This window comes from Myxine glutinosa, chromosome 2, assembly GCF_964187855.1.
Source record: "Myxine glutinosa chromosome 2, kmMyxGlut1.1, whole genome shotgun sequence".
Classification (NCBI taxonomy): Eukaryota; Metazoa; Chordata; class Myxini; order Myxiniformes; family Myxinidae; genus Myxine; species Myxine glutinosa.
This window is the reverse complement of record NC_136262.1, coordinates 34,980,028-35,052,116: the sequence shown is the minus strand read 5'-3', so window position 1 is coordinate 35,052,116 and position 72,089 is coordinate 34,980,028. Positions and strand designations below refer to the sequence as shown.

The following is a 72,089-nucleotide window of genomic DNA, read 5'->3' as shown; positions in this document are numbered from 1 at the left end:
TGTGCACATTCTTTGTGCGTGTGAACTGTATTGTGAACTTTGAACCTAATTATGTCCATTGTTTAAATGAAAATATAATTGTTATTAAAATACCATAACTTCGTTAATTTTCATCCAATTAACATAATATACAGTCACGTGAAAAAGTAAGTACACTGCATGTAAAGTTTAGACTTTTTCAACATATTTCAACATACAGCTATTTGATCTTCATTTCAACAATATTGATAGATAAAGGTGATATAATATAACAAATATCATGAAACATTTACATTTTGTAGTCCATTGCATAATTTAAATAAACATAAATGCAAATTTCGCATGTGGAAAAAGTAAGTACACCCCTACATTTATCACTACTTCAAATACCTAAAATTAGAATCAGGTGCACCAGCTCAGGTCCTAATGATTAGAACATCGTTAGAGAGGATCTTGGAGGAACCTGTCTTATTTAAACCTCAGACATTTCGTTTGGTTTGCCCTTTGTTGTTGAAGTGTGCAGCGTCACCATGCCTAGATCAAAAGAGCTCTCTGAGGCCTTCAGAAAGAAGGTTATCGATGCCTACGAGTCTGGGAAGGGATTTAAAAAGAGCTCCAAACAATTTGAAATCAATCATTCGACTGTCCAGAAGATCATCTACAAGTGGAGAAGATTCCAAACAACTGCCAACTTGTTCAGGCCAGGCCGCCCCAGCAAATTCAGCCCGAGAGCAGACCGCAAGATGCTGAAAGAAATCTCTAAGAACCCCAGAATGTCATCACGGGACCTACAGGTAGTTCTTGCCACTGTTGATGTCAAAGTGCACGAGTCTACCATTAGAAAGAGGCTGCACCAATTTGATCTACATGGGAGGTGTGCCAGGAGGAAACCTTTGCTGTCCAGAAAGAACATCAGGGCAAGACTAAAGTTTGCCAAGGAACACCTTGGCAAAGACAAGCACTTCTGGAACAATGTGCTCTGGACAGATGAGTCAAAGGTAGAGCTATTTGGCCACAGTACCAGAAGACATGTTTGGTGAAAACCAAAGACAGCATTTGACCACAAGAACCTGATACCAACTGTAAAGCATGGTGGTGGAAATATTATGGTTTGGGGCAGCTTTTCTGCATCAGGGCCTGGGCAGCTCACCATCATAGAAGCCACTATGAATTCTTCATTGTACCAGAGGTTGCTTGAGGATAATGTGAGGCCATCTGTCGGAAAGTTGAAGCTCAACCGAAGGTGGACCTTGCAACATGACAATGGCCCTAAACATCTATCTATAATTCCAGTAATCTCTGTTTGTACGTTTGTACGTTTGTACGTTTGTTTGTCTGTGACCGCTGTTTCTCGACAACCACGGGTCCGATATACTTTTAACTTGCCAGGTATATTGCTGGGGACCCGAGGATGTGCCTTTTCAAGGTTTCATATTAATCGGACAATTACTTACCGAGCTATGTCCAAAAAACGATTCAACCAATCAGAGAGCAGCGAACTATCGCGTGTGCCGAACGTGGCGGACACACTCTGCCTCGGATGGCACATTTGAGAGCGTATTCATTTATTTCACGTTTGCAAACTATGTTGGCGTTAAACTATGTTTTAAAACTAATAAAAACGAATTTGCGATTCATTCGCTTTCCTGCGCGTTTGTGCACGCGATGGCGATTTCTTTACCAAACTCCGGAAGCCGTTCGCTTTGGACCAAACCATTTCATGTAAATAGAGGGGGGGGATATAATTTTAGATATAGATATAGTACGGGCAATGCCCTAGTACCAGCAAATCCACCAAGGAATGGCTGAAAAGAAAGAAATGGAGGGTTCTGGAATGGCCAAGTCAAAGCTCGGATCTAAATTCCATCGAGATGTTGTGGGGGGATTTGAAACGAGCTGTGCATGCAAGAAACCCCTCAAACATCACACAGCTGAAAGAATTCTGCATGGAGGAGTGGGCAAAAATTTCTCCCAGTCGATGTCAGAGACTGGTAGACAGTTATAAGAAACACCAACTTGAGGTTGTTTCTGCCAATGCGGGCAATACCACCTATTAGAGCCAAGGGTGTACTTACTTTTTCCACATGCGAAATTTGCATTTATGTTTATTTAAATTATACAATGGACTACAAAATGTAAATATTTCATGATATTTGTTGTATTATATCACCTTAATCTTTCAATATTGTTGAAATGAAGATCAAATAGCTGTATGTTGAAATATGTTGAAAAAGTCAAAACTTTACATGGGGTGTACTTACTTTTTCACGTGACTGTATATTTGTTCCTTATCAATTAGTCCTGATCGTGATGAAGGCCTGTACTCTTGACATCACATCAGCATGCTCGTGAGAAATTGTGAATGTTCCTGTAGCCTGAGAACTGATCCTCGACAGATCGCTATTCCATTTCACCTATGCGGAAATTTTCACCCGAGACAGCCACAGGAATCAAACCCACACCAGCCATGGCATTCAACAAGGCTAACTGTGATGATCCCAGATTAATATTCAACTCGATTATTTCAATTATTTGCCACCAATTACGACATCAGCCAGAAATGCAACCTTTGAAGAGCCATTTCTCACCAGAACTTTTTACTTTCCGATTTACACCAGATAACCTTTGAACTTTTTACAAGGGTTGTTGTTCTTGTGTCATGGTATTTGGAATGTCAAATTCTTCCCAGGTGTATCATGTCAAATCCTTCAGTTCAGATGTTGTTCTGTTTTGATTTCGGCTCCTAATAGCACACAAAAAGCTACATATAGTTGAGGTTGACCTTTCGTTTACCAGGAGGAGGCAGATAATGACGATTGCATTTGCTCGAGCACGCACGCATTCATCCCAAGAGTCCTGCAAGCCAATGGAAGTTTATTGTCGAGGGTGAGACGTTTGAAGTTTGCAGCGCAGGCCGACACGCTGGCACTGCTTCGAGGAGCCTCTGGCATAAGATCCAGTCCGACTGGTGGGTCTGTCAAAGAGCTGCAAACAAAACGTTTCTGCTGAAACCTCGGCGTGTCTGGGCATGCCGGGAATAGTTGATGAACTTGTAATTGGTGAGTGTAGTTATATACTATACCTGCACCCTCCCGATACTGGTCTTCCAATCCAAGTAGTGGATCATGCAGCTGGTGCCTGTGGCTTGATCTCTGCATATTCTTTCTGACTGTGATGGGCCATTTGGAAGCAAGCTATTGGTTCACGAGTTATCAAACAGAGTGACCACTATATTCGTCATGGGTGTGTGTGTGGCTGTGTGTCTGTCTGTCTGCAGCATAACTACCCGATGATATCATCCGATCTTGATAAAACTTGGGTGGGAGGTTGATATTGTTACGCTTCTCCGCCGCCCTTCTTACCCTTATTAAGGGGGGATTAAGCCCCTTGTTCTTTCTGGGCTTGGCGGAACCGAGAGACTTGAAACGCCTCTTCCGGGCAAACGCAAGGTAGGGTTTCGGGACCAAGTCTCGCTCGTACCTAACTCCCTGCGCCGCCACAGAAGCGGGGAAGCAAGCCTCGCACGAGCCACGTGTAATTTGGGGTACACCAAGCGGATTGAGTACCACATGGTAATTAAAGTTATGTTATTAAATTAAATTAAATTAAATTAAAGTAAATGCAGTTACCGTTAAATATTGGACCCCGATTAGAGCGGTTTGATTCGTACCACGCTTAGTCAATGAGGAAATCACAGGAACGATCGAAAGGAAAAGGAAGAACACAGGTTTAATTATTATTCCCACACGTATGTACAATGATTGGTAGGCAGAGACACAGAGCAGCACTTAACCAGTCTTATTCTTAACTCCCAGACTCGGGCCCGTCACACTCACACAGGGAATTGCAGGCAGGTTGATGTTCAAGCCAAACGCATCGACGTGGTCGTCCAGGAATGGCCCCGTCCGGCTCTCCACGTTCCCAGCACATCCCGCGAAGATGGCAAGCAGGCGGTGGAAGGATCCTCGTAGCGCGTCTCCCGAACAAAAGGCAGCCGATGAGGTAGAAAGGAAAATGTGCGTCTCTCAGCACGGCTGGCGGTTACACAGTGCGTAACTCGATGCACTTTACGCGGTTCGGCTTCAAGCTCAAACTGAGCATTGCTTTATATTAGCGCGTATCCTGGTTCATGCGCGTTTTCCGCCGATCGCGTATCTCTCAAAGTCCTCTTCGGCTCACCGCGCTCCTTCAACTCTCGAGTCCTTTGACGCTTTCCACTCGCAAGTCCTTTGACGCTCAGTCCTCTGCGCACGAGTCCTCACTCATCAGTCCTCCTGGGAGCTTTGCGCAACTGCTTATATTGGTACGCCCCGAACCTTCTCGAACCTTCCAACCACGCCCTGTGACGCAGTGCTGCCGCCACACCCTCTGAGCCCCGATTGGCGGCTCGCGCTTACAGTCAGCTCCTCTGCCGCGCTCATTTGGCCCCGCCCCGCCCCTCCTAGGCCTGCCTCGTGTTAATTCGCCCAAAATGAACCAAAGTCAGTGCAAAGGGGCATGAGGCTAGGGAGGCGGGATAGTCAGTAGAAGTAGGACCTATTCTCCTTACTCTACTCAACGCAGAACTAACATAGGAAAAGTACTAAGCTCACAAATACTAAGAGATAACTACACTATCGTGAGGCGACATGTTGCTTGTGTGACTAACTATGAGGGGGAAATTTAACCTTTATTATACTGACTGTACAAAACTCAAAACCGCAACAATATCATGATCTAGTTGTGTCCTACCTAGAGTGAGCGTATTGCGCACATTGTGGGCGGAGCCACGCCCAAAAAATATGTCTTTTTAGGGGGTAATCAATTTCATTCATTCATTCATTCATCTTCTCCGAGGGGTTTGGTGGAATCTGACAGGGGTTTCGATATTTGGTTAGGCCAATGTCATGTGTCTAGCCCCACGGAGCTCGATATTTCATTTTCGCCCCATGCTCAAGGTCACAAGGTCACGAAAGCCCGTTTATCCATTTAGAAAAGTCGATTTTTGATGGTTTTATTACATTGTTCGCTTCCTGATAGGGTGAAATGTCGTACATGATCTTATATTATCACATACATCATGAAATACAAGTTTTCCAACAAATTTCAGAATCTTTGACTGGGCATGCCGGGAATAGTTGACGAACTTGTAATTGGTGAGTATAGTTATATACTATACCTGATAGTATAGTTATATACTATAGTATAGTTATATAGTAGGTGAGTATAGTATAGTTATATACTATACCTTAGTCCCTGGTCTTGGGCTAGCGGCTGGGGTGCCAGCTTAGGATAAACCAAGGATCCTGGGTTCGAATCCCGGTCGATCGCTGAATTAACGCCAGGGGGGTTGACTCATGACTCAGCCTGTCATCCTTCCGAGGTCGGCTAATTGAGTACCAGTTCACTGGTAATTCCCTGTTTGTCGTAAAAGGCGACAAACAGGGTTGGCGGCAGGAAGGGCATCCGGCCGTAAAACATTGCTTCAAAAAGGGGACCAAAAAAACAACAACAACCACGGTCCCCAAAAAGGCCAACCCCCGCTTTGCGGGGAAAAATGGCCTCTAAATGGTGGTTTTTTTAGTTATATACTATACCTGCACCCTCCCGAAATCGTTTACCCCTTTGAAGGTCACAAAGGGCAAAGTTGTCGGAATCTAACCGAATTTTCAGTATTGTGTTGCTAACTAACCTCATAACTGATTATACATTATTTTCTATCTTATTTCAAGGTCAGTAACCTTCGTTTTGACATTTCCGGGCCTGGCCTGTCCAGGCCTGTTTCGGTTATAGTCCGTCCTTTGTCATTGAATACCGCTCGCTCGTGAACCGTCGTCGTCTCCTGACTTGTTAGTATTACAGCTTATATTATTATATAAGCTATAATAATTATAAATATATAATTCTATTTTTATTATATATATATAATTAATAATATATATATAATTTTCTGGAATTATAAGTGGATATATACTGTATATATATACAGTAGATATATATATATACAGTAGATATATATATATATATATATATATATATATATATATATATATATATATATATATATATATATATATATATATATATATATATACATATATATGTGTGCAGCGGCTACCGCTGGGTTTACACAATCGTCTTGCACCTACCAAGGACGCGGAGCAATCACCATGCCGGGCTCGTCCAGGACGCCCGGGCAGGCCCGCGCTCAACTTGCCAGGCCTCGGCCGGGACGCCCGGGCGCGCCCGGCCACGCCCGCTCTCGACTTGCCAGGCGACGCCCGGGCATGCCCGGGCATGCCCGCCCTCGACTTGCCAGGCCACGGCCAGGACGCGCGGCCACGCCCCCTCTTGCCTTTCCCGGGCAAACGCTCCGGGATAATGTGTGTATATATATTGCTGCCCGATAAACGGGCTTTTCAGAGTACCTGAGTTGTTTTGTGACAATAAAGAAACTCGGACGAATTCCAGCTTTTTGTCGGGTCCATTCTACCGACTACGTGGGAGCACAGCTCCTTCATTGGTGACCTACCGACATGGACACGGCAGTTGCCCTTAAACTGCCTACCTTCTGGGAGGCTCACGAGGCAGTTTGGTTCGCCCAGGCGGACTCCCTGTTCGCCCTGCGAGGCATCACGGCCGACGACACCTGCTTCCACCATGTGGTAGCAGCGCTCGGTTCAGCCACCGCGGCCCGCGCCCTGAGCCTCCTCAAGAGCCCGCCAGACGCTGACAAATACGGCACGATTAAAAAGCTCCTCCTCGACGCTTTCGCCCTCCCATCGGCGGAACGCGCACGGCGCCTGCTCGACCTGCCCGAGCTCGGCGACACGCGCCCGTCTGAGCGAATGGACTACATGCTTTCGCTGCTCGGCGAGCACTCTCCGGCAATCCTGTTCCGGGAGCTGTTCCTCCGTCAGCTGCCTAGCCCGGTACGCCTCGCCCTGGCAAGCACGACGATCACGGATCCCCGCGCCCTCGCCAGGGAAGCCGACAAGATCTCCGCGGCAGGCCAACGCATTGCAGCAGCGACCTGGGGCCCACCGCCGTCCGACGCAACGCCCATGGCGCCCGAGCACCCGGCACGGTCGACGACCGAACGGCCGACGCAATTGGCGGCCGCAACGCCGAGCCGACCACCTCCAGCACGACGACCGGGGCCTCCACCTGACCAAGCATGGTGTTACTATCATGCCAGGTTCGGACAGAAGGCCCGGACATGCCAACCCCCAAGCACCTTCGGCAGGCCGGGAAACGGCCGGGCCAGCGTTCATTACCAGCCATGAGCGCCGGCCACACGGCAACTTACTTTTCATCACGGACAAAGCGTCCGGACGGCGCTTCCTGTGCGACACCGGCACCCAACTGAGCATCATACCCGCCTCCGATCAGGACAGGCAGTCCGTGGTTTGCGGCCCCTCCTTGGTTGTGGCCAACGGATCGGCCATCCGCACCTTCGGCCTGCGCAACGTCACCCTCTGCTTCGGTGGCCAACGCTTTACTTGGACGTTTGTAACCGCAAACGTGCCCATGGCTCTGCTAGGCGCCGACTTCCTCTGCGCACACGGACTGCTAGTGGACGTCCAACGGCGTCGCCTCATCAACGCCGAGACCTTCAGCTCCCTGGTATGCACATTGAGCAGCTCCGCTCCGACCGAGCTGGCATGCGCCCTCCCGGCGGCGAACGAGTTTGCTCGCCTGCTCACGGAGTTCCCGGCCCTCACGCTGCCGACATTTTCGGCCGTCGCAGTACGACATGGGATCGAGCACCACATACCAACCACGGGCCCGCCGGTCTACGCCAGAGCCCGCCGCCTCGACCCAGCCAAGCTCGCCGTGGCCAGAGCCGAGTTCGATGCTTTGGAACACCTCGGCATCGTGCGGCGCTCCGATAGCGCGTGGGCTTCGCCACTACACATCGTCCCAAAACCAGGGGGCGGCTGGCGCCCATGTGGCGACTACCGCCGCTTTAACGACGCTACCACCCCTGACAGGTATCCGATCCCACACATCCAAGACTTCTCCGCCCATCTGGCAGGACGGGTCATTTTTTCAAAAATCGATCTCATACGGGGATATCACCAGGTACCTGTCAGGGCGGCCGACGTCCCTAAAACGGCCGTCATCACGCCGTTCGGCTTATTCGAATTCCTACGGATGCCGTTTGGCCTCAAGAACGCGGCTCAGGCATTCCAGCGCTTGATGGACGGCGTGCTGCGTGATCTGCCGTTCCTCTTCGTTTACCTGGACGACATCCTCGTCGCCAGCACGTCCCGGGCCGAGCACCTCCTCCACCTCCGAACACTGTTCGGGCGCCTCAGCGAGCACGGCCTCATCGTCAACCCGGCCAAATGCCACTTCGGCACGACGGCCGTTGATTTTTTTGGGCCACCACATCACCAAGAACGGGGCGGTGCCGCTGCCAACCAAGGTCGAGGCCATCACCACGTTTCCGCGTCCCCGCTCCATAAAGGCCCTGCAGGAATTCCTGGGAATGGTGAATTTATATCACCGCTTCGTGCCCCGCGCTGCTCAACTCATGCGGCCCCTCTACGAAGCCCTCCGGGACAAGCCGGCCAAGCACAACATCGTCTGGTCCGCAGCAATGGACGCGGCCTTCCAAAGCTCAAAGCGGGCCCTCGCCGACGCAACACTGCTCACTCACCCGGTGCTCAACGCTCCCATCGCCCTCACAACGGATGCCTCCGACTACGCGGTGGGCGCCGTACATGAGCAATGGGTGAACGGGGTTTGGCAGCCACTTGCTTTTTCAGCCGGCAGCTCCGGCCGAACGAGCTCAAATATAGCATGTTTGACCGTGAGCTCCTCGGTCTACACCTGGCCGTTCGCCATTTCCGCCACCTCCTGGAGGGCCGACCCTTCACGGCGTTCGTCGACCACAAGCCGTTGGTTTACACAATGGCCAAGGTCACGGAGCCGTGGTTGGCCCGCCAACAGCGACAACTCTCCGCCGTGTCGGAGTTTACCACGGACATCCGGCACGTCGCCGGCAAAAACAACGCCGTGGCCGACTGTCTTTCTCGGGCCAGCGCGAATGCGGTCCACCTCGGCGTGGACTTCGCGCCTATGGCGGCGGACCAAACCACCGACACCACGGTGCAAGCCCTCCGGGCGGCGGACACAGGCCTCCGCCTGGCCGACATCCCCTTCGCGGACACTGTCCTGCTCTGCGACGTCTCCCAAGGCCAGCCTCGCCCCATCGTGTCCGTTACCTGGCAACGCCGCATCTTCGCCTCCCTCCACGGCCTTTCCCACCCGGGCCGGAAAGCTTCCCAGAAGCTGGTGTCGGCGCGATTCATCTGGCACGGCCTTCGACGGGACGTCCGCGATTGGACCAGCACCTGCACAGCCTGCCAACAGGCCAAGGTCCACCGACACACCCAGGCCCCGCTGGCACCTTTCACCGTGCCCGAACGACGTTTCGACCACGTCAACGTGGATCTGGTGGGCCCCCTCCCCCCATCACGGGGGTTCACACACCTGCTCACCATGGTGGACAGGACCACCAGGTGGCCTGAGGCCATTCCCCTCGTCTCCACCACCACCGCCGACGTGGCGCAGGCTTTCATCGCCACCTGGGTTGCCCGCTTCGGCGCACCGGCGGACATCTCGTCGGACTGCGGACCGCAGTTCACCTCCGAGCTGTGGGGCACGGTCGCCCGCAACCTGGGGGTCAAGCTCCACCATACTACGGCCTACCACCCCCAAGCCAACGGGTTGTGCGAGCGATTCCACCGCTCCATGAAGGCCGCGCTCATGGCTGACCTTCAAGACGGCGGTTGGGCCGACCGGCTGCCGTGGGTCCTTTTGGGCCTCCGCACGGCCCCCAAGGAGGACCTCCGGGCATCCACCGCCGAGCTTGTCTACGGTCAGGCGCTACGCGTCCCGGCGAATTCGTGCCCGACGCTACCAGTCCCTGGTCCGCAGCTCACCAGCGCTCGGACCTCCAGGAGGCCGCCCGACGGTTTGCCCCCATGCCAACATCCCACCACGGTGACCCCCAGTCCTACGTCCCCCCAGCGCTTCGCACAGCGGAGTACGTTTTTGTGCGTCATGACGCACATCGGGGGCCACTGCGGCCGCCGTACGACGGGCCCTTCCGGGTCCTGCGACGGGACGACAAGTCGTTCGTCATCGACATCGGCGGCAGGTCGGACCGGATTGCGGTGGACCGCCTCAAGCCGGCGCACGTGGACATCGACCAACCGCCACGGTTGGCCCTTCCGCCGCGGCGAGGCTGCCCCCCGTCCACGGTGCCCCCCACTCGACCGCCCACCACCACACCGGACCCCCCCCCCCCCCCACAACCCACCAGGGGTCGCTTCGGCCGGGTCATCAGGACCATCCTCAAATTGACCCTGCCGGTGCAAGTCGATTCTGGGGGGACGTGTGTAGCGGCTACCGCTGGGTTTACACAATCGCCTTGCACCTACCAAGGACGCGGAGCAATCACCATGCCGGGCTCGTCCAGGACGCCCGGGCAGGCCCGCGCTCAACTTGCCAGGCCTCGGCCGGGACGCCCGGGCGCGCCCGGCCACGCCCGCTCTCGACTTGCCAGGCGACGCCCGGGCATGCCCGGGCATGCCCGCCCTCGACTTGCCAGGCCACGGCCAGGACGCGCGGCCACGCCCCCTCTTGCCTTTCCCGGGCAAACGCTCCGGGATAATGTGTGTATATATATTGCTGCCCGATAAACGGGCTTTTCAGAGTACCTGAGTTGTTTTGTGACAATAAAGAAACTCGGACGAATTCCAGCTTTTTGTCGGGTCCATTCTACCGACTACGTGGGAGCACAGCTCCTTCATTGGTGACCTACCGACATGGACACGGCAGTTGCCCTTAAACTGCCTACCTTCTGGGAGGCTCACGAGGCAGTTTGGTTCGCCCAGGCGGACTCCCTGTTCGCCCTGCGAGGCATCACGGCCGACGACACCTGCTTCCACCATGTGGTAGCAGCGCTCGGTTCAGCCACCGCGGCCCGCGCCCTGAGCCTCCTCAAGAGCCCGCCAGACGCTGACAAATACGGCACGATTAAAAAGCTCCTCCTCGACGCTTTCGCCCTCCCATCGGCGGAACGCGCACGGCGCCTGCTCGACCTGCCCGAGCTCGGCGACACGCGCCCGTCTGAGCGAATGGACTACATGCTTTCGCTGCTCGGCGAGCACTCTCCGGCAATCCTGTTCCGGGAGCTGTTCCTCCGTCAGCTGCCTAGCCCGGTACGCCTCGCCCTGGCAAGCACGACGATCACGGATCCCCGCGCCCTCGCCAGGGAAGCCGACAAGATCTCCGCGGCAGGCCAACGCATTGCAGCAGCGACCTGGGGCCCACCGCCGTCCGACGCAACGCCCATGGCGCCCGAGCACCCGGCACGGTCGACGACCGAACGGCCGACGCAATTGGCGGCCGCAACGCCGAGCCGACCACCTCCAGCACGACGACCGGGGCCTCCACCTGACCAAGCATGGTGTTACTATCATGCCAGGTTCGGACAGAAGGCCCGGACATGCCAACCCCCAAGCACCTTCGGCAGGCCGGGAAACGGCCGGGCCAGCGTTCATTACCAGCCATGAGCGCCGGCCACACGGCAACTTACTTTTCATCACGGACAAAGCGTCCGGACGGCGCTTCCTGTGCGACACCGGCACCCAACTGAGCATCATACCCGCCTCCGATCAGGACAGGCAGTCCGTGGTTTGCGGCCCCTCCTTGGTTGTGGCCAACGGATCGGCCATCCGCACCTTCGGCCTGCGCAACGTCACCCTCTGCTTCGGTGGCCAACGCTTTACTTGGACGTTTGTAACCGCAAACGTGCCCATGGCTCTGCTAGGCGCCGACTTCCTCTGCGCACACGGACTGCTAGTGGACGTCCAACGGCGTCGCCTCATCAACGCCAAGACCTTCAGCTCCCTGGTATGCACATTGAGCAGCTCCGCTCCGACCGAGCTGGCATGCGCCCTCCCGGCGGCGAACGAGTTTGCTCGCCTGCTCACGGAGTTCCCGGCCCTCACGCTGCCGACATTTTCGGCCGTCGCAGTACGACATGGGATCGAGCACCACATACCAACCACGGGCCCGCCGGTCTACGCCAGAGCCCGCCGCCTCGACCCAGCCAAGCTCGCCGTGGCCAGAGCCGAGTTCGATGCTTTGGAACACCTCGGCATCGTGCGGCGCTCCGATAGCGCGTGGGCTTCGCCACTACACATCGTCCCAAAACCAGGGGGCGGCTGGCGCCCATGTGGCGACTACCGCCGCTTTAACGACGCTACCACCCCTGACAGGTATCCGATCCCACACATCCAAGACTTCTCCGCCCATCTGGCAGGACGGGTCATTTTTTCAAAAATCGATCTCATACGGGGATATCACCAGGTACCTGTCAGGGCGGCCGACGTCCCTAAAACGGCCGTCATCACGCCATTCGGCTTATTCGAATTCCTACGGATGCCGTTTGGCCTCAAGAACGCGGCTCAGGCATTCCAGCGCTTGATGGACGGCGTGCTGCGTGATCTGCCGTTCCTCTTCGTTTACCTGGACGACATCCTCGTCGCCAGCACGTCCCGGGCCGAGCACCTCCTCCACCTCCGAACACTGTTCGGGCGCCTCAGCGAGCACGGCCTCATCGTCAACCCGGCCAAATGCCACTTCGGCACGACGGCCGTTGATTTTTTTGGGCCACCACATCACCAAGAACGGGGCGGTGCCGCTGCCAACCAAGGTCGAGGCCATCACCACGTTTCCGCGTCCCCGCTCCATAAAGGCCCTGCAGGAATTCCTGGGAATGGTGAATTTATATCACCGCTTCGTGCCCCGCGCTGCTCAACTCATGCGGCCCCTCTACGAAGCCCTCCGGGACAAGCCGGCCAAGCACAACATCGTCTGGTCCGCAGCAATGGACGCGGCCTTCCAAAGCTCAAAGCGGGCCCTCGCCGACGCAACACTGCTCACTCACCCGGTGCTCAACGCTCCCATCGCCCTCACAACGGATGCCTCCGACTACGCGGTGGGCGCCGTACATGAGCAATGGGTGAACGGGGTTTGGCAGCCACTTGCTTTTTCAGCCGGCAGCTCCGGCCGAACGAGCTCAAATATAGCATGTTTGACCGTGAGCTCCTCGGTCTACACCTGGCCGTTCGCCATTTCCGCCACCTCCTGGAGGGCCGACCCTTCACGGCGTTCGTCGACCACAAGCCGTTGGTTTACACAATGGCCAAGGTCACGGAGCCGTGGTTGGCCCGCCAACAGCGACAACTCTCCGCCGTGTCGGAGTTTACCACGGACATCCGGCACGTCGCCGGCAAAAACAACGCCGTGGCCGACTGTCTTTCTCGGGCCAGCGCGAATGCGGTCCACCTCGGCGTGGACTTCGCGCCTATGGCGGCGGACCAAACCACCGACACCACGGTGCAAGCCCTCCGGGCGGCGGACACGGGCCTCCGCCTGGCCGACATCCCCTTCGCGGACACTGTCCTGCTCTGCGACGTCTCCCAAGGCCAGCCTCGCCCCATCGTGTCCGTTACCTGGCAACGCCGCATCTTCGCCTCCCTCCACAGCCTTTCCCACCCGGGCCGGAAAGCTTCCCAGAAGCTGGTGTCGGCGCGATTCATCTGGCACGGCCTTCGACGGGACGTCCGCGATTGGACCAGCACCTGCACTGCCTGCCAACAGGCCAAGGTCCACCGACACACCCAGGCCCCGCTGGCACCTTTCACCGTGCCCGAACGACGTTTCGACCACGTCAACGTGGATCTGGTGGGCCCCCTCCCCCCATCACGGGGGTTCACACACCTGCTCACCATGGTGGACAGGACCACCAGGTGGCCTGAGGCCATTCCCCTCGTCTCCACCACCACCGCCGACGTGGCGCAGGCTTTCATCGCCACCTGGGTTGCCCGCTTCGGCGCACCGGCGGACATCTCGTCGGACTGCGGACCGCAGTTCACCTCCGAGCTGTGGGGCACGGTCGCCCGCAACCTGGGGGTCAAGCTCCACCATACTACGGCCTACCACCCCCAAGCCAACGGGTTGTGCGAGCGATTCCACCGCTCCATGAAGGCCGCGCTCATGGCTGACCTTCAAGACGGCGGTTGGGCCGACCGGCTGCCGTGGGTCCTTTTGGGCCTCCGCACGGCCCCCAAGGAGGACCTCCGGGCATCCACCGCCGAGCTTGTCTACGGTCAGGCGCTACGCGTCCCGGCGAATTCGTGCCCGACGCTACCAGTCCCTGGTCCGCAGCTCACCAGCGCTCGGACCTCCAGGAGGCCGCCCGACGGTTTGCCCCCATGCCAACATCCCACCACGGTGACCCCCAGTCCTACGTCCCCCCAGCGCTTCGCACAGCGGAGTACGTTTTTGTGCGTCATGACGCACATCGGGGGCCACTGCGGCCGCCGTACGACGGGCCCTTCCGGGTCCTGCGACGGGACGACAAGTCGTTCGTCATCGACATCGGCGGCAGGTCGGACCGGATTGCGGTGGACCGCCTCAAGCCGGCGCACGTGGACATCGACCAACCGCCACGGTTGGCCCTTCCGCCGCGGCGAGGCTGCCCCCCGTCCACGGTGCCCCCCACTCGACCGCCCACCACCACACCGGACCCCCCCCCCCCCCACAACCCACCAGGGGTCGCTTCGGCCGGGTCATCAGGACCATCCTCAAATTGACCCTGCCGGTGCAAGTCGATTCTGGGGGGACGTGTGTAGCGGCTACCGCTGGGTTTACACAATCGCCTTGCACCTACCAAGGACGCGGAGCAATCACCATGCCGGGCTCGTCCAGGACGCCCGGGCAGGCCCGCGCTCAACTTGCCAGGCCTCGGCCGGGACGCCCGGGCGCGCCCGGCCACGCCCGCTCTCGACTTGCCAGGCGACGCCCGGGCATGCCCGGGCATGCCCGCCCTCGACTTGCCAGGCCACGGCCAGGACGCGCGGCCACGCCCCCTCTTGCCTTTCCCGGGCAAACGCTCCGGGATAATGTGTGTATATATATTGCTGCCCGATAAACGGGCTTTTCAGAGTACCTGAGTTGTTTTGTGACAATAAAGAAACTCGGACGAATTCCAGCTTTTTGTCGGGTCCATTCTACCGACTACGTGGGAGCACAGCTCCTTCATTGGTGACCTACCGACATGGACACGGCAGTTGCCCTTAAACTGCCTACCTTCTGGGAGGCTCACGAGGCAGTTTGGTTCGCCCAGGCGGACTCCCTGTTCGCCCTGCGAGGCATCACGGCCGACGACACCTGCTTCCACCATGTGGTAGCAGCGCTCGGTTCAGCCACCGCGGCCCGCGCCCTGAGCCTCCTCAAGAGCCCGCCAGACGCTGACAAATACGGCACGATTAAAAAGCTCCTCCTCGACGCTTTCGCCCTCCCATCGGCGGAACGCGCACGGCGCCTGCTCGACCTGCCCGAGCTCGGCGACACGCGCCCGTCTGAGCGAATGGACTACATGCTTTCGCTGCTCGGCGAGCACTCTCCGGCAATCCTGTTCCGGGAGCTGTTCCTCCGTCAGCTGCCTAGCCCGGTACGCCTCGCCCTGGCAAGCACGACGATCACGGATCCCCGCGCCCTCGCCAGGGAAGCCGACAAGATCTCCGCGGCAGGCCAACGCATTGCAGCAGCGACCTGGGGCCCACCGCCGTCCGACGCAACGCCCATGGCGCCCGAGCACCCGGCACGGTCGACGACCGAACGGCCGACGCAATTGGCGGCCGCAACGCCGAGCCGACCACCTCCAGCACGACGACCGGGGCCTCCACCTGACCAAGCATGGTGTTACTATCATGCCAGGTTCGGACAGAAGGCCCTGACATGCCAACCCCCAAGCACCTTCGGCAGGCCGGAAACGGCCGGGCCAGCGTTCATTACCAGCCATGAGCGCCGGCCACACGGCAACTTACTTTTCATCACGGACAAAGCGTCCGGACGGCGCTTCCTGTGCGACACCGGCACCCAACTGAGCATCATACCCGCCTCCGATCAGGACAGGCAGTCCGTGGTTTGCGGCCCCCTCCTTGGTTGTGGCCAACGGATCGGCCATCCGCACCTTCGGCCTGCGCAACGTCACCCTCTGCTTCGGTGGCCAACGCTTTACTTGGACGTTTGTAACCGCAAACGTGCCCATGGCTCTGCTAGGCGCCGACTTCCTCTGCGCACACGGACTGCTAGTGACGTCCAACGGCGTCGCCTCATCAACGCCGAGACCTTCAGCTCCCTGGTATGCACATTGAGCAGCTCCGCTCCGACCGAGCTGGCATGCGCCCTCCCGGCGGCGAACGAGTTTGCTCGCCTGCTCACGGAGTTCCCGGCCCTCACGCTGCCGACATTTTCGGCCGTCGCAGTACGACATGGGATCGAGCACCACATACCAACCACGGGCCCGCCGGTCTACGCCAGAGCCCGCCGCCTCGACCCAGCCAAGCTCGCCGTGGCCAGAGCCGAGTTCGATGCTTTGGAACACCTCGGCATCGTGCGGCGCTCCGATAGCGCGTGGGCTTCGCCACTACACATCGTCCCAAAACCAGGGGGCGGCTGGCGCCCATGTGGCGACTACCGCCGCTTTAACGACGCTACCACCCCTGACAGGTATCCGATCCACACATCCAAGACTTCTCCGCCCATCTGCAGGACGGGTCATTTTTTCAAAAATCGATCTCATACGGGGATATCACCAGGTACCTGTCAGGGCGGCCGACGTCCCTAAAACGCCGTCATCACGCCGTTCGGCTTATTCGAATTCCTACGGATGCCGTTTGGCCTCAAGAACGCGGCTCAGGCATTCCAGCGCTTGATGGACGGCGTGCTGCGTGATCTGCCGTTCTCTTCGTTTACCTGGACGACATCCTCGTCGCCAGCACGTCCCGGGCCGAGCACCTCCTCCACCTCCGAACACTGTTCGGGCGCCTCAGCGAGCACGGCCTCATCGTCAACCCGGCCAAATGCCACTTCGGCACGACGGCCGTTGATTTTTTTGGGCCACCACATCACCAAGAACGGGGCGGTGCCGCTGCCAACCAAGGTCGAGGCCATCACCACGTTTCCGCGTCCCCGCTCCATAAAGGCCCTGCAGGAATTCCTGGGAATGGTGAATTTATATCACCGCTTCGTGCCCCGCGCTGCTCAACTCATGCGGCCCCTCTACGAAGCCCTCCGGGACAAGCGGCCAAGCACAACATCGTCTGGTCCGCAGCAATGGACGCGGCCTTCCAAAGCTCAAAGCGGGCCCTCGCCGACGCAACACTGCTCACTCACCCGGTGCTCAACGCTCCCATCGCCCTCACAACGGATGCCTCCGACTACGCGGTGGGCGCCGTACATGAGCAATGGGTGAACGGGGTTTGGCAGCCACTTGCTTTTTCAGCCGGCAGCTCCGGCCGAACGAGCTCAAATATAGCATGTTTGACCGTGAGCTCCTCGGTCTACACCTGCCGTTCGCCATTTCCGCCACCTCCTGGAGGGCCGACCCTTCACGGCGTTCGTCGACCACAAGCCGTTGGTTTACACAATGGCCAAGGTCACGGAGCCGTGGTTGGCCCGCCAACAGCGACAACTCTCCGCCGTGTCGGAGTTTACCACGGACATCCGGCACGTCGCCGGCAAAAACAACGCCGTGGCCGACTGTCTTTCTCGGGCCAGCGCGAATGCGGTCCACCTCGGCGTGGACTTCGCGCCTATGGCGGCGGACCAAACCACCGACACCCACGGTGCAAGCCCTCCGGGCGGCGGACACGGGCCTCCGCCTGGCCGACATCCCCTTCGCGGACACTGTCCCTGCTCTGCGACGTCTCCCAAGGCCAGCCTCGCCCCATCGTGTCCGTTACCTGGCAACGCCGCATCTTCGCCTCCCTCCACGGCCTTTCCCACCCGGGCCGGAAAGCTTCCCAGAAGCTGGTGTCGGCGCGATTCATCTGGCACGGCCTTCGACGGGACGTCCGCGATTGGACCAGCACCTGCACAGCCTGCCAACAGGCCAAGGTCCACCGACACACCCAGGCCCCGCTGGCACCTTTCACCGTGCCCGAACGACGTTTCGACCACGTCAACGTGGATCTGGTGGGCCCCCTCCCCCCATCACGGGGTTCACACACCTGCTCACCATGGTGGACAGGACCACCAGGTGGCCTGAGGCCATTCCCCTCGTCTCCACCACCACCGCCGACGTGGCGCAGGCTTTCATCGCCACCTGGGTTGCCCGCTTCGGCGCACCGGCGGACATCTCGTCGGACTGCGGACCGCAGTTCACCTCCGAGCTGTGGGGCACGGTCGCCCGCAACCTGGGGGTCAAGCTCCACCATACTACGGCCTACCACCCCCAAGCAACGGGTTGTGCGAGCGATTCCACCGCTCCATGAAGGCCGCGCTCATGGCTGACCTTCAAGACGGCGGTTGGGCCGACCGGCTGCCGTGGGTCCTTTTGGGCCTCCGCACGGCCCCCCAAGGAGGACCTCCGGGCATCCACCGCCGAGCTTGTCTACGGTCAGGCGCTACGCGTCCCGGCGAATTCGTGCCCGACGCTACCAGTCCCTGGTCCGCAGCTCACCAGCGCTCGGACCTCCAGGAGGCCGCCCGACGGTTTGCCCCCATGCCAACATCCCACCACGGTGACCCCCAGTCCTACGTCCCCCCAGCGCTTCGCACAGCGGAGTACGTTTTTGTGCGTCATGACGCACATCGGGGCCACTGCGGCCGCCGTACGACGGGCCCTTCCGGGTCCTGCGACGGGACGACAAGTCGTTCGTCATCGACATCGGCGGCAGGTCGGGACCGGATTGCGGTGGACCGCCTCAAGCCGGCGCACGTGGACATCGACCAACCGCCACGGTTGGCCCTTCCGCCGCGGCGAGGCTGCCCCCCGTCCACGGTGCCCCCCACTCGACCGCCCACCACCACACCGGACCCCCCCCCCCCCCACAACCCACCAGGGGTCGCTTCGGCCGGGTCATCAGGACCATCCTCAAATTGACCCTGCCGGTGCAAGTCGATTCTGGGGGGACGTGTGTAGCGGCTACCGCTGGGTTTACACAATCGCCTTGCACCTACCAAGGACGCGGAGCGATCACCATGCCGGGCTCGTCCAGGACGCCCGGGCAGGCCCGCGCTCAACTTGCCAGGCCTCGGCCGGGACGCCCGGGCATGCCCGGGCACGCCGGCCACGCCCCTCTCACCTTTCCCGGGCAAACGCTCCGGGATAATGTGTGTATATATATTGCTGCCCGATAAACGGGCTTTTCAGAGTACCCGATTTGTTATGTGACAATAAAGAAACTCAGACGAATTCCAGCTTTTTGTCGCGTCCATTCTTCCGACTACGTGGGAGCACAGCTCCTTTATATATATATATATATATATATATATATATATATATATATATATATATATATATATATATATATATATATATATATATATTAATACATATGATTTTATATAATTATATATAATATGTGTAATTATATAATTGAATATAACATAATACCTCTTTCATTTCCACACACAGTTAAAAACTAAAATGTGATATGTTCTACGAACTCTTAATCTGAACCGATTTTCACAATTTAAACTGGAGAATTGAGTTTAACAGCAGTTCCGACTACTAAAAAAGTGTTCATTTGCTAAAAGCGTTTCATACAAAAAACGCGTCTCTGGGCGGTGTTGGCGGTGTTTGGCCGACCAAAAGTGCCACCTCCCAAAAGTGCCGATTGGAGTGGCTGCCACCTTAGTCCCCCACCCCCACCCGCTACGCTAGTGCAAGCAGTGGAGTGACATCCTATCCCATGAAAGTATGAAGTAAGTTAAAAATTGTTATTTCGTTAAATAAATAAAAAACTAACCCCAGAAGGAGAATCACAGCCTCGCTTAAATAAATAAATAAATAAATACACTTAGTTATATAATCGCTTGATATGGTAATTTTTTTTCAGATTTAATTCCAGATTTGGACATTTATTTAGTCTACAGGATCCAATCCTCATATCTGAATCCAGATTTTGATGATATGCTTCAATTATGTAACGATTAATCAATCGTGTTTCCAAGGCAAGGCACGTTTGAATAGGCTGAAACAAAATGGCGGCTTAAGTTTAACATCAGTTCTGCCTGCTAAAAAGCGTTAATTTGTTCTCCTGGTTGACAGCACAGATGAAGTACACAAAAACGGCCACAGAGATTTACCTTTAAATAGTCTTCGATAAATGTGAAAATCAACCAGCAAATCAGCGAAATGTGGAAACAACTGAGAGCAGACAAAATGTCGACTTTACATTTGCAATTAAATAGTTTGACATGGCAGACGTTTGATTTGAGTGCCAAACATGACATTTTATTGGTTGTTTTTTATTAGGTGTATTTTTGTAGGTACAGTATATTAATATAACTATCTATTAATACAATGAAAGTATAATGCACAAAAATGTTAGTTAATAAAAAATGGGTATGTAAAAACAAAAAGGGAGCTCTGTCTACTGTAACGCCATGGCTTGCAAAATCAAACTGAATAGCGTTCACCAAGTGGTGGTTAATCATATTCAAAAGGGGTATTAGAACACACCCAAACTTCCCCAGCCTTGTGACTAATTAATTAAGTGCACAGGTATTTCTGACTTCATTTGTGGAGCCCTCGCCAAGCAGATTAAGCACTCCAGCAAGCATTCCAATGAAATGGCCGATAAGGAACAGCTGGCTTGGCAAGCGATAGCAAGCCGCTTGCTTCTGATTGAAATGTCCGAGGAATTTTGAAAACAGTTATCTCTATTTCACCTAAATGATAACAATAATAGAACATGGAACCAAAAATGTTTACAGTGGATGAGAACCACAACAACGGAAGTGACAAATCCATAACAATATATATATATATATATATATATATTGTTACGGTTTTTAGAACCTTCACTTTGTAAATTTAGTATTAAAATTTCCTATGTACATTTCCCCTTTAATTGGCTGTTAATTGAAATGAGTGCACCGTAGCTAGTCCATCGCATGCACGTACCAAATCATAGGCTTCCCTCGATAGTTATGTCTTTATTCTATGTCAGTATAAGGCTCTGTCTCCCATTAATTGACTCTGCATTGCACCGAATTGAAATAAGATCGATTCCCTTCCATCCCCAAAGCCTCCATTCCCAAAGCCTCCATTCCCAAAGCCTCCATTTCCAACCGCATTGCCAACTGCATTCGCCCTCCATTGAGCACGCGGTCAGTTCGGAGAAGAAAGGCGTGTCTCCGCCCCTCGTCATCAGAAGGAGGAGTGAGCCAGCCCCGATCAACCAACCAAGCACGAGGGGTTTGGCTTGAGAGGGCGGAGAAAGAACGATCGGGCGGTTTTGCGAACGTTCCAGGGTGTGGCGCTATAAAACCTGTCATGCAGCGCCCCCCACCGCAGTCCACCGGGAGCGAGTTCAGTTCAGTGGAGGAGGAGCTGTGAGTTGAGTCCAAGGAGAGAGATGAGTTCACCAAAAGGGGTCTACCGCAGCTGAACAAACCACAGCAGTCCACCGGGAGCGAGTTCAGTTCAGTGGAGGAGGAGTAACAAAATCGAGTTCAGTGGAGGAGTGAGCACTGCGAAAGTTGAGTGAACCAACCGCAGCTTTGAGACCACCATAGTCCGGCCCCCCCTGTGACACGCAGCTTTGACCCGCTGCTATGCGGGAACCAATTGCTGTGGGATCGGTGGCCGTCGAGGTCGAGCCCGACGTCCCGTGCGGGAGCAAGCTCCAACTGAACCTTCCTCCCCTTCCAGCCATTCGTGCCTGTCATTCCTGCCTTCATTCCCCATTTGTGTAAGTCTGATTGTCGTCCGTCTTCTGTGTTGTCCTGGGGTTTAAGTAAGACTGCATAGGTAAGCTAGAAATTGTTCTGTGTCCTTCTGATCCTTCCATCCTTCTGTAAATTATTTTCATATCTTTCCTTCTCCTTGGTTCCTTTTATTGTGTAAATATTAGTAATAAATTATATTTGTTCTTCCTTACCTTCTGGTTTCCTCACATCCGTTCGTCCTTGTCTTTTCCCAATTGAATACCTGTGGCACGATTTGGCCAACGTTTAAGAATCGGGTCTAGTACTTGCTAATGGTTCGTGCCGCGGCTGCTAATCCACTCGGCAATTAACATCTTGTCCGCGGTCGCGAACGGGGTTTCTCACCTGCTTCTCCGGAGGGAGCTGGGCAACTTCAGGACTCATGTCGGTCAGTCGCACACAAGGGGATTAATCCCCCCTTCTTAAGGGGAAAAAGGCCGACGTTGAGATCCGCAACAATTGGTGCCAGGAGCGAGATTCGGACCCGAAGTGCGCTTAACACACTCGAAATTACGAGTGGCCCAAGATTTGATTTTATTTTACAACCAAATTTTAAAATCGTGCCATGGATAGTCAAGGCGCTCGGGTGCTGGTGGGTGAGTTAGAAGGGGGGGGGTAGAGTCGACCCAGGACCCCAGGTAAATGTATATGGGGGAGAGAGAGAGGAGGAGAGCAATGGTGATGTGGTTGCAGAGGTTTCAGGTGCACAAAATGGCGGCGCTTCGCACGTGGTCGCGGCAGCCGAGCCCGAGATGCCGGAGTACATGAGAGTATTTATGATGCAAATAATGGCCAAATTAGACACCCAAAAAGAAGAGACGAGGGCTCATAGTGAGCAATTAGAAAATCGAATGGGGCAGCACCTGGGAAATCTAGTTGAAGGGTGTTGTAATAGAATAAAGGGGGACAAATCAAGGGCAGAAATGAGGGCCGATGGAGAGCAAATGGGAAATAATGGGAAAACCAAATTCGGGGGATTGAGTAAGGAGGTGGAAAAGATGGATGCAAGGCCAATGAGGGAAGAAGTAAGGGTCGACACCAATAACTTGGGAAGCAAATTGGAGGGACTCTGAAGCAAATTTGAGGGATTCGGAAGCAGATTCGGGGACAAACTGGAGGGCATAATTGGCCAGGCCAAAGAAATGAATGAGGGGTTGGCGAGGAGGCAAGCCGCATATGAGGTGAGGGAAGCCGAGAGGGAGGTTGACCGCAGGTTGGGCGAAGAGGTTGCGAGGGTATGCGATGAGGTAACGCGAGTCGAGAGGCGCCGGTTGAGGGAGTCGGAGAAAGGCACAGGTAACTGGACCGGGGTAGACATCGCGACCCGGGGTATGGAAAAGCCGGCGACCGCTGAGGTAGAAGAGGGAATTTTAATAAAGCCAGCGGTCGTCGAGGTGAGTAAAGAAAAAGTAGTGGGAATTGAAATTGTAGAGACCGGGGACTTAGAAGAGCAACAGTTGGAGGAGGGAATGGATAATGTACAAAGTCTGAAATCACACCTTGATGCCGTGCTTAATCCTTATAAAGATTTGCAGGTGTTGGTGCAGGGAGGAAGAAGAACCCCGAAGGTGAGTCGTGCTGTATATTGTGCGTGGAGATTTTGTAGAAGGATGTTTGGCGCGAAGAGAATTGTCACGCGATTGGGGTCGATATGGCACCCGGGCGTTTGTGGGATGTCCGAGGGGCGTGGTGTACGAAAGAATGGCGCGCTTGTGGAAAAAAAGTGTGCATCGGGGAATGAGCATGTTACAAAGTGCGAGTGTGGCAGTAAAACCGAGTGTGAGCGGGAATGCATGGCAGAGTGTACGTGCGAGGGTGAGAGTGACCCGGAGAGTGAGTTGGTGGAGGAGCGGGTGCAAGAATGCACACCTGGGATGAACGGCGAGAGTGTGCGAGAAAGCACCCCTGAGTTGGTTGTGGCGCGGGTGTGGGAGAGCCCATTGATGCGCGTGAGTGGGTGGATGCAAGAGTGCACCCCCATGAGTGGTACGGAGTACGTACCGAGGGAGAGTGCGCAAGACGGTGCGCGAGGTGTGTTAAGGAAGTGTGCGAATGGCGAGTGTGCGCGAGAGGTGTGGTGTGTAACAGGGAGTGTGGTGGTGGAATGGCCGGAGTGTGTGGGATGCACTGGAGGCGCCGAGATGCCGGGTTTTGTGAGTGTGAAATGGGTCGCGTATGCGAGTGAAGCATCGACGTTGACCGGGGCAGCGTTTAGGGCGACTGATAGCGTGCGTGGTGCGCTTTGTTGGATGCAAGGCCCGGCGCGGGTCGGTGTTGCGTCGCTTCTCTTCGAAGTGTCGTTACCGATTCGGGCCTGGCTCCGCCCCGCACGGTCGAGTCCGGGCCTTGTCGGGCAAGGCGACCGGTCCGGTTCAGGGGCAGCTAGGAGGAAGCGGAACGGTGCCCCCTGGCGGGACGGGGTTCCGACCGGGCGAGATTGAGTCATCCGGCCGGAGGCCACAAGGATCCGCGCCGAGATGGTGCGTGGAATCTCGGCCCGACCAAACCGTTTCCCCCTGAACCGAATGCTGGACGGATTCAACCTGCAGGTGACCAAACCACCCGAATTCATTGCTCGGCTTTGCGAAGCCGAGTTTTAATGAGGTAACGACGCACCGAGGCTCAGATATAGTGGACTGTGATGATGATAGTGTTTTGATCCGAAATTTGGAATAGTGAGAAGGATTGGCAGTGATTGGGAATTTTGATTGGTTGGATTTTGATGGCAAAAATTGGTAGTGAGAGATGTCCGATGTGGTGGGATGGCAACTCTGCCATCTCAGACAAATAGGGGGCATATGAGCGCTAGCTATGGGGTTATGGCAGTGAAAACTAGCCCGGGAGGGTTAGGATAATTGTATAGGGATCTAGAGAAGAGATGACCATAGGTAACGGTAGATTTAAGTAGCGACATTGGACAGGTAGTCGGGGACATAGAGAGGTTAGAATGGTTGTTAATGACGTGGGATGTGCTTAGTTTAAAGGGAAGATGGGGAGCACCAAGTTAGAAGGAAACCAGGTAGATCAGATGATGCCGTGTGTTTGAGAATTGAAAGTGTATTCGGAAGTGTATTGTGAAAAGAGTGAGGTGATTGTGAGTTGTATTGAGCGTGGAAGTGTATGGAGCAGTGCATGAGGAACAATTGTGGTTGTGCATTGTATTGAATGATTGAAGAAGCCTGGGAGGAAGGAGGGTGCAGGTGGCACCAGGTGTGATTGCACAGGTGTGCAAGTGAACAGGTGTATGGAGCAGTGTATGAGTGAGTAATGGTGATTGTGTGTTGTGTTGACCGAATGGTCCGGGAGGAAGGAGGGTGCAGGAAGCACCAGGAGTGATGGCACAGGTGTGCAAATACAGGTGAGCATGGTTGTATGGAATAAATGGTCTGGAATATATGGAGTATGGAATGGATGGTGTGGAGTGAGTATGGTGGAAACTGTGGAGTGGAGTGGATGGTGCGAAGGCAGTGGATGGGGAGGATGGACCCCATCACGAATACCCGGGGAGGGTAGTTTAAAAGTTAGGTAGAGGGAGTAGGTAAATTGTGGTTGGATATTGGCATCTGTGGTGCGTGGTGGAAGAATGGTGTTTGGATGGGTGCATTAGTGTCGTGGAAATGGCTGGGCATGTGGCCTGTTAGTGTGTGTAGTTAAATGGGCACTCCGCCACTGTTAGGATGTCGGCCAGGTGAGGCCGCAGGTGGGCTCTGGGAGCCGTTAGAGTTGTGGATGGGGCCCGAGGATCCGGAGGACGGACCTGGGTAGCCCAGTGCCAGAGAGGGCACCGAGTGTGGGGAGCGCCAGAGGGCCTTCCCCAGTTAGATAGGTTAGGGTAAGGAGCAGGTAAGCTTGGAGGCAACTGCAGTGGTGGAGGTGTGCAGGTGGGTAGACCTGCTGGGAGAGCCACACGACCCAGTCCTGAAATTGTGCAAAGGCACAGGGAGTTGAATCGGGGGAGTGAGACCCCAAATTGAGGACGCACCACAGTTTGGTCAATGGGAATTGGTTGGTAGAACCCATAGAGTAAGTTGGCCAATGGATTGGCAGGGAAAGACCCAGGGTAGTGTAAAGTGTATTAAAGTCATTTAGAGGATAGTTAGGATTGAAATCTCCTTGCACCATCTACATCCACTCACCTGAGGTGACGATCGTGCTCCACACCATGCCATGGTTTGTTGTTTCTATTATTTTTGTGCAAATGTTTGGAATGTGAGATGCATCATGACGTGGGTGTGACATTGTGCTTTGTTGTTCCATCTCTTCCTCCTTAAGAGGGATTGATGATGAATTGGTGATGGCAAATTTTGGATTAGAGGGATGGTGGTGACGAATTTGGTATAGGGGAAATATGGGGAAGACGAGACAGTAGTGACGAATTGGTAAGGGTGTAGATTTTTGTACATACTGGGGTAAGGGGCAAGGGAAGAACAGGTGACGGGTGGGGTGACGTATGATAGGGACGAGCTTTTCTCCGCTCGGTCTCCAGGCGCACCTCACCTTGCATTGCCTTTATTGATGTGTACCCTTGTGACATTACCCCTCGCTAACCTGCCCTCTGTCTTCCTTCCCCGACCCATGGATCGTGCTCTCTGGGCACTGAGGGGAGCGTGCGGGAGTCCGCCATTGTGTGCCCGAACCCCCGCAACCAGCTGCCTGCATCGATGCACCACTTATGGACCACATGTCTGTGGCTGAGCACCACTCATGGACCCCACGGGTTGGGGCATGGCCCCTCTGCTGGGACCGGCCACGATGGCCCAGGATCTTGCTTGCGGACTGTAGTGAAAATGTATCAAAGTTGAACCCAGTTGTGATGCTCACTTGAACCACTGAGGGGCGTCTATAAGACCTCGGACGTCCGCGACGCTGAGCCACTCCTGTGACATTATACTATGACATGTAGTCTTGAATGGTACATACCCGCTCATATTCTAGGCTTGCTTGCATTGACTAATATTGTCGATCCTTCCTATATGATGCCATGATCCTGATATATATTGCATGATTGTATTCTACAGAATGATGCCAAAGATCTGATTGTTATTAAACCTACCTATGGGACAAAGTTGTGGACTTGGTTCATTTGCACAACACTTAATAACAATCAAGATCTACAGAAATGGTGGGACACAAGATGATCCATGTACCGACGTTCGGCGCCGACCCACAAGCAGTGGACTCGGGCTCGGAGCTAACTCACTGGCTCAAATCACTGGAGAACCAGTTCAAAGCACAGGATACCGTTCCCACTGCTGAAACGAAACTGGACGTGCTGCAGACTAAAGTGGACCATGACGTCTACAGGAGCATCGAACAGTGTACGACGTACAATGCCGCTGTGGCAGAGCTAAAACGAATCTACATTAAAAAACGGAGTGTGGTGTACTCCAGGCATCTGCTCGCAACGCGGAGTCAACAGCCCACTGAGACGGTAGATCACTTCGCCCAGGAACTGCGACGTCTACTTGCGGACAGTGCTCAAGAGGTACGCACTCACGAGCAAGTCCAGGATGATCTTGTCCGAGATGCTTTTGTCTCTGGGATCGGCTCTTCTACTCTCAGGCTAAGACTTTTAGAGAAAGCTGACCTGACGTTCACGGAGGCTCTACGGCTGGCTCATGTATACACTGAGGCCCGGGAGCAATCTAATGCCTATGACCACACACGGGTCGTTGCGGGGACTTCTCAACTCGCGCGACCGGAGAGAGCTACCGCCGTGGATCCGGGAGTGGACACGACCACGCTAGCGGAACCCCTGGCCGCTCCCGAGGAAGACCCGGATTCTGGCTTGGCGGCTGCTGCGGCGGCTAGGCCAAAGCCTGTACGGAACGCTACGTGTTACTTCTGTGGGAATCGGCAACATCCCAGGTCAGCGTGTCCGGCTCGGGAAGCGCTTTGCCATTTGTGTTCAACGAAAGGACATTTTGCTAAAGTCTGCCGAAAGACTGCGCAGGGCTCGCGAACTCGCGCGACCTTGAATGGGCTTATCGCCGAGCCAACGGACCGAGCACGGAGCGGGGCGCCTCACCCGGCTTTGATGAGCCGCGCTCCTCCTCATGGGCCCTTGGCTGCACGCTCGACCTTGGTGAAGTACATCGGGCCACCAAAACAAGTGGCGCGACCGAATGCGGAGCGACCGTCCTTGACTGGAATCCGAACACCTCGTGATGGCTTTGAAACTATACGCGTGACACGAGTGCCATCCGACGGCAGTTTGTGCGAACTACAAGCTCTTGTTTCAGCACGTGAAACTACAGTTGGCTGTGACCCTTCTCGCGTAACACGAGCGCCCTCTGGATTCTGCTCATACGAATTATAAGCTCCTGCTCCGGCACGGCAAACTATACGTTTGACACGAGTGCCCTCCGGAGGCTGCTCGAATGACCGGAAAACTGCAGCCGGCGTGGGATCTACACGCGAGGCGCGATCATCTCGCTCGGATGGCACAATACCTGCCGGATCTTCCGGCCTTGCTCAGGCCATTATTCCACTCATGATCGAAGGCGTTTTTGCGTGGGCTTTAATCGATACGGGGTCTACGGATAGTTTTATTGATCTTCGACTGGTGCAAAGAAATGGGTGGCCGGTTCTAGGGACAACACGACGGATCTTTATGGCATCCCAAGGGCTTAGGCTCAGCACAAAAGGCGAATGTCGATTGAAGCTTATGATAAAGGGACGCATGTTTCCAGATGTACATCTCATGGTCTTACCTGCTTTATGTGCTGACATTCTGTTAGGACACGATTTTCTTAAGCGACATGGATGTTTGGAAATGGAGTTTGGTGGGACTGACACGCTCGCTGTGTGTGCACTCGCAAGAATGGAAATTGAGCCCCTTTCGCTGTTCCCCAACCTGACCACTGACTGCACTCCCGTAGCAGTGAAATCACGGCGCTACTCGCGAGCAGACGCGCAATTCATTGCGGCAGAAACGGCCCAGCTCTTAAAGGAAGGTATCATAGAACCCAGCAGGTCGCCGTGGCGGGCCCAGGTCTTAGTGGTGCGAAGTGAAGCGCATCGTAGACGCATGGTAATCGACTATTCACAGACGATTAATCACTTTACACAGCTGGATGCCTACCCCCTACCGGGGATGGACGCACTGGTTCAACAGGTGGCCCAGTACTCAGTCTACAGCACTCTCGATCTGCATAGTGCGTATCATCAGATCCCCATATCTAGGGCCGATCGCATCTATACCGCCTTTGAATCAGGTCAAAGGTTATACCAGTTCACCCGACTACCTTTTGGGGGTGACGAACGGGGTCGCCTGTTTTCAGAGGGCTATGGACGACCTCATTGCTAAGGAGAACTTGACAGATGTCTTTGTATATCTGGACAATCTTACGGTTTGTGGGCATGACCAGGGGCATCATGATGCTAATCTGAAGCGCTTCCTCGAGGTCGCGCAGAGATATCGCCTAACCATGAATGAGGCTAAGTGTCGTTACTCCCTACGCACGATAGATCTTCTGGGGTACACCATGACCCATGGCTCTGTTTCTCCAGATAAGGAGCGTCTGCGACCTTTGCTCGATATGGCCCCGCCCTTCGATCGAGCTTTGTTGAAACGAGCTCTCGGGCTGTTCGCCCATTATTCTATGTGGGTGCAAAATTTCTCTGTGAAGCTCCGCCCCCTCATGGCCTGCGACACGTTCCCCATGAGCCCAGCCGTCTTGGCTGCCTTTAGGGGCCTTAAGTCCGACATCGCTGGTGCCGCTGTGGCGACGATCGACGAGAGCGAATCTTTCGTCTTAGAAAGTGATGCCTCGGATCATGCGATAGCGGCGACACTCTCCCAGGGGGGGCGCCCTGTGGCTTTCTTTTCGCGGACTCTCACCTCCGCTGAGCGGAGGCATTCGTCTGTCGAAAAGGAAGCGTACGCGATCGTCGAGTCGATTCGGCGATGGCGACCGTACTTGCTCGGGCGATGCATCCAAATCATCACGGACCAACAAAGCGTGACGTTCATGTACGACACCTTACATGCTCAACGCATTAAGAATGAGAAAATCACTCGCTGGCTTATCGAACTCGCCGACTTCTGCTACACCATCAAATATCGCCCGGGGAAGGATAACCTAGTCGCCGACGCTTTATCGAGGCCGGCGACGTGCGCGGGTATCATAACTCTGGAGGGTCTGCGCGCTTTGCATGACTCTATGTGTCATCCTGGGGTGACTCGTTTCGCTCATCTTGTGCGTAGTGGTAATCTGCCGTACTCGATTGGGGACATCCGCCGGATCTGCCGCGACTGCGCTGTATGTGCGGAACTCAAACCGCGTTTTTACAACCCTCCCATGGGGACGCTGGTTAGGGCTACTAGACCGTGGAAGAGATTGGCGATGGATTTCAAGGGACCGCTGCCGGAGTCGACTAACTCTCGTTATCTGCTCACTATCGTTGATGAGTACTCGCGATTCCCTTTCACTTATACGTGCGCGGATATGACGGCTACCACAGTCGTACGGTGCCTGCAGGATTTGTTTTCTATGTTTGGGTATCCGGCCTACGTGCATACCGATCGGGGTGCGGTGTTCCTGTCCCAGGAAGTGAGGAGTTTCTTGCTCCAGAATAATGTCACTTCGAGTTACACCACTTCGTACAGACCCCAGGCGAATGGGCAGATCGAATGCTTCAATGGGATTATATGGAGGGCCGTCATGCTAAGCCTCAGGACCCTCGGCCGGGGCTTAGATAAATGGGCTTGGTCGCTGCCTGCGGCGCTGAACTCGATCAGGGCTCTTTTATGTACGGCCACCAACCAGACCCCTCACGAGAGACTGTTCCACCACCCTAGAAGCTCGGGTAGTATCCGATCTTTACCCAGTTGGCTCACTGAGCCAGGGCCGGCCTATCTCAAACGTGCGGTTCGCACAAGCAAGTACGATCCCTTAGTGGATAAGGTGCAGGTACTACAGGCTAATCCCGAGCATGCTCGTGTGATGACGGCAGATGGACGCGAGTCCACTGTCTCCGTACGCCATCTCGCCCCTTGTGGGGTCACTGACCCTTATAGGGATATCGACGAACCAATCTATGAGTCTATGGACTCTCCCGAAGCTTCCTCTATGGAACATCCGCCGTCCCTCCCTTCGTCAAATACACCCCTGCCTGAAGGCTCTGAGGTGCCCCCTACGACACCTGCCTCCAGCGGCTACTCCGATGCAGGGGACTCCGGACTTGGGGATGTTGTACCCGGTAGTTTCCGGACCCGTGCTGGCAGGGTAATCCGCCACCCTGACCGCTACGGATGGACCGACTGACATGGAATGACATCCCCAAACAATTAATGCTGACGCACACTTGAGTCCTGCCTAGCGGCAGTGTAGTTCTAACGGCGGGGAGAATGTAGTGAAAATGTATCAAAGTTGAACCCGGGTGTGATGCTCACTTGAACCACTGAGGGGCGTCTATAAGACCTCGGACGTCCGCGACGCTGAGCCACTCCTGTGACATTATACTATGATATGTACTCTTGAATGGTACGTACCCACTCATATTCTAGGCTTGCTTGCATTGACTAATATTGTCGATCCTTCCTATATGATGCCATGATCCTGATATATATTGCATGATTGTATTCTACAGAATGATGCCAAAGATCTGATTGTTATTAAACCTACCTATGGGACAAAGTTGTGGACTTGGTTCATTTCCACAACACGGACCTCGGTGATGTGGCACCTATGCCACACAGGTGAACCACCCATAGTCGGCCCCTGTGGGCCATAAATAAAATAAAAATGGACACGTTCTGTGCTTTTTATTATTATTGCAAATAGGCCGCCAGTAAGAAGATGAAGTTGACAACATCTGGAAGAACATTGGTCAGCAGAGGGAGCCGAAGAGCAAGACCACCAGCTGGGGTTTGTTTTTTTATTATGAACTGTGGTGACTGTGCACTCTGGTGCATTTATGGGGCTTTATGGTGCTCTTTGTGGTGCTGGTGCGTCGATGCAGCGCAGGCTGTCTTCCACCCCCAGAAAGAACAATCGCAGGTCCTGGGTTGCGTTTTGTAAATAGACCAAGTAGCGTCACTTGTAAATAATGCTCCCCACCGTACATGTTTAGTTTGAGAACCATTCCGCAATTCGGTTATCCTGTGGGCGTGAATCTGTTAGGCAGGGTGCAATGCAGCAGAGGGACATACTTATTTGTGTTTTAAAACTGTCACACTCAGGGTCAGGTTAATTGTAGAGGGAACTACACGTACGTGTAGTTGAATGGTACGTACCCGCTCATACCGATCCCGCTCATACCAATTGGGGTGTGGTGTTCCTGTCCCAGGAAGTGAGGAGTTTCTTGCTCCAGAATAATGTCGCTTCGAATTATTCTTCGAAGCGACCTTAGAAGTGTGGCTACGTGCCACACTAAGTTAAAGTTTTCTCGGCCCGAGACGTGCCGTGAGGAATGAGGGTGCTGTGTTATGGTTTTTAGAACCTTCACTTTGTAAATTTAGTATTAAAATTTCCTCTGTACATTTCCCCTTTAATTGGCTGTTAATTGAAATGAGTGCACCGTAGCTAGTCCATCGCATGCACGTAGCAAATCATAGGCTTCCCTCGATAGTTATCTCTTTATTATATGTCAGTATAAGGCTCTGTCTCCCATTAATTGACTCTGCATTGCACCGAATTGAAATAAGATAGATTCCCTTCCATCCCCAAAGCCTCCATTCCCAAAGCCTCCATTTCCAACCGCATTGCCAACTGCATTCGCCCTACATTGAGCACGCGGTCAGTTCGGAGAAGAAAGGCGTGTCTCCGCCCCTCGTCATCGGAAGGAGGAGTGAGCCAGCCCCGATCAACCAACCAAGCATGAGGGGTTTGGCTTGAGAGGGCGGAGAAAGAACGATCGGGTGGTTTCGCGAACGTTCCAGGGTGTGGCGCTATAAAACCCGTCACGCGGCGCCCCCCACCGCAGTCCACCGGGAGCGAGTTCAGTTCAGTGGAGGAGGAGCTGTGAGTTGAGTCCAAGGAGAGAGATGAGTTCACCAAAAGGGGTCTACCGCAGCTGAACAAACCACAGCAGTCCACCGGGAGCGAGTTGAGTTCAGTGGAGGAGGAGCAGCAGAGTGGTTGTTGTTGAGAGTTCAGTGGAGGAGGAGTAACAAAGTCGAGTTCAGTGGAGGAGTGAGCACTGCGAAAGTTGAGTGAACCAACCACAGCTTTGAGACCACCGTAGTCCGGCCCCCCCTGTGACACGCAGCTTCGACCCGCTGCTACGCGGGAACCAATTGCTGTGGGATCGGTGGCATCGGTGGCCGTCGAGGTCGAGCCCGACGTCCCGTGCGGGAGCAAGCTCCAACTGAACCTTCCTCCCCTTCCAGCCATTCGTTCCTGTCATTCCCGCCTTCATTCCCCATTTGTGTAAGTCTGATTGTCGTCCGTCTTCTGTGTTGTCCTGGGGTTTAAGTAAGACTGCATAGGTAAGCTAGAAATTGCTCTGTGTCCTTCTGATCCTTCCATCCTTCTGTAAATTATTTTCGTATCTTTCCTTCTCCTTGGTTCCTTTTATTGTGTAAATATTAGTAATAAATTATATTTGTTCTTCCTTACCTTCTGGTTTCCTCATGTCTGTTCGTCCTTGTCTTTTCCCAATTGAATACCTGTGGCACGATTTGGCCGACGTTTAAGAATCGGGTCTCGTACTTGCTAATGGTTCGTGCCGCGGCTGCTAATCCGCTCGGCAATTAACATCTTGTCCGTGGTCGCGAACGAGGTTGCTCACCTGCCTCTCCGGAGGGAGCTGGGCAACTTCAGGACTCACGTCGGTCAGTCGCACACAAGGGGATTAATCCCCCCTTCTTAAGGGGAAAAAGGCCGACGTTGAGATCCGCAACAATATATATATATATATATATATACATATATATATATATATATATATAATTATATATATATATATAATTATATATATATATATAATTATATATATATATATATATATATATATATATATATATATATATATATATATATATATATATATATATATATATATATATATATATATATATATATTTAAGACGACGGATTTCTGAGAAATGTGAATGTTCGGTGTATTTTTGGCTAAAAGTTGGGAACCTCACTTTTTAACATAATCAGGGTATGCTGAGTTCGATTAACCCGGTTCGCAAGCCGAATTTTGAGTTTTTGACCTTCTCATTAGCATAAACAAAATGGCCACCAAATTGCCATTTTTGGACAATTTCTTTGAACAAGCATTTATATATCATGTATATACATGTAGCTCTTTTACTTTAACTTCACAACTTTTACCCCAAAATGCACCTAGAAGCTTATACATGGCCTTTTTTCATATATCCGTCTAGTCTATATTGTTGGTGGTGACTTATTGAAAGAGACATTCAAACTGATATTGAAATTGGACACTAAAAATGGGAAATGGTTTTAATAAGACAATGTTTCATACAACCATTTATTCTAAAATTAAGTATACATGGCCATGAAGCACTAACATTCAGGAATGTCACACATGTTGTTTTGCCAAACTACATGAAATTCATACAAGGGGTCTGATCATCACTCTGTTTCTGACAGGCACACATTGATGTGCACCTCAACTCTGAATAGCGTAGAGTCTTGCATTGCTTCTGGCATGCACAACAAATCCTGTCGAGGCAACTTTCTGGGATTGGAGTCAGTGACATCAGAATAGGCTCTAGTCCTGAATCACCACGTTTCCATCCCATTTCCACAGGTGCAGGAAGGTCAGGTATGGCACAATGAGCATTTCTCCATACCATGGCTTGATAGTGTACTCGCATCAAATGGAAATGAAGAGCATCACTTGTCGGTGACATTGCTTCTGGTTTACCAGTCTTTGAGAACAACATATGTCATGCTGAATGAACAGAGGTTGTTCTGTGCACATTATATATTCTGTAGACGAACGCTTCTGCAGATTTGATTGTCTCCGCTGTGAGTTCACCAATGCCCAAGTTATTCAGCAGTTTATTCAAAACTCAAAAAAAAAAAACCTCAAAATTCGGCTTGGGAACCGGGTTAATCGAATTCAGCATACCCTAATTATGTTAAAAAGTGAGGTTCCCAACTTTTACCCAAAAATGCACCTCGAAGCTTAAACATGGCCTTTTTCCATAAATCCATCTAGCCTCCATCTATATATCACGATATCCCAGAAAGTTGTGGACAAGTTATGACAAAACCTGGTGGAGGAGTTGGTTAGGTGCCAAGAACAAGCCGATTAGATTTTGGTTCAGGTCTGAATCCAGATCCGGCCTGTCAATGGGACACAAAACAAACCGTTCAGCCTGGCGGAGGTATGGTCTCTAGTGAGTACCGTTCTAGTTTATTTATGGAGTGCAGATGAAAGGGACATTAAAAGAGGACATTCAAACAGAAATGACTGACAGAACACTGCGAGGTCAGGAAGGAACCATGAGACCCTTCTGTCAAGGCCTTGGCACAGATAGGAACCCTAACACATGAGAGAGAACACAAATTTTCAAAAATGATTTTTTTAATTTCGAAGTGGAAATACTTCACAACATCAAGAAATATTTACAGTTGAACACATGCATGAAAAATAGGTGAAGATAAAACAAACAAGAAAACTCACAAAATGCAAACAGGCAAAAGCCTCAGTAAAAACAACTCGGGTTCGCCGAGGCCTTTAATGCCAGGCTTTAATTCCAGGCTATGTAATGGCGCTCTTGGACGAAGCGGACATTTTGAGAGCTATTTTGTTGTTGAAAACCCAATATTGCCACGAGGTCGCTCCATACATGCAGAAGCTCTTGCAATGTGTTCCGCACAATCGGAACCATATATAATACTCTGTAGCTGTGGTGGTAATTGCTTGATTGCAAATCTCTGACAAATTGCGCGGAAAGCAAGCTGATGGTCATCGACTGCCTAGAAAATAATTCGGGCCTAGTTGCGATCAGGCGGCAAGCTCGAAGGCGAGTGGCTACATGCCCAAAGCACAATCGACATTCGACACTATAATCGCCTATGGTGAAGCAGCAGGCTATTTATTTATTATTCTTCTTCTTGAAGGCACCTGCTGGCTGTTGCTGTTGGAAATTACATCAGAAATACCCATACCCACCTCCTCTAAAAAGTTTTGCTCCACAAATTGTGGAAGAAACATGGTGTTCCATAACAACAGCTCCGTTGTAATTGTTTCATCACATAGGCAGACTCTACCCTAAAGGTCAGACATCCCATAGAGTGTCCGCAAAGTACAAATCGAGAACCTGACAGTGATCCACCAGGGCTGTATCTAATGTGGAAGAAAAGGTCCGACACGAACGTGACGGGAGCTCGTGGGAAATCCCCCAGGATGAACATAGCCATGGAATCTATGAACATTTCGGCCTCCTCGGTCATTGTCGAGCAAGAGTCGGGCGTTATCAGGCCGAGGCAGTTGGGTAAAGCTCAGGATTTCATAACTAGAGAACGAGGCTAGGAAAGTGTTTCGCTGCGAATGCTGATAATAAAAAAAAAAAGACATGGCAAGAGTAAAAATGATCAGGGTCAGGTTCTAAATTCACTTTGTCCAACGACTACACTTTTCTGTATAATATTGTAGGTTGCATATTAATAACTACTTCAAAAAGCAACCGACTTCCCTTTCTCCGCCGTCACAGGCAGACACCAGTGCCCAAGAGGACTTAAAAAAAGTTTCCGACCATCTGCTTGAAATGATATTTGAAAAGATTCCTTCGCAGATTCAATTACATAAAGAGCAATCTCAGTAAAACGGCAACTTCAACTACTGCCAGAAGACTCCCTGGTGTTTGATAAAATGCAATTTCACGCTACAATCGAGTTCAATCAAAGCTGCAGGACCTGCGGTCCTATCATGGAGGGATAACAGCTTCACAAACCAAGCGGAACGCAAAACCGGCCCGGATCACGCTGTTCGCTCGACTCCTGGGCCCCAAGTACGATTTAATTCGGCCAACCTACACAAGCAGGGTTAACGATTCAAGATTGGCTCTGTTCCATCCGCGAAAACGTAACAGAGTCCTCCATATACAGTGGACCTGGTTATTATGATAAGACTTCAATGGCTACGCCAGCATGCTTTCCTCACATTACATCATTTCAGGTTCCGCAGGTAATTTACAGCATCCCAAAGACACAACATACCGAGTAACTTATACCACTGGTATCGGCCGTCGTAGCTGAGGGATGCAACATTTCCTAAAGTGACAGGGCAAAAAGGTCATCCTGAGGATGACCATCACAAACATTCAGGTCGTTGGCCCGCCACGATGCGATAAATCGAGGGCTTACATCGGGATGGGACAGCTGACTTTATAATTCGCTTAAAGTGATAACACATTTCTGAAAAAGTGACCATAAAAACGTCTTTTCATTTAAAATTCTCAAACTTATTTGTAGTTTTAGAACATCTATCTAAGATATAGATTTACTTCTACCCAGGACACCTTAAATCACCTGGAATGCCAGCATGAAAATATTTCCGGATAAAATTCATTTCACAACACTGCTGGTCTGCCGTAGCTTGATGCGGCTTTTTTATCTCAAGTAATGAGTGAGGATAAAGAAGAAGGGGTCGAGGGGGTCAGAGGGAGTAAAGGTGGGGTTGCGGGTTGAAACATCTGGTTCGAAATCCAATGTATAGGGATGTAGCAATGGGTGAATTGGATCAGATTGACAGTAATTATGACCGGAATAAAAAAAAATTAAAAAAAATAAACCTAAAATATTTGGAATATCCAATAGTGCAGTTTGGGGAGCAAGATAATAAAGTGATGTTCAATAAAACTCAATAATTACAATCATTCGAGAAACAGCGTATTGGTAAAAGCAAACTGGAATGAGAATCAAAAGCAGCAAAAAAATATCAGCGATTTCAACAGTCACGAGGATAAAAAGTGAATAAACGTCACTACACACAACTACAAGCATCACATTGACCTCTGACCACCCAGCTATAAACTGTCATCCTGGTGTTTCACAGGTAGGGCGATACATCTGTCCATCAGATGAACGTTAAAGATCTCGCTGGTGTCCTTCGCAAAAAGTAGGCGACTTATCTCCGGCATCCTCGCCAAATTACAAAATCCTGTTGTAACCTACAGGGGACGCTACATCAGCAGCACACCACGCCCCCAGCAAATGATGCCACCCGCAGCCTGCATATCAAAGAAGAAGAAGAGCTCTCACCGACACAGCCCGCATTGCTAAAACGGAATTGCTTGCCATGAGAAGTGGTGCAGAGAAGTTAACCGTACCAGCAGCACCAACAGTAGTACCTTCCGCTCGCTCCGAGAAGGCGGAGAACAATGTTTACAAACCAAGGTTATCATTAACTACTGACACCTGGCAGCCATACAGGATGATAGATCCAGCACTGGGTGAATTTCATTGCTTATTGTTGTGAACGACTTTGGAACTTTCGAGCGGCGTCAGATGTATTGAAATAGACTCAAATAAAATGTCGCAAAATCAAAAGCGATTAAGGGACATATAGTGGGTTCCTATAGAATAGATAAACCTGCTGGTGCGAATACCATATCCCCACAGGCGAGGAACCAATTCGAACCGGAAATGGAATCTGAAAACCGGAAGCAAATAAACAATATGGATGCCTGTGCGTTTCCGGGACCGCAGACGGGTTTCACAAACATTTCATAACTTTCATTTAGTGCAAGTAAAACGTTTAGTTTATCGTGTGCAAGTCCTCGTGTCGGATTGATGTCGGCGAAATGGCGCGTTAAAATAAAGAAGAAAAGAAGAGATCATGTTGTTTTGATGCTGCTGTATCTGTGTCCCCTGTTTTGACGTCTTTTGACGCTCCATGACAATGAAGCACGAAAGCAAAGTCAACAATTTCGACAACAATCGCACACTAAATCTAACGAACTATCCCGGGACGGGTTGCTAAGGAACATACACAAACAGAGAAAGGACATTTTGTTTTTCCAAACATTGATAAGATAGTCATGGCAGGAGGAAGTTGTTCCTTTTTTTGGCATTTCTTGTTATATAGTACACTTAAGTAGAAACCTGTCTTATCAAGTCAAAAACTTTTTGGGCAGAGGTCATGTACCATCATTGGGGAAGAGAAGGGGAGAGAACGTCTCACAGTTGAGCAAGAGAATGTCCCATAGTCATAGTCGGACAGGGTGAGAAGAAATGAAAGTGTCTGGAGCAGGAAATGGCATGGAGGTGGGGGTGGGGGAGCGGAGGGGAGAATTGCCTCATGGTGTCAGGAATTGGAGAAAGTAAAAGAAACGTCATGATATTTAGGCATAAATCTCTTGCGTTGGTGCCATCTGATAGTCTCCATTCGTCATGACACCTTTGGGTTCTAGGCCGTAGCTGCCACTGTCCTTCTTGCGTATACGATGAACCAGAAGTGCAACCAGTATCCCTGCCAAAAGTGCACCCACAATGCCACCACCGATCACCGCTATTGATCACATGCAGGGGGAGATTTTTGGGCAAAAGGAGGGAGGGCATGAGAACATTAAGCTTGATCAAAAGGTTAATAAATAATAAAATAAAAAAACAACAACAACATCCCAAAGCTCCACTCTAAAAACTTTAAGATTATTTCATCATGTTGTGAAAGGCTGATGCACATTTACATTTTTCTCCAAAATTATTCCTCTCGGCTGATCTACCTTTTCTCCTTTCCACTCACCTGCTACGATCTCCTTTTTGTCAAAGATGCTCTCGTTTGTTGGCACGTTTCTAATTCTCGAGTCCTTGACATTTCCAGATGTATCTGCATCAGCCTGAGTGGGAATCGACTTGTGAACCACCTCTTCACCTGGACGCTGGTTAATCACGTTAGGCAGAGTGATCGCCTTGATGACCTTTTCTTTCACTGTAAGCTGGCGTATCGTGTCAGGCAGAGTGGTGATTGGTGTGGTGATCTCCACTGGATGGTGAGGCACCGCATCAGGCAGAGTGGTAATTGGTGTGGTGATCTCCACTGGATGGTGAGGCACCACATCAGGCAGAGTGGTGATTGGTGTGGTGATCTCCACTGGATGGTGAGGCACCGCATCAGGCAGAGTGGTGATTGGTGTGGTGATCTCTACTGGATGGTGAGGCACCGCATCAGGCAGAGCGGTGATTGGTGTGGTGATCTCCACTGGATGGTGAGGCACCGCATCAGGCAGAGTGGTGATTGGTGTGGTGACCTCCATTGGATGGTGAGGCACCACATCAGGCAGAGTGGTGAATGGTGTGGTGATCTCCACTGGATGGTGAGGCACCGCATCAGGCAGAGTGGTGATTGGTGTGGTGATCTCTACTGGATGGTGAGGCACCGCATCAGGCAGAGCGGTGATTGGTGTGGTGATCTCCACTGGATGGTGAGGCACCGCATCAGGCAGAGTGGTGATTGGTGTGGTGACCTCCATTGGATGGTGAGGCATCGCATCAGGCAGAGTGGTGATCGCCTTGATGACCTCTTCTTCCACTGGAAGCTGGCGTATCGTATCAGGCAGAGTGTTGATTGGTGTGGTGATCTCCACTGGATGATGAGGCACCACACCAGGCAGAGTGTTGATTGGTGTGGTGATCTCCACTGGATGGTGAGGCACCACACCAGGCAGAGTGTTGATTGGTGTGGTGATCTCCACTGGATGATGAGGCACCACACCAGGCAGAGTGTTGATTGGTGTGGTGATCTCCACTGGATGATGAGGCACCACACCAGGCAGAGTGTTGATTGGTGTGGTGATCTCCACTGGATGGTGAGGCACCGCATCAGGCAGAGTGGTGAGCGGCAAGGCGGCCTCTTCCACTGGACGGTAGTGCACCTTTGCCATCTCATGCACCTGCACAGTTCACCAAAATCTTTAGATACTAATGTATAACAACACTTGGGATTGTTTGTCTCTCTACCAATCCCAACACACTGCCATCTACAGTATATCTGATCACTAAATGAAATTACAGAATGCTGTATTAAACAGATATAAGCCCGTCTGTAAATATAAATAAAACTAAAATTAAAAGAACTGAGAATCATGAGATTGTGATCAAATTTTTCACTGCACATATTTTGAAGAAAATAGGGGCAATACCCCTGGGTGCTCACCTGGTAGAATAAAGCAGTAGACTACACTGACTAAAGGTATTTTAAACCAATTTCAATGGTTGCTAGAAGACAGCGCAGCATGTACAATCATACTGACGTAATCATGAGATTTTAAACAAACAAACAAAAAAATACATATTTTTGGGGGCGAACCCCACTACCCACCTCCCCTTCCCCACTCCCCCCACCCCCATGTATACCTCCCCAGACTCCGATTTTTCAAATGCCTTGAAAAAACATTGGTACATCACGGGTGATGAAGGTTGTGATCAAGTTCCTCAAAATTGTGTGTGTAGTTTCAGAAGAAAAAGCAAATTCCTATTTTGGGGGGTCAAACCTGGATCCACTATGACCCCCAGTAAACCCCCTTACACCCCGATCTTTTTGAATGCCGTGAATAAACTTGAGTTGCAACATACCAAATATAATTTGTGCCACGTTTGGCCACGATCCCATTGGCGGTTTCAGAGAAGAAGTTGCAAGTGTTTACGGACTCATGGACTGACGATGCGCCGTCGCATAAGCTCGCCGGAACTATGTTCCAGATGAGCTAAAACGTACCATTTAGCAAGAAATGCATCTTTGTGCAACTTACAATCGTTTCTGTGAGGCGCAGGCTTGCTTTGCCCTTGCGCGTAAATGATTGGCATCGAAACGTTCCGTGTTCCGCAGCCAATCAGGGGGATTCGCAAAAGCAAGATGTGTCTGCCTCCACATAAATGATTGGGATATTCACTTCAGTTGTATTTGCTGCCATGGGGTGCATTTCTCAATGAGAAAAACATATTGCAGTCTGACATTTCTGTGTCTATTTCCCTGTGGCCTACACCATCGAAGTTAAATGCATGACTCTTCATGACAAGTACATGCAATCAGAGGTTCATGTCGTGAATTATTCGATCACAAATCCTTTCCTTTACAAAATCTTATGCTTCACAAAGAGTTTCAAAGAAACACCAGGTTTTCTTTACCTGCGGATTTTTGGTTCAGGTGGAATAAGTTTTCCCTTGCTCCATCCCTCCCTTGCCCAATTCCTCCTCTATGTGTTCTTTCTATTTTGAAATCATATGGACTAACCTGTACAGTTGTGGCTGCATCCACTGGTAGTCCATCATCTTCAGGTTCGAGTGTGGCACCACCTTTGGGCTTAGATGTGAGAGTAGAATCATCTTTGGGATTGAGGAAGAGGACGGCACCATCCTCAGGTGTGGAGGTGGAGGTGACTTCATCTTCTTGTCTTGAGTAAGCATAAATTTCAAATGGGAATTCTGCGGTGGCATCTTTTTTGGGGGTGGATGTGGGTTTTGTGGTGGAATAATGTGAGATTATGGGGGTGGAATCATCCCTGAATATGGGAGTCATTTCCTTCTCCGATTCCTCTTCCATGCCAGAATGCTGTCCTCTGATTGTTGAGGAAATCTTTTGTGTGTGACTGCTAGTCAAAGAGGGCAACACTTTGACACTGGTCAGTTTTGTTGTGCCCGGATTTACAGTTGTGGTGGATCTTATTTGCAGAGTTGTACTTGATGTTTTGACAATCATTGGAAACAATCGTGTGATGTGGTCGTTGTCTAAAGAACGTTGCCTTGTGGTCGCTGGCAAGTGCGTAGTGGGTATACTCCTTGCAGGTGAAGTCTTAGGCAGGATTTCTTCTGGAATTTCTCCTGTGAAAATATCGATGCCATTTCAAAATAATTAGTTTAACAACTCATTAATTTCCATTCTTTCATCAAATTAATTAAATGACAAATATTACGTATCAGTCACTTCTAACAATACGGATAATGTTCAACAGGTAAGATACTTCAATCTAACATGAAATGTATAATTCATTAACAATTGCAATATTGATGTCATCCTCCTGTTTACTCCATACACCATCCCTTTCCTCCAATCATACTCCTCCCCTTTCCTCCAATCATACTCCTCCCCTTTCCTCCAATCATACTCCTCCCCTTTCCTCCAATCATACTCCTCCCCTTTCCTCCAATCATACTCCTCCCCTTTCCTCCAATCATACACCATCTCTTCCCTCCAATCATACACCATCCCTTTCCTCCAATCATACACCATCCTTTTCCTCCAATCATACTCCTCCCCTTTTCCTCCAATCATACTCCTCCCCTTTTCTCCAATCATACGCCTCCCCTTTTCTCCAATCATCCTCCTCCCCTATTCTCCATACATACTCCTCCCCTTTTCTCCATACATACTCCTCCCCTTTTCTCCATACATACTCCTTCCATTTCCTGCAATCATACTCCTCCCCTTTTCTCCATACATACTCCTCCCCTTTTCTCCATACATACTCCTCTCCTTTTCTCCAATCATACTCCTTCCCTTTCCTGCAATCATACTCCTCCCCTTTTCTCCATACATACTCCTCCCCTTTTCTCCATACATACTCCTCCCCTTTTCTCCATACATACTCCTCTCCTTTTCTCCAATCATACTCCTTCCCTTTCCTGCAATCATACTGCTCCCCTTTCCTCCAATCATACTCCTCCCCTTTTCTCCAATCATACTCCTCCCCTTTTCTCCAATCATACTCCTCCCCTTTTCTCCAATCATACTCCTTCCCTTTCCTGCAATCATACAACCTCCCCTTTCCTCCAATCATACTCCTCCCCTTTTCTCCAATCATACTCCTCCCCTTTTCTCCAATCATACTCCTCCCCTTTTCTCCAATCATACTCCTTCCCTTTTCTCCAATCATACTCCTCCCCTTTTCTCCAATCATACTCCTTCCCTTTTCTCCAGTCATACTCCTCCCCTTTTCTCCAATCATACTCCTCCCCTTTTTTCCAATCATACTCCTTCCCTTTCCTGCAATCATACTCCTCCCCTTTCCTCCAATCATACTCCTCCCCTTTTCTCCAATCATACTCCTCCCCTTTTCTCCAATCATACTCCTCCCCTTTTCTCCAATCATACTCCTTCCTTTTCCTGCAATCATACTCCTCCCCTTTCCTCCAATCATACTCCTCCCCTTTCCTCCAATCATACTCCTCCCCTTTTCTCCAATCATACTCCTTCCCTTTTCTCCAATCATACTCCTCCCCTTTTCTCCAATCATACTCCTCCCCTTTTCTCCAATCATACTCCTTCCCTTTTCTCCAATCATACTCCTCCCCTTTTCTCCAATCATACTCCTCCCCTTTTCTCCAATCGTACTCCTTCCCTTTCCTGCAATCATACTCCTCCCCTTTCCTCCAATCATACTCCTCCCCTTTTCTCCAATCATACTCCTCCCCTTTTCTCCAATCATACTCCTCCCCTTTTCTCCAATCATACTCCTCCCCTTTTCTCCAATCATACTCCTCCCCTTTCCTCCAATCATACTCCTCCCCTTTCCTCCAATCATACTCCTCCCCTTTTCTCCAATCATACTCCTCCCCTTTTCTCCAATCATACTCCTCCCCTTTCCTCCAATCATACTCCTCCCCTTTTCTCCAATCATACTCCTTCCTTTTCCTCCAATCATACTCCTCCCCTTTCCTCCCCTTACACTTACATTCTTCCAAACCACTTTCCCTTCTTCCTTCTCCTTGCATACTACCTTACTCTCCTTCTCTCTCCTGTCATCCTTCCTTCACTTATTACTTTGCTCATGAAGCGAAAAGCAAGATGGAGCCATTCATTGGTTTACTTTCTCTGTCTGTCTGCAGATGTTAGTCTATGATTGAGGAACAACTTAATTTCATTTGAATGTTGTATTTTGAACTCTGTAAACCACAAATCGGAAAATGAACCTGAAGTTTAGCAGTACTTTGGCTCTGAACATGGCAAATTGCACGGAATCTTGTCCTGAGTGTTCATGTACAGAGAGGGGTTTTTTTGTCCATCTTCCTGTCTGACAATCAAACAAAATTGAAACTCATTCCATGTGGGAAACTTACTGTTTTTAGGAATGTCACAAAGGGCACAAACAACAGGTACGAATAACAAATTTAACGTGTTAAATAAGGCGGTGTAAAAGACGGTGCATCAAGTACGGTGACGGTGTAAACTTCCGAAAAAAAGGGTCGTTTCATTTTATTTTCTACATCCTGGAAAACCCTTGTTTCTTTTCAATTGAATTATATGCTGGAACACTGTAGAACACAAATTGCCTTGTTGGCATTCCAAAAAAACCTTCAGTTTTGATGTACTTGGACAAAATATTACGCCATTTTGCACCATCTCGACCAATCAAATTTGTCACTCACTCTCTCAACGTTGGGGAATATTGAGATTCAGACAAAATGGCGGCTTACAGGAAATATAGATCGTGCTCGGAAACGCAAAGCAAGAGTTTAGAAGACCCTTCCAATGTACGTTTTCTCAGGACCGCGCCGGATAAGGTGTTCTCCAAAACTCTCTAGTTCTCAATTTTTTTTTCTCTCAATTTAATTGCCCTTCCCCACTGCTTTCCCCACACTGAGTATACATAATAAATAGATGGTCCATTAATCGATTGTCTAAACACCTGTCGATTCAAGCCAATGGAAAGCGACCATACGAGATTCCTTTTCATTACGAAATGCCTACATAAGACAGGTGTTTGCAGTCTCCTATCTCCTAAACATGCTACAGGACGGTCATAAAGGGAAGGGAGATGGGAATAAGGACACAAAGTGGTCCAGTCGGTACTTTTGGGTGTCTTTCTCTGGACCGAACAGGAAATCTACGGGAAGTTACACATTTGGGAAGCTTCGGAAGGAATGGAATTCGTGCAATGAAAAATTGGATCGAATTAATGGAAGGATTGATTGTTAGCGCTGCCGCAACAATTCCCTGCATCACAGCAGCCTTTGATGTTCCTGCAACTCACAAACAGAACAGGTGCTTGGGATGGATTCTGCTTTCACACCAAAGGCCTACATGAGGCCCAAGTTGTTTATTCTTATCTAGCATATACTGTATTCTTTATTTGTTATTATCATGCGCCGCATGTGATGTAGTCTCAGGGACACAGGAGTTTTGGGAAAGCGAGCACAATGATGTAATCAAAGATGATGCATACCATGGAAAAGGTATGAAGAATGATGCAAAATTTGTAAATTCAATTGTCTGGGTTAAAAATGACTTTTGTGTTGGTGTTCAAATCCGGCTTAAAGCAGCGATGTTGTGGATTTGGATTCTCGGCTTCAAGAGGTTGAGGCGGCTTCGGGAGAACTGACGTCACAATCGGTTCGTCAGTAAAATAAAAAAAACCTGCTGGCTAATTAACGACCTTCAGGGTGGGGTCAATCTGCCTGCCCCACCCAGTCTGGTCTACATGTGACTGTCTGGACCCGACAGGCCCAGTCTGGTCCTTGGGGTCGACTCTCATTCCCTTCCCTTGTTACAGGAGGTCGCTCTGAATGATTATGGGCCTTACCCTTATCCTGTACTTAAAACGTTAAAAACAAAAGCACTTGGACAGGTGTACACAAAAAGCACACACACGCACACACACACACACATATATTACCGGAGCCAGAAAAAGTTCCCGAGCCAGAAAAGTCCTCATTTTCTCCCGATGACTCTTCATCAAAAAACGTGTCAGATTTTGACTCTGCCAGTGCCTGGGCCTGCAAAAGAAAACAGCAAACGGTACATGGAACCTCGAAATGCAGATAAACTACAATCACAACGCAGGAGGCCTTGTCACCTGTCAGCCTTGGCTTTGACTTTAAATTATTTGAAATCAGGTCGACCACCATCCCGGTTGTGCATAGCAAAGGCCTGCAGTATGATCTCATGATGTAGACCTTACCGCCACCACTATCAGTACCACCACTAAACTCTTTTCTTCTACCGGATCGTTATCCTACACCACCTCGGAACACCCACACAACCTCACCGTGAATGTAAACCAGGACAACAATTTTCCCACTTATCAACTTTTTGCAATCGCATTATACAGGAGCATGTAAATGGTCTGCCCTGCTGCCCCCCCCCCCCCCTCCATTAATTTCGTTTAAACGGTGTGTTTAATGCGTAAACACCGAGGCCCAAACAACCACAGTCGTTGTGCAGAAATTGCATCTACTTTGGGATCAACCCCCTCGGAAACGATCCCAACCACTTGACCCGCCTCGTCGGGCAGCAAAAGCCTTCCCAGGACGGGAGGCACGATAAGACCGAGCTATTAGGGAATGAGCACACGCAACGGTTACCGCCCACGATGAGCCACGGTGACTAACGTTGGGATTATGAGACGTAACGACTCGAACAACTCATCGCCTTCGGATTTCCCCTCGCCCTCGAAGGGAACTGGCAACAGGGCCCGACCTCACTTGAGCAACCGCGTCTTGTGACAGCCATCGCATCGCAAACAGCCAATCACAGGCTTAGATATGCAAGGGAAAATAAAGCGAATTTGTGACATGGATTAAATGATTCATCCACAGCAACCCATTATTTGGTGCGTAATCCCAGCTAAACGCGACTTCCAACATACGTTTCATCGCGCCAGGCGCCGCTTTTAAAATCACAAATACAAACTCACTTTCTCAAATTGCAACTATTGTCAAAAAGCCCCCAAAGGCATTTCCTGTTTGGCTCAAGCTGCTGTAAGTACGTGTATATTTCAAAACGTGTGAGCACAAGATGAATTGCTACAAAAGTTTACACTTCAAATGTTTTATCATTGTCAAAGTGAACAAACAAACACTGCAACTAGAACGGCACTCGGTAGAGAGAATATGTACCTCTGCCTGGTTGGCCATATCACTCAATGGGGAAGAATCACTGAAAAAAATTATACTGGCTGGATCCGGATCCAAAAATATTCACTAAAATTGAATCGATTTTTCCTTGTTACACACACAACCTCTCCACCAGGTTTCGTCCAAATCCGTCCATAACTTTTTGAGATATCCCGCAATGTATCGTTTTTGGCCCGATCTCCCAATGGTGAAGATTCACTTAAAATTAAATAATTCTCATATCCGAATCCATATTCAGATATTCACCAAAATCGAATCGATTCTTCCTTGTCACACACACAACCCACAACCTCTCCACCAAGTATCGTCCAAATCCGTCCATAACTTTTTGAGATATCCCGCAATGTATCGTTTTTGGCCCCATCTCCCAATGGTGAAGATTAACTTAAGATTAAATAATTCTCATATCCGAATCCCATATTCAGATCTTCACCAAAATTGAATCGATTCTTCCTTGTCAGACACCCAACCTCTCCACCAAGTTTCGTCCGAATCCGTCCATAACTTTTTGAGATATCCTGCTATGTATCATTTTTGGCCCGATCTCCCAATGGTGAAGAATCACTTAAGAAATTAAATAATTATCATATCCGAATCCATATTCAGATCTTCACCAAAATTGAATCGATTCTTCGTTGTCACACACACAACCTCTCCACCAGGTTTCGTCCAAATCTGTACATAACTTTTTGAGATATCCTGCTATGTATCGTTTTTGGCCCGAACTCCCAATGGTTAAGAATCACTTAAAAAAATTAAATAATTCTCATATCCGAATCCATATTCAGATATTCACTAAAATCGAATCGCTTCTTCCTTGGCACACACACAACCTCTCCACCAGGTTTCGTCCAAATCCGTCCATAACTTTTTGAGATATCCCGCAATGTATCGTTTTTGGCCCGATCTCCCAATGGTGAAGATTCACTTAAAATTAAATAATTCTCATATCCGAATCCATATTCAGATATTCACCAAAATCGAATCGATTCTTCCTTGTCACACACACAACCCACAACCTCTCCACCAAGTATCGTCCAAATCCGTCCATAACTTTTTGAGATATCCCGCAATGTATCGTTTTTGGCCCCATCTCCCAATGGTGAAGATTAACTTAAGATTAAATAATTCTCATATCCGAATCCCATATTCAGATCTTCACCAAAATTGAATCGATTCTTCCTTGTCACACACACAACCTCTCCACCAAGTTTCGGCCGAATCCGTCCATAACTTTTTGAGATATCCTGCTATGTATCATTTTTGGCCCGATCTCCCAATGGTGAAGAATCACTTAAGAAATTAAATAATTATCATATCCGAATCCATATTCAGATCTTCACCAAAATTGAATCGATTCTTCCTTGTCACACACACAACCTCTCCACCAGGTTTCGTCCAAATCCGTCCATAACTTTTTGAGATATCCTGCTATGTATCGTTTTTGGCCCGAACTCCCAATGGTTAAGAATCACTTTAAAAAATTAAATAATTCTCATATCCGAATCCATATTCAGATATTCACCAAAATCGAATCGCTTCTTCCTTGGCACACACACAACCTCTCCACCAGGTTTCGTCCAAATCCGTCCATAACTTTTTGAGTTATCTTCTTCACAAACAAACAGACAAACGGACAGACGGACAGACAGAGATGAAAACATAAGCTCCCTCCACCGTTGGTGGCGGAGGTAACAAATCCGTTTCATCCGAATAATAACTTGTTCTGGGATTCCAATGACTATGTTAGGAGAACTTTGGGTAAAGACCATCGTACACAGTTGCATACTCGAACGTGGTGGAACTACCGTAGGTAGTAGTGCGGTGTTCGATGACAGCCCGGTGGCCAGAGACCGCGAAGCGCACGAGGATAATTGTGGAAATCGGTCTTGGGCATTTAAAGAGCCACGCGAAGGGAATGAAGTTAATCAATGCGTCTGCTACGGTCTGATTGATCGATCGGCCTTGTCGAGTCTAGAGCCGAGGCTCGGCTAGATTATTATTTGCCTGCTCAGCATCTCCATGACCGCACTCTGAGAGTACTCGCACTTCGCAGGTGGGAGGGTGTTGCCCATCGGGCAGAGTTTGCCGAGCCGAGTCATTCCGGGGGTGTTTGGAGATTGGAATTTCTGAACATTGGCAAGTTCCGCGCTCTCCCAAGCCGCAACATGTTCTCCCACACCCTCCTAATGGCACCATCACCTCACGTCACGTCACGTCCGGCCAAAATGAGTCAGGTTTGCGGTGGGTTTGATTCGGTGTATCAGACGGAGTGAATCAGATCAAGTGAGCGCCGCAGCAAAATTACTCCTTCCTGAATTGGCCTGCGGTGTTAGGCCCAAAGGAAAATGAGGCTTTGTTGGGCCAGGTAGCAAAATTACTCCTTCCTGAATTGGCCTGCGGTGTTAGGCCCAAAGGAAAATGAGGCTTTGTTGGGCCAGGCAGCAAAATTACTCCTTCCTGAATTGGCCTGCGGTGTTAGGCCCAAAGGAAAATGAGGCTTTGTTGGGCCAGGTAGCAAAATTACTCCTTCCTGAATTGGCCTGCGGTGTTAGGCCCAAAGGAAAATGAGGCTTTGTTGGGCCAGGCAGCAAAATTACTCCTTCCTGAATTGGCCTGCGGTGTTAGGCCCAAAGGAAAATGAGGCTTTGTTGGGCCAGGTAGAAAAATTACTCCTTCCTGAATTGGCCTGCGGTGTTAGGCCCAAAGGAAAATGAGGCTTTGTTGGGCCAGGTAGCAAAATTACTCCTTCCTGAATTGGCCTGCGGTGTTAGGCCCAAAGGAAAATGAGGCTTTGTTGGGCCAGGTAGCATGTTAACAAATCATTGAGGTAAGCAAAAGCGATGGAAATAGGAAAAATTCTTATAAAAACACCCACACAAACAACTTGGTCATATAGACAACTATCGGGGACGCCTCTTCGTGGTGGTTGTACCCCCCAATGCAAGTCGGGACCAAATCTTCCCTATTCTTCCCTGCTGCCCGGATTCGTCATGGCAGCGCGGTCACGGTCAGAGTGCTGATCGGTCGCCTGTCCCTTTTGTCTCTTTGTCTAACTCTGTCGTGGCCCTGACTTCGTGAAGGTGGAGGTACACCATCCTCTTAGTGGGGGATCTCCGGGTTGCTCCTGCGAGATCGATCGGCTGTCTCCGTGCCACTGGCTTGTTTGAGAGAACTGTCTGAGGCCATACAACAACAACAACAACAACAACAACAACAACAACAACAACAACTTGGTCTTATAGTGCTCTCATCTGAAGCCCTGATGGTTCATGATGCAGGTAACCCATGCTTAAATCCCATATATACCATAATCTGTGTTTTGCCACAATCTACAGAAACGTTTGTCCTGCATGTGGTACATGTTGAAGCTCCTCCAAGAAGCCATTTTGGAGGCCGGACTAGATATTGAAGTTCCATTGCTCACTCTTCATAAGGATAAATGGAGCATTTCGTCTCTCCTGTTTGGTACCAAGTTGTTGTCCATCGACTATTCATCCCGTAACAAGATGTTTCAGCAAACACTCAACTGAACGAAATAAATGCATAATGCCCAAATCATCTCGAGTGCTCTCAACAACAACAACAACAACAACAACAACAACAACAACATGCATTTTAAAGGCCATTTTCCCTACTAGAGCGGGGGTTAGCCTTAAATGTTATCTCGAGTGCTCTCAATAAAACAAAATGTTCGTCTAAAAAAAGGGGGAAAAACCTGAAATGTAAAGACAATCATGTTGATGGCCGTTAGCAATTAGCTGGAGTCAATTAAGCCGTGAAGCTTTAATTAGCTTCACGCTCGGGTATATTACTGCTCGATAACCTCACCATCGGCAGTTCATATGAGAATTTTATTATTATTACTATTAGAATTGTTAATATTATTATATCAAACTTCTTTCGTTTTGGAGCACTTCCATTTCAAATTGGGAATTGTGTATCAAATCGAGCTAATATTCATGATACAATGTTGAACAAAAAAGAGGAAATTTACGAATAACAAACTAATTTAGTTTACCCGAGAAGCTTTGACTCACAAACTATAAGAACAGGGTCAAAGACCACGCATGAGGGAGGCAGAGATGAAAAGGAAATGAAAAAAGATGGAGGAAAGAAACTTGAAAGAGGTGCTGATACTTGAGGTCCCCTGCGTTTTGGGTGGTATGAAGAATACATCAGTGTCACATGAAAGGTAAATCCTGAACGGGTTTTTGAAATATCACGTAGACATGCCAAAAACCTTTAAAGCAACTTATACACACCTATTCAGATAGTTGCCATGGCAACAGAATTCAGCCAATCACAGCCGTGATCTACTCAGGTTGAGACCGTCATGAGGAATAGATGTCTGCAAGATGGAAGCGAATTGTTGAACGGTTTTTGAAATATCGCGCTCACAAAATTACATCGACAGGTGATCGATCGGACTGAGCTCATTTGAATGACCCCGGACTGGTCAGAGCGGCGGTGGACTAAAGTCAGATGTAGACGCGAGTGAGAGAAACATTTCCACTCAAAAGGGCCACCAATCAAAAGGGCCACCACTCAAAAGGGCCACCACTCAAAAGGGCCACCACTCAAAAGGGCCATCACTCAAAAGGGCCATCACTCAAAAGGACCACCAATCAAAAGGACCACCAATCAAAAGGGCCACCAATCAAAAGGGCTACCAATCAAAAGGGCCACCAATCAAAAGGGCCACCACTTAAAAGGGCCATCACTCAAAAGGACCACCAATCAAAAGGGCCACCAATCAAAAGGGCACCACTCAAAAGGGCTACCAATCAAAAGGGCACCACTCAAAAGGGCCACCACTCAAAAAGGCCACCAATCAAAAGGACCACCACTCAAAAGGGCCACCACTCAAAAGGGCCACCAATCAAAAGGACCACCAATCAAAAGGGCTACCAATCAAAAGGGCCACCAATCAAAAGGGCCACCAATCAAAAGGGCCACCACTCAAAAGGGCCACCACTCAAAAAGGCCACCAATCAAAAGGACCACCACTCAAAAGGGCCACCACTCAAAAGGGCCACCAATCAAAAGGGCCACCACTCAAAAGGGCCACCAATCAAAAGGGGCAGTTGGCTGTTTTATCCATTTGCCACTGCACGTCAGCTTGGAAGAGGCAACACATGACGGTTGATACATCCCGAAAGGAGTGAAGAAGATTTTTGCAGTTAAGATCCATTTTGCATGGAATAATGCATCAGGAAACTAAAATGAGAAACTGCACAAAATAAAAAACACATAAAAATTCAAAGGATGAACAAAGTAATTTATACAAAACTACGGTGTGATATTACGGCCCCGAAGGATTTTCTTGTTTACCTACACTTGTTACTTTACACACTCGCACACCTCCACAGCTCATTTATTTACACATCCTATTATAGTCCAGATTTCTGTCCCATTATATTTGTTGGTGGGAAGCAGCCATGATACTGATCCGGATGGATTATCCTTTTCAAGCACAGCACAGGATCTTTGATATCCTCATAACTGGTGACAGGACAGCAGGCTTAATGTTCTTACAAAAGGCAGCATGTTACACTGATGGAGTAAAGGAATATGGGTCAAGAGAGGAAGGGAAGAATATAGTGGATTTACAAATTATAGAAGGGATAGAACCACCTTCAGAGGCTATTTTTCCCCCACAGAGCAGGGGTTGGCCTTTTTCGGGCACCATGGTCCCCTTTTTGAAGCAATGATTTATGGCCGGATGCTCTTCCTGCCGCCAACCCTGTTAGTCTCCTCTTGCGACACACAGGGAATTACCAGTGAACTGGTGCTCAATTTGCCGACCTCGGAAGGATGACAGGATGAGTCAACCTTCCCCTGGCGTTAATTGAGCGATGACCGGGATTCGAGCCCAGGATCCGAGGATCCCAAGCCGGCACCCTAACCGCTTAGCCAACACCAGGCTCCATATAGAAAGAAAAGGTAAACAGGATATTCTTAACCAAAAATAATCAAATCATAAAGAGATTTGAAAAGTTCCTTCAGCTATTCAAGGAAGTTATCAAGGAATAATCAGCTGGGCTCCGTCTATCACCGACGTTTCGTCCCTTCAAACTCAGAAGCTCTCTGAACACCAGGTCCACAAGCTCAGTTGCGGCTGAAGGTCATCCAATCAGAGAGAGGGAGATATAGTAGATAGGAAGTCAAAGGTGAGTGCAAAAGTGTAGGACTGATTAATCCAAGAGCGAGGGAGAATAAATAAATGAATGAGTAAGAACCACCCAATGCGCATCACGGTAGAGTGACAGTTGTGTGTTGTGTTGGGTTATTTCACGCTTTGTTATCGCCTGACAAATATGACGGCAGGATCGGGCAGAAGGAGATCAGGAAATCTCTCAGGACCACCGCATAAGAAGGCAGAAGCAGTGGAGATGGTCTTTGCCCGAGGGCCTCTCAGAACAAGCTTCCCATCAAGGACCTTCTTCGGAAAGTCCCCAGCTCATGGTGTTTGAACGATCCCAATGCAGGACACCAGTCAGATCTCATTTATTTATTCCCATTAAGATGCTCCACCGAAAATGGAGTCTTCGCCGTACTTGGTTCCTGGAATTGTAAACAACAGCAGCGCAGTGTTCGGCGGAGTCTCCGAAGCGAAATTCAATCACTTCAATCAGCAGCAGCAAATGACATGGATAAAAAGCATGTCCATGATGGGATGCCAACTATAGGGGTCTAAACAAGTTGACACCTTTCCAGAGAGTGCACACCTGAAATCATAAACAACTAAAGTAACATTCATACCGATGGCATATTTAATTATTTGGATTCATACTTATGATTATTAAGAGATGCTTTATCAATTTTTATTCTCCCTAGCTTTGCGCAACCACTCCGGTAATAAACAACGACCACCCACCTTCGGTTAGCGTAGGTCTTAGGATAGCGTAGGTCTTAGAGGTATGCGCACTCACCTGCAAGCTGTCTACCCTGTGTTAGAATCCAGGCCTACCTATAAACTATCACCCTAGTGTTTGGCAGGCAGGGCGAGGCATCAATGCGTGAGTTGTCCATCTGATGGACATTAGGCCTGAGGACCCGTCTCCTACCAGCACTGGTACAACACTGGTACAACCTACTCATGCACCACCAATGGTACGACGGAGGACCCGTCTCCTACCAGCACTGGCACTGGTCTCCTACCAGCACTGGTACGACACTGGTACTACCTACCAGCATTGGCACTGGTCTCCTATCAGCACTGGTACGACACTGGTACTACCTACCAGCACTGGCACTGCTCTCCTATCAGCACTGGTACAACACTGGTACGACCTACCAGCACTGGCACTGGTCTCCTACCAGCACTGGTACGACCTACCAGCATTGACACTGGTCTCCTACCAGCACTGGTACGACACTGGTACTACCTACCAGCACTGGTACGACACTGGTACTACCTACCAGCATTGGCACTGGTCTCCCACCAGCACTGGTACGACCTACCAGCATTGACACTGGTCTCCTACCAGCACTGGTACGACACTGGTACTACCTACCAGCACTGGTACGACACTGGTACTACCTACCAGCATTGGCACTGGTCTCCCACCAGCACTGGTACGACATTGGTACTACCTACCAGCACTGGTACGACACTGGTACGACCTACCAGCACTGGCACTGGTCTCCTACCAGCACTGGTACTACCTACCAGCACTGGCACTGGTCTCCTACCAGCACTGGTACGACCTACCAGCACTGGCACAAGTCTCCTACCAGCACTGGGGCATTGGTGGACGGTAAAGATCCCTCGGTGTCCTTCGTGAAGGGTAGGCGGGTTATGGCCACCAACATGTACAAATTCCAAATTCCTGTCCTGACGGCGATAATAATAATATTATTATCTATATTTTAAATACGAATTGAATTGTCATTATTATGCTCTCATTGGGACCATCGTTGCGATTCAATTTCAAACAGCATAATATAGTCATTCCAGGTACAGCCAATCAATGAATTGAATTCAAACGGCAACACAGCTAAAGCAGGTGCTCGGAGTAGCCGAGCATTTGTCATTTGGGAATCGTGGAATTAAATTCTTCTCTTGGCCATGTGCAAGCGCCACTTGCTATTTGCGAGAAATCCCATGGGGTCTCTGGAGGTCCTGTGCATGTGCCACGTCCTTTGAAGTCTCAACAAAACGTGCCGACCAGATGGAAAAAAACCTTTAATTATAACTAGAGGATAAATAAACACGGGGGCTGCGAGGAGAGATTCTTGCCGACTGCATCAGGAGGTCCCTCGTCGAGTGGACGTGGAGACCGACTGAGAATTCTGATCAGGCAAAGCTCCAGATGGCCCTTCAGCCTCTGCGTTTTCGACGCATATTGATGGTTTCTGAACACGTGATCGCCAAACCCCTTTGTTTGAAGCCCCATCACTCCTTGAACCATATTTTGCATTTTCTCCAAGCCCTGCAGCAATCTGAGCTTTCAAAACCATCCAAAGAACACACCTGAAATCAAAATGATGACCTTAGGTGTGCAGTGAAAGCATTGAGCAAATGACACGAGCCAATATAGATATAGTTGTTGGTGTAAGAGACCAAGATGCTTTGTACAATGGTACAGGTCAGTGGGTTCTGTAGGGAGTTTAGCAAGGTCAGGTAGGCTCTCATGGCTGAATGGGTAGCAATGATGGCCAATTGTCGGCAAACCCGAGAGAGCGAAAGGGACGAGTGACTGATGGCAGACAGCGACTGTATCACTGTATCAGTACAATCAGAGTACGACGTCAGCCTAACACGGCCTGGGTGGAACTGCTCATAAAATGAATGGACCAGCTCCAGACAGTTTGATGCACGACTACTCAACAACAATTCATGGACGTATGAGATCACCAAACGCAACCGCAATGTTGGCATATTGATTATGATAAAAATGGAAATCGGTCCGTGTATTACCAAGGATGACAACCAACCAGGTAATAGTGTGCAAGTCATGCTATCAAGCCAAAGCTTTATACATGTGTCTCTGCCTTAAGGCCTCATCAGGAAGACAGATTTGGCTTAAATGCTGAGCTTGCCAGGCAGGCAACCTGGAGACAGAGACAGAGAGAGAGAGAGAGAGCGAGGGGGGGGGGGAGACAGGGGGGATAGGGCGAGAGGGGGGGATAGGGCGAGAGGAGGGATAGGGTGAGAGAGAGCGAGAGAGAGAGAGAGAGAGAGAGAGGGTGAGAGAGTGGGTGAGAGAGTGGGTGAGAGAGAGTGAAAGAGTGGGCGAGAGAGAGGGTGAGAGTGGGCGAGGGAGAGGGTGAGAGTGGGCGAGAAAGAGGGTGAGAGAGTGGGCGAGAGAGAGGGTGAGAGTGGGTGAGAGAGAAGGTGAGAGTGGGTGAGAGAGAAGGTGAGAGTGGGCGAGAGAGTAGGTGAGAGTGGGCGAGAGAGAGGGTGAGAGTGGGCGAGAGAGAGGGTGAGAGGGGGCGAGAGAGAGGGTGAGAGTGGGCGAGAGAGAGGGTGAGAGTGGGCAAGAGAGAGGGTGAGAGTGAGCGAGAGAGAGGGTGAGAGAGTGGGCGAGAGAGAGGGTGAGAGTGGGCGAGAGAGTAGGTGAGAGTGGGTGAGAGAGTGGGCGAGTGCGAGGGTGAGAGAGTGGGCGAGAGAGTGGGTGAGAGAGTGGGCGAGAGCAGGAAAGATCATTTACAATTCCCAAAACAACAACACCCAAAGTGGTCGTGTTCAAGCCTGTGTTTTAGCCACCACCAACTGTCCTGTACATGCTTTGTTCTTGCACCAGTGTGTCGCTACTCGTATTATCGTACAAGTTCCATGTGTACACTGTACAATAAGTGAATTTTGTGAGATAAAAACAAACAAACAATGATTGGTTACAAAGACCTGGGAAAGAATGCGTTTGGCATTTGCGGAGATTCAATGGTGCAAGTTTGTTTAGTACAAAAAGAGTTCGTACTTTGATAGCGCACTGGAATACGAGTTATCATCCAAAAAATACAGAGAAACATTAACATCTTATCAGAGCATCTCATTCACAAACAAAAACATTGGACAAAAGCCAGGTGCGAAGCAGCAGGCAAACAAAGCACCACCATCCTTACGGGAAGCCAAAAGCAAAGACTTTCGAGGGGAATTAGCGATAGCAACAGGAGAAGGGATTTGCATAAAGACAAAAGGAAGAAAACAAAGGGAATGAAACGAGGGAATGCAAAGAAAGATATTCGATATGAAGACCGACAATTTGTTTTTAAGTTGGATCGTTATAAATCCAAGCCAGACAATCATCTTGAGCACCTGCAAATGGCTAAGGATAAAGGTAAACAACTGGCCCCAAGTCTCTACACCTGCATCTCTTCCTGGCGGGATACAGGTAACAAGTGGTCTAGTCTTCTTGGTGGTTCCTTCACACTACCTTGCTATCTCTGCGTGTGGTTGCTGGCTGGGCAGAAGCTTCTGCATCATAAACGAATTGGCCAGGTAGTTTACAGGTTTCATGGGAATGTCCACGTTTGGGTACGAAGGGGAAACGAACACGTCTCTTTTTTTGGAAAAGACGAAGAATTAATAAATTTTGAGATCAAATTTCACTATTTCACTGCGTTATGACGCTCGTCACCACCTAGACAAAGCACCGCGGCTCGACTTTGGGCCCACAAGCCGGGACAGGTTTGCTAACCACATCTTAGGCAAGCACGAGGCGCGCCCCGAATTCCGAGCAACCTGGGCCACGCATCGCGGTCACGTAGCGAGGAGTTTCCCGCAGGACAGTTCAGAGGTGTTGAGCGTGAAGTGGAGGTGGCGGTCCTGCGAACACAAGGAGCCACTCCCACGGTCTTCGACGTCGTTGAGAAACTCAATGTCCTTCACCAAGATCTAATTCTTCTTTGAAGACCATAAATACCAGCGGTATCGTTTGGTACCTTTTATGCCCCACTTCGGCGCGAGAACAAAATGGTATTGCAGGTGAATACAAATCAAACTCCTCGGTCTCATAAAAAGGTTATTATATGATAAATAAATCATCATTTCCTCTTACCGAATCAGTTTTTCAATGGTCCAGTGATTTCACCATCAGCTTTGATTAAAACCTCTTTTTATAAAAATTTTGTCCTTCCAATTATCATCGTTAACAGTAATTGTTGTTGTACTCCCTAGGATGTGGGATCTCACTATAAACCTCCATTCTGGTGATGCACAGCCATTGCATCGTCACATCATACCCTCCTATCAAAAATGGCATTGGGCAGGTGGGACGTCCGCTTGCAGCTGCCAGAGGACATTTTATTCACTTAAAACCCCAATGTATGTTTCGGAACAACGCCAGGTGTCCGCCGAATGGGAGGAAAGGTATATTTAAATTTTTATATTTTATCGTGCAAAGCTCTGTTTATTTATTTATTTACCTTAAAGCCACAACAAATAAATTAAGGTAATGTCATTATCTCGGCCACCAAAGGTGGATGGAGGTTATGTTTTCACCCCTGTCTGTCTGTCTGTCTGTCTGTTTGTACGTTTGTCTGGATGTCTGTCCGTTTGTGAACAAAATATCTCAAAAAGTTGTGCACGTATTCGGACGAAATTTGGCAGAGATATAACGTATGTGACAAGGACGAAATGATTCGATTTTGGTGAACATCCGGATTCGGATCCGGCTACTAGAATGTTTAAAGTGATTCTTCACCATTGTGAGATGGGGCCAAAAACGATACATAGCAGGATATCTCAAAAAGTTGTGGACAGATTTGGACGAGACTTGGTGGACCGGTTGGTTGTCTGACAAGGACGATTCGATTCGATTTGGGCGAAGATCTGATTATGGATTCGGATGTGAGAATTATTTAATTTATAAGTGATTCTTCACCATTGGGAGATGGGGCCAAAAACGATACATAGCAAGATATCTCAAAAAGTTGTGGACAGATTTGGACGAAAGTTGGTGGACAGGTTGGGTGTCTGACAAGGACAAATAGATTCGACTTTGGTGAAGATCTGAATATGGATTTGGACAGAAGAGTTATTTAATTTTTAAGTGATTCTTCACCATTGGGAGATGGGGCCAAAAACGATACATAGCAGGATATCTCAAAAAGTTATGGACGGATTTGGATGAAACTTGTTGAACCAGTTGAGTGTCTGACAAGGAAGAATCGATTCAATTTTGGGAAGATCCGGATCCGGATCCAGCTAGTATAATTTTTTAAGTGATTCTTCACCATTGAGTGATATGGCCAACCAGGCGGAGGTATGCTCTCAACTGAGTGCCGTTCTAGTTTTACCTTTATACCTCCTTTCTGCAGTATTATTGTAATTATATAGTCATAATCCTTTTCGCTCTATGACCTCGTGCTGGGTGAACAGGTAGGAAAGTGGGACAGGTGCGAATGGTACGAACGTACTCGGACATGGGGCGGGTTGTGTTGTCGTTGCACCGAGCACGACACCAATGGGGTCCTCGGAGCTCCGACACGCAAAGGCCGAGGATTTAGGGATTCCAACCGGACGGTCTGGGTGTCGGCGCTGAGCGGCCCCTATTAGTGGCAAACCTGCTATTACAGGGCTCTTCGAGCCGCAGGAATCCGCTAGGCACAAATTGGGGCAGATTAAAAAGCCATTACAGATCTTACATGATGGTCCCAAGCATCGGGTTTTGCTACAATTGCTCAGGGTCGCCAGAGACCGTTAAGGTGATTGGTAGCATCGTCTCCTTCAATTTGGCCGGTTCTGCATTCAATCAAATTCCACGACCTCTGCCGCCTGATGTACTGACAGCAGTGTGGGGTGCATCATGGAGTATACTGTCTTTGAGAGTGTATGTTAATCCGGCTGTCTCATCTGGTTGTACTCAATTTGAGGAATGGGGTGGGGGAGGTAGAGGGCTCTTGACGTCCCATTGTGCCCCAGTTAGTTTGTTTGGTATTCCCATCTGAGAGCATCATGATGATCTGAGGTTAAAATCCCATGTACTATGAGATTTATATGAAATCAATTGACGTCTCGGTGGCATTTTGTTACGTGTGACAATTATGTATATATATATATATATATATATATATATATATATATATATATATATATATATATATATATATATATAATATATATATATATATATATATATATATATATATATATATATATATATATATAATATATATATATATATATATATATATATATATATATATATATAATATATATAATATATATATATATATATATATATATATATATATATATATATATATATATATATATATATATATATATATATATATATATGTATGAATATAGCTCCATACTGGCAAATGGCAAGTCCTTTGGAGGATTCACGAGTCGAGTGAGGATGTCCACTTCCCAAAGCGTGCCGAGACCAGGGCCCGTCGTGCAGGTTACCTTGCGGTCCGAGTCACAGCCCCAATCGCCAGTGGACATGGCGCGTTTACGCGTGAATTCTGAGGATATTCGGAGGAAACGGCTTCGCTGCGGAATGAATTCAGGATTGGAGCGACGAAGGCAACGAGATCGATCTACACAATGTAAACTACATCGACTCAATCGGGTCCGCGCAGCTGGGAAAATAAATAAATCGCAAAATGAAGGATCACGTCTTTGTGCCCCATTTCTCGTATGGACCATGGAGTCCTGAGATTCATGGAGCTGAAACGTCCGTGCGGTTTCGGATCAACGAGGGGGGGTAGGATCGCGGTCGGAAGGTCTTCGTGGTGTCGGAGCGCGAGCGCAGACCCCCCCAATCCCAGGATCCAGGAACTCGCCGCGCGCGCACGGGAATTCGGGTCATGCAGCTCGCGCATTGTCGACCGTGAGTGACCCCCATGGTGCACCTGGACCTGCGGACGCCACATTAGAAACGAGACCATCGAGCGATCGGAGCAAAGCGACCTCTATGGTAGAGAAACGTCGGAGCGACCGCACTCGGACAATGAGGACACAAAACCCGGGACGAAAGGAGGAATTAGCCCACGGCACTGACCAGGAGCACGGTGAGCAAGCACAGCACCGCGAAAAGAGGTTTCATCCCGAGCGATGTCATCCCGACGTCGTCTGTCCCACGCGGCGACTCCTGGAGCGTGTCCCTCTCCGCGCAGCAATTCGTCCCGCGCTCCGCACTCCCAGACAGCAGGAGATCAAAGAAAGGAGAATAAAGAAATAAAACTCCTTGCCGCGAAACCGGCGTTTCGGACTCAGAAGGGATTAAAACAAATAAAATGAGGTGCAGCTAGGAGCAAACTCAAGCACGACCCTTGCTGCAGCAACTCCGAACTCGCACCGCCTCTGAGCATTCCCTCCAATGCATCACTTTTAGTAGGGTCGGGGTTATCGCACCCACCGCTCCTCCCTGTTATGTCATTTCCTGGGGGGCCGCGCTTTCCCGACCCGTGAACCTCGTGAGGTCGGTCTCCACTCGCTATCAATGAATGAGAGGCGGTGACGACGGGGACGTGGCCACACCCCATTCCGTGACGCCCCGCCCATTAACCACGCCCACCTTCATTACGAATCATCCTGATGACAGAATGATCAATCCTCCATGATTTCTCCAAAAGTAGGTATTTTTCACAAAGCGCAAACACCGATATGAAAATAAAAACAAGGGCGAAAGGTGAAGGTCGAATCGACTGCCGAGGTGTCCCGGCACCACCTGACAACAGACTTTGTAAACTGTTCAAACAATTCAAAGAAACGTCTGCAGAGTCGAAATGGGTCCTGATGTAACTTCGACGCACGAGTGGACTTTGCCCCGTGGACGCCGGTGTCTGACAAGACAGGGCGGCGCTTTCAGGAGATAGGAGCCAGGGCAGGAACACGACGATCCGAACAATCCACAACATCCCCGGGAAATCTCGAGCCCCAATGACGAGCGCCGACCCTTGCTTTGCTTTCTGCAAGGGAGTCAACCACATCAACTTTATCACCTCATTTAAATATCTGTAAACAAAAGGTGGGCGTGGCTACGGTGGTTAAGGCATCATTTAAATATCTGTAAACAAAAGGTGGGCGTGGCTACGGCGGTTTAGGCGTCATTTAAATATCTGTAAACAAAAGGTGGGCGTGGCTGCGGCGGTTAAGGTGTCATTTAAATATTTGCAAACAAAAGGTGGGCGTGGCTGTGGCGGGTAAGGCGATCCACGTGACATCCACGTGCGTTTCCTGTGCAGGTTGGAATCCCGCCCACTGCAAGTTATTAGCAGGAAAAAAAAGAAAAATTCAAACAATATCTGAACGTGACAAGGTTTTCACCAAACTATAGTTCATATTCGGGCTACATTTAAATCCTTGTTTGCCCGAAATGTAATTGTGCCGAAGGATTTGTCATCTTGTTTATATTTCTAATTGTGGAGTCAAAGTTCGATGAGAACCGGAAGCGACTCTATTTTTAGACATAGATCGATGATTATGGAAGACGAAGACAATGAATCGATGAAGGGGGTCACACACTGACCTCAGAATGGTTGGGGTCACACTGATTTCATAATGGTGGGGATGGGGTGAATATGGGACAAATAAATGGAAGCGGCTCTAGAAAGGATAAAACAAATGAAATGAGATGAGGGTAAAGCAATGCAGGTAGCAAGAGGTAAGGAGGTATACAGCATCATATACAGTGCCCTCCATTAGTAATGGAACAGTGGTCAAATTTGCTATATTATTGCCAGATACTCAATGAATTTGGATTTGAGATCAAGAGATGAATACGAGGCTAAACAAGTAGTATAATCTATATTATAAAACAGGATCTTCTATATTATCTTTCCTCTTCTCCAATGGCTTGATCTCTGACCATCAATTTGGTTTCAGACCAGGTCATTCTACTCTGGACATGCTGCTTCTGCTGCCTCAACAATGGATGGAGGTCCTCAATGCCAAACAGGAAATCAGAGCCGTCTCCCTTGACATATCACGTGCCTTCGATACGGTCTGGCACCCCGCCCTGTTCACCAAACTCTCCTCTTATGGTATCCATGGATATCTCCACGCATGGCTTGCGGACTTCCTCTCTGGTCTTAGTCAACGTGTGGCCCTGAATGGGTTTCTCTCATCTCCTCTTCCTGTTCAGGCTGGAGTTCCCTAAGGCAGTGTTCTGGGCCCTGTGCTTTTTCTGGTCTTCATCAATGATCTCTCTGACTCTCTTGAAAATCCTATCTACCGCTTTGCTGATGACTCCACTTTCTGTCGTTCCATTCCTCATCCTGCAGATCGGCAGTCTGCAGCCTCCTCACTCTCTGCAGACCTGGACAAAATCACAGACTGGTCAAACAAGTGAAACATGTCTTTCAATCCTGACAAATCTCACACTCTTACTATGTCTCTCCGAAAAGACCGACTGGACAACCCTCCCATCTACTTTCTCAACAATCCTCTCCAAGAAGTTCTTTGGGTCTCACTATCTGCCATGATCTTTCCTGGGAAAACCACATTTCCAATCTGCCTTCGCCGACTGGACATCGTCCATGGTGCGAAGTCCTTCCTTGGCACACCTGAGCTCCTCACCACATACAAGGCTTTCATCCGCAGCTCAATGGAATACTGTTCCCCCCTCTGGGCCGGTGCTCCTGCCTCACACCTAGCTCGTCTTCACGCTGTTGAAACCAAAGCTTTCAGAATCATTGGAATCTCCTGCGATGAAGCTAACTCCGAGGGCCTTTCACTCACTCACCACAGGCAGGTTGGTGGTCTTTCTGTCTTCTACCGACTCCTCTCCAGCCTTGCTCCCCCAGCTCTCTCTGTGCTCTGTTCCCCAAATATTCCGACAGGTCGCACAAGATCTGCCAGCAACCCTCTTATGTAGGGGTTTCCAACCTTGGGTGCCCGCACCCCAGGGGGTGTGAGATGGAATATCTGGGGGTGCGACAAAGAGTGGCTTGTGTCCTTGTCGTCGTGTGTCACGAGTCATCACTCAGCCATCTGCCAGTGTGCCTGTTGAACATGACGTAAAACTTTTAAGTCTACGTTTCTTTCTTTCTTTCTTTCTTTCTCTCTCTCTCTCTCTCTCTCTCTCTCTCTCTCTCTCTCTCTCTCTCTCTCTCTCTCTCTCTCTCTCTCTCTCTCTCTCTCTCTCTCTCTCTCTTTCTCTCTCTCTCTCTCGTGGTGGGCGTGGCGTCATGGCGGCTGTGAGCAACTGCTCTGTGCTTTGGTGAGGCCGTTGCGTTTTTCCCCTCCCCTCCCCTGCCCTCCTCCCTCTCCTTCTCCATCCTGTGTGCTTCGGCATTGTGTTTTCATCCGTTCTGCACCCTTGTCTTCGAGAGAGAGAGGATTGAGAGCGGGCCCTTGTTGGGTGCGGCCTACTGGCTTTGACGGCGCTTTGTAAGCCATTTTTGTGCTTAGAACGCACGTTTTTTATTTACTTTAGTTCGGTTATTTAGGTTTGATACCCTCTTGTCCGGTCCGGACAAGGGGGGGGGGAATTTGATCTGTTTGTTGGTGTTCGACAAACATTGGGTTCTCTCGGTTCTTGGCTACGAACTTTTATTTGGTCGAGTTAGAATGGCGGGCGAACGTTTCCGCATTGATACGTACGAATCGCTAACTCGTAAACACGGGCTAGCTTGTGTTCCTCCCAACGAGGTGGAAATTAACGATGTGCTTTCCGCCATTGGAAACATCGTTGGTGCACACAGTATTCGTGCTGCCTCTCGTATGAATAAGAAATTTGTCGTTTTTTTGTCCGAGGAGCACATGGTAGCGAGTGTAGTCGAACAAGGCTTGTTCATTGAACCAAACACGTTCCTCTCTGTGTTCGCTTTACAAGCCCCGACGGTAAAGATTAACATCAGTAATATCCCGCCATTTATTAGAAATGAGGAGTTACGTGAACAATTAAACAAGTTCGGTAAGGTCGTATCGAGGATTTCGATGGTGCCGATGCGAAATGTTTGCGATCGATTCAAACATGTCATGTCCTTTAAGAGGGTGGTGTACATGATACTGCCTGCAAATGTAAAAACGCTCAATGTCGTGTTGAGTGTGAAAATCAACGGCTTTGAATAAAAAATGTATGCCTCCGCGGAGGCTATGACGTGTTTCGAGTGTGGGGCTTACGGGCATGTGAGGAGTGCCTGTCCCAATGCGGTTAAACCGCAGGAACGCGGAGGATTGGTGAGGAGCGACTCCTCTTCACCGCACCATGAAGGGGAGGAGGCGGATCGAGTGGTTAATCCACCCACCGCACCGACTGCGGTGAGTGAAGCGCCAGACCCGTCCCCCCCGACCGGGGGGGTGGGGGAGGGAGTGATAGACTTAGAACGTGAGGTGACTAACCCTGCCCCTCCACTTAAGGTGGGAATAAAAGTGGTTGAACCCTCACTCATTTCGTCCACGGTACACGACAGTGCGGACGATACCATGGAAGTATCCGTAGTGGACACCAGGAAAAAAGGTCAGAAGCGTTCAAGTGATGAATCCTGTGATTCCGAAGAAAAACAAAATAAGATTCAGATCGTGTCAGGTTCGCAGGACCTCCAGGGTGAGGCCTACACCGGAAACTCCTTGGCGGTAATGGAGATGGTACAGGAAGTGTGTGTACATGAGGAAGATTCGCTGGCACCACTTGCTGAGATTGAGTATGACCCGGAAAATAGTCGATCCTCTCAGGCTGTGGTAAGTCCTTGTCCTGATAACCAAACTCGCTCAGACGAGTTAGCAGCTGGATCTGCCAGTGAGGAAAAAATAGATAAAGGGGAAAGTCCTTGCGACTGTGAGGATAACGTTAACCCTTCCCTGACTGATAAAAATGAAAGGGATGATGAGGTGGGGGACATACTTATAGCCACAGAGGATATGGTAAATTTGGAAGGGTCTGCAAAGAGTGCAGAGGTCCTTGACCCTGTAGAATTGCTGTTTCCAAAACTAAGTGTTCAGCAAATAGGAGGAAAAGATGCAGATCAAGATGAAGCACTTGATTCTGATGAAACCTCTTCTACTCCACTCTTTAGTGCTTCAAGTGCTCAAGAGAGTGAGGCGTGTGATGACAATACCATCACCATGGTTTCTCAAGAAAATGTTATCAAGTTCCTTGAAGAAACGTTCAGGAAAAGACATGTAAAAATCAAAGACTACTTTCCGAATCTGCATGATTTTATTTTGACTGCAAAGAACATGATTCGTGAACCGTATCAGGTTAACATGTCAGAACCTCAATTCCAGAGGCTAAGAAAATGTGTAACTCGAGCGGGCAAGGAACTTTATGAATAGTTAACAGAGTGGAGATAAAAGTAGCATCCTTAAACATCAACGGTGGTCGCAGTTGTGTGCGTCGCCTCCAGGTGTTTCAAATGTTTCAGAATGAAAAAATTGATGTGCTGATGTTACAAGAGACGCATGCAAATCAGTCTTCTGAGGTTGAGTGGCGTAATATCTTTAAAGGTTGTCACTTTTTCTCCAGTGCTTTTGTTGATGCCAAGGCTGGTGTTGCAGTAGTCTTACATCCTAGACTCCAGCCGTTGGAGATCAGATGTAGAGAAATTTGCAAGGGCCATTTACTATCTGTGGAGTTTGTCAGCGGTAACCAAAAGATTTGCACGACTAATGTATACTGCCCTAGTGCGAACTCTGCAAGAAGTGCTTTTCTTCACAAGTTAGCAGGTTTTTTAAGCACTATTGACCTGTCCATGTTGGTTTGCTTGGGGGGAGACTACAACTGTACCCTCAACCCACAACTTGATAGAAACACTCCTGAGCCTCATCCACCGAGTGCAAGGCCTTTGGCACAGCTCATTAAAAAATTTCAACTTGTGGATGTGTGGCGGGCACAGAACCCTAATATCCGGCAGTACACGTGGGTTTGTGCCGCAAGAAATCTTTTGACAATGGCTCGTTTGGATAGAATTTATGTTAACCATGATAAGGTAAATCTTGTCAAGAATTCATATATAAGGCCATCTGGTTTTTCTGATCATCACATGGTTGTTGTTGTATGTGGCCTACCTCATCACGTGTGTAGAAGTGCATATTGGACTTTCAATGTCAAACTTTTACAAAGTGAGCATTTCAAAGAAGCATTCAGAATGGTATGGAAGGAATGTGAAATGCAAAAGTTTTCCTACCTAAATTTAAGGCAATGGTGGGATTGCACAAAATCCCAAATTAAGTGTTTTTGCCAGCAATACTGTCGTTATAATACCTGTAACACACTCGGTGTGATAACTGCCTTAAAAAACGATATACTTTATTGTGAGCAGAAATCTGGAATGTCCAATGAAAATGTCCAGCAGTTGTCAGAGAAAAGAACACTACTGGCTGAAATGGTGAGAGAGCGTGCATCTGGTGCTTTCGTCCGACTGCGAATGGACAATATCCAACTCGACAAACCAAACAAAGACTTTTTCAACCTGGAAAAGACAGCCAAGACCCCTCAACAAATTCACGCTTTGCGCTCTTCTGCCGGTGCGCTTCTGTCTTCTCAAAGTGACATCAAAGATGAATTACGAAACTTTTATTCAAAGCTGTTTGCCTTGAGAACTGTGAACCAGGAAAACAGAAACGAGATGTTTGAACTGCTCCCATCTCTGTCTGAAGACCAGCGACAACAACTGGAGCCTGGCATCTCTCTCGGAGAACTTACTGTTGCTCTTAAAGGAATTCAAGATGGGAAAGCCCCTGGACTTGACGGCCTCCCAGTTGAATTTTACAAGGCCTTTTGGGACATTCTAGGCCCTACTCTACTTGACATCTTTCATGATAGCCTTGAACAAGGTGAATTGCCACTAAGTTGCCGGAGGTCAGTTTTGTGTCTCCTTCCAAAAAAAGGGAACTTGCAAGACGCCACAAATTGGCGGCCTGTGTCACTCCTAAATACGGACTATAAAATACTGTCGAAGGCGCTCGCGATACGTCTAAAGGAAGTCATCCCCCTTTTGATTGATATTGATCAGTCTTATTGTGTTCCTGAGCGTTCTATTTACGATAACATTTTTTTGGTGAGAGACTTGATCAGTCTCGGTCATACTACATCTCATGGTTTTGGTTTGGTTCTTTTAGATCAAGAAAAAGCTTTTGACAGTGTTGACCATTCTTTTTTGTTTGCTGTACTACAGAGAGCTGGTTTTGGACAAAATTTTGTTTCCTATGTTAAGTTGTTGTATGAAAATGCATCCTGTCTGTTGAAGGTAAACAACAGCTTATGTTGCCCTTTTCCCTTTCAGCGAGGCATCCGTCAGGGCTGCCCGCTTTCAGGAATGCTATACAGTCTCTCGGTCGAACCTTTACTAGCTTTGCTCCGAAACTCAGTGGAAGGAGTCTCCTTAACAAAAAACCACAAAATGGTTACTTCAGCTTATGCGGATGACATTTGTGTTGCTGTTTCCAGCCAAAATGATGTGGGTGAGGTCTTTCGATGTCTGTCCCAGTTTGAGCTCGCCTCCACGGCAAAAGTAAATTGGAACAAAAGTGTTGCCTTATGGGTGGGCCCCAGTCCACCTTCCTCAGCTCTGCCTGTGTTACCAGGAGGAATGCAGTGGAACAAAGAGGGGTTTAAATATTTAGGGTTATTTCTCGGAGTCCAAGCATATGAACAAAAAAATTGGGAGGGTTTCTTGGAAAGAATTAAGCAGAAACTGGCTAGATGGAAACGGTTGCACCACCTTCTATCGCTTAAGGCAAGGGTGACAATAATAAATAACCTGGTGGTTCCTTTTATTTGGCATAAAGTTATCCCCCTCCAACCTCCGAGATACTTGGTCACAGGCATTCAGAGGGTTCTAACTCAGTTTTTCTGGGGAGGCCACCATTGGCTTGGACCAGACACGGTGTGCAGACCCCGAAATGCAGGTGGCCAAAGCTTGATACATGTTCCGAGTCGGATAATGGCTTTCCGCATGTGGACGATAAAGCGTTTATTGTATGGTGAGTGTGTCCCGTGGCGGCCTCTCACAAACGCTTGGCTGCAGGAAGCAGATGGGTTGAAGTATGACCGAGAGCTCTTCCTCATGGACCTGCAGCATGTCAACACGACTCTGCTCCCCGAGTTTCATCAGAGCCTTCTGAATGCCTGGCAAGTCCTTGGAATACAAAGATTAGAGGTGTCCTACGATGCAAAAAAATATATGCATGAGCCTTTGGTTCTGAATCCTTTATTCCCTGAAATTTCAACCTCCAGGTCATTTATGCATTGCTTCACCTGTAATGGAATAAACAAAGTTCGGGACCTGATGAAGCCTTCCCTAAATGGATGGTTATCCACCGGTTCTCTCACATCAGAAGTGGGGGTTCGGTCATCCAGAATGGTGGACAAAGTTTTGAGAGTTGTGATTAAAACTTTCAGGGAATTAAATATCGGGTGGACTGGGGTAGATGAAGTGGTGGACTCTCGTCTCTATTTCCCCGAGCTCCAAGTCATCTCAAAAAAACAACAGGGTGTCTTCTCAAAGTCAGATGGTTGCGGTGTGTTCCATGTGATGGGAAAAAAAGTTATTTATGGGATATGCCAAGAGGTGCTTATACCGGGTTTCACAAAACCTTTTAAAAATCGGTGGGATGAGATCATTCCGGCTAATTCGTTCCTATCTCCAGTGTGGAAAGAGATGTATAGGTCTCCAACCTTAGGTCGAACCGGAGACTTAAATTGGAGACTAGTTCATCACGCCCTGGTCACCAAATACTTACTTAATAAGTTTGATCCTTCTGTACTGAATGTTTGTCCTTTTTGTGAAGAGGCTGAAAATGTGACCCATGCTTTTGTGAAATGTAAGAGATTGGTACCCCTTTTTTGTTTCCTCCAACAGCTCTTTTATAAATTTCAGTTTGTTTTTTCTGTTGCAATTTTTGTGTATGGCATTGAAAGGAGCACCAAGAACAAGACAGCGGTCCCTTTCTTGAATTTTCTGTGCGGAATTGCTAAACTCGCAATATATAAAACTAGAAAGATCAAATTGAGTGGCAGAGATGAAAATGTGATGTTTTGCTTCAAAGGAATAGTGTCGGCCCGGATAAGTTTCGGCAGTGTGAACGACGATTGTTTTACAGATGAGGTGTTGAGTTTGTTTTTGTAAATTATACCTACGCTCAATGTCCACATATACATGTATATACATTCTTTTTGCTTGTACAACTTTCTTTTTCTTGTAAAAATTTTGCGGTGTTCTTTCCTGTGTGTTTTGATACTTTTATAATAAAAGCACATAAAAGTCAAAGTCTCTCTCTCTCTCTCTCTCTCTCTCTTTTCCCCTCCCATCTTTTACACTACAAGAAAAAAGAAAAAAAATGAAAAGAAGGGTGGGAAATCAACCAAGAATGTTGTCATAAACGCGTGATCCGTTGAACGGTGACTCATGAGGTAAATGCTCAAATTTTCTTTAAATTAAAGTTTGACCACTCAATAATATTAGAATTGTGTGTATTTTTTTTCATCAACCGCTGTCACAACGGGAACCCAACGGGTTCACGGGTCGTCTCGTTTATTTATATAATTACTCCCGCCAGGGAGTAATGCATTCGATCATGTCCGTCCGTGTGTGTGTTCGTGTGTTTGTGAACAAGATATCTGGAAAAGTTCTGAACGGATTTGGATGAAAGTTGGTGGGATGATTGCCCTTGGGATAAGGAAGAATTGATTAATTTTTGGCGAAGCTCAGGATATTATTCCGGATCCAGGAATTTTTTGAAGGATTTTTTACCATTTGAAGATAGGGCTCAGTTGCGGCGATCCACGGCGGGAGTATGCGCTCTACTGCGTGGCGTTCTAGTTTTTTATGTGTAACTTAAATTGCTTCCCCATGACGAAAAATCACCGCATGCCACTGCAAACAACGTCTCAAACCAATAGTCAAACATGTTCCACTCCGTATACTTTATTCATTTTTTTGTCTTTTTTCAGCACAAACTCTTATCGTGTAGCAACTTGTTGTAACCTGTATACACAATTGTATACTTTTTACATATTTTTATATTTTTATATTTTTTCTCATATTAGCTCATATTTTCCTCTTTCTGTTTTGCAGATTAACCCTTCATCATGTCAAAAAGAAGGAAATGGAATGATGACTAATGTGCGCTTTGGTTTCACTTGCATAACGGGAAATGATGGCTTGCAAAAACCCCAGTGCACTCTTTGTAGCATTGTGTTTTCCAACTCAAATCTGAAACCATCCAAGCTTCAAAGCACTTCAAGAACAAGCAATGCGGAGCTGATGTTGAAGGACATGATGTTGGGTCATTGAAAATCAAAAGAGCTGCTTTTGATTCTGTAGGAACTCTTCCAAAGTTGGGTTTCGTTTCTGTTGAAAAACCACTACTTCTTGCTTCATACCAAGTGGCATATGCAGTGGCCAAATTCAAGAAGCCCCATACAATTGCAGAAGATCTCATCAAGCCATGTGCATTGGAAATGGCAACAACTATCCTGGGCAAAGAAGCAAGAAAATTTTTGAACAGGTGCCCCTAACAAATAATGTCATTCACAACCGAATCAGTGATTTGAGTGAAGATATTTTGGACCAAGTCATCTCAGATATCAGAGCGAGTCCTCTTAAATTCTATATTCAGTTGGATGAGTCAACTGATGTCTCCAGTTGTTGTCAACTCATCACATTAGTGAGGTATGTCAATGATGGTGC

General features: G+C 49.3%; 1 protein-coding gene across 1 annotated transcript; it reads right to left on the bottom strand.

The window, feature by feature from the left end:
* Positions 1-35,265: 35,265 nt before the first annotated feature.
* On the bottom strand, positions 35,266-61,833 carry LOC137421878 (uncharacterized). Its single transcript, XM_068108366.2, has 5 exons — positions 61,514-61,833; positions 46,313-46,412; positions 41,935-42,521; positions 39,448-40,594; positions 35,266-39,213 (listed from the first exon to the last, which is right to left on the bottom strand). The coding sequence occupies exons 1-5, from the start codon at positions 61,571-61,573 to the stop codon at positions 39,047-39,049; spliced, it is 2,061 nt and encodes a 686-aa protein (XP_067964467.2). The 5' UTR covers positions 61,574-61,833; the 3' UTR covers positions 35,266-39,046.
* Positions 61,834-72,089: the final 10,256 nt, after the last annotated feature.

What these genes read in the sequence shown, in the direction of transcription:
- LOC137421878 (XM_068108366.2), bottom strand. Translation starts at nt 61,573, where the DNA reads ATGACATCGCTCGGGATGAAACCTCTTTTCGCGGTGCTGTGCTTGCTC. An exon ending in GGGAACTTTTTCTGGCTCCG is followed by an intron (nt 42,522 to 46,312) that starts GTAATATATGTG and finishes ATATTTTCACAG; the next exon opens with GAGAAATTCCAGAAGAAATC. An exon ending in CAAAAAGGAGATCGTAGCAG is followed by an intron (nt 39,214 to 39,447) that starts GTGAGTGGAAAG and finishes TGTGATCAATAG; the next exon opens with CGGTGATCGGTGGTGGCATT.